The following is a 72,089-nucleotide window of genomic DNA, read 5'->3' as shown; positions in this document are numbered from 1 at the left end:
ACTTATCTTCTATTTTGCAGGTGTCAGTCTCTAACGTGTTTGATTGACACAGGAATGGTGAATCTTCCCAACGCCGACCTTCTCGAATTGAAAGAGATGATGAGGGAGTTATTCAATGTTGTGCAAGGGCTCGCCTTGGGGCAGAAGGCAATCGCCGAGAAGGTGGAGAGGATTGAAAGTTAGCTGAGGATAGGGGAAATCCAAGGAGATGCTCTGTCGTCTGGAGTAAAGAAGCCCTCTGGCAATAGTCAGCTTAAGAAGGAGGGTGAATCAAGTGATGGGCATGCCAAAAGGGGTAAAGATCGTTATCACCCGTATGCTGGTGCATTGACGATTCCTGCTGGTAATTCATCGGTACAACAGCAACATCAACCACCTCAACAAAGAGCATAGAAAGCTGGATGCCAAGTGAGAGGAAAGGGGGTTGATCGTCAATTTGATAGGCCACCCATGGCGTATGCTCTTCTGTTGAAAAGGTTGAAGGATCTTGGATTGGTGCGGCCAAGGATGTTGACTCCGTTGAAACCTGATCAGAGACCTGCCGGTTATGATGAGAATGCCAAATGTGAATTTCACTCTGGTGCCCCTGGACACAATGTGGAGAATTGTAAAGCTTTTAAGCATATTGTCCAGGACCTGGTGGATGCCAAGGCCATTAATTTTGCACAATCTCTAAGTGTTAATGCTAATCACATGCCCGCGCTTGGTCAGATGGGGATGAGTGCAATTGTTGAGGATAAGAGGACGATTGGGCTGATGAATGGGGATCAGTTAAAAGCTCCAGTGTCTGTGGTTCAGAGACCTCTGATGAAGAGTGGGGCTTTCCCTGGTGTTGATAACTGTTGTGCGGCTGTCGCCACAAATGGGCGTGCAATGATGAGGGAAACGATTCAAGGAATGATTGAAGTGGAAATGGACGATGTGAGGTGTAAAGCACCCAGTCTGGCAGCTGAAACCGTCAGGGTGGAAGATGCCATTGGGGTTGAGAAAGAGAAAAAGCCGTCCATTTCTTCTTATAAACAGGCTGTGGAAGTGGTGAGAAATGGAGGGATCCCAGGCTGGGGAAAAATCATAGATATCGTGGTAAAGGCGGATATGTTTGGGATTGGCTATCAGGAAGGCCAAGACTCGTCTGAGCAAAACAGAGGACGTCGTCCGCTGTTCACATTCATCAGTGCTGGAATGCTGGATCCAAATCACGCCTATACAGTGGGTGAAGAGATTGATAGTGACTGCGAGCTGGAGTCGTGGATAAAATCGTGGGTACCAGGAAGCTGGAAGGCCTAAAAGATCATCACTGTCACTCGTTCTGAAGAGTAATATTTCTGTTTTTCAATTCTGTTTGCATGAAAGCCGTACGTTTTGCCCGAAACGTAATGGTTCATTGTAAGGGCCACCTCATGTTTCATTTTGCAACATTTTGCATCATTAATAAATGGATGTTTTTCACATTAAAAGCGGTGTTCCCTGTTTTTCATTTATTTTTGCAGTTTTTTTAAAAAAAAAAACAACAAATAAAAATGGCAATGTTTGTTTTCATTTTTCCCTTCTCTTTTGATTTGTCTCGTTCCGACTTCAAAAAAATAATTCTCCTGATCTCGTTGATAACAATTTGGTTACACCCTCATATGACTTCGACAATCCGATCTATCATGCCGAAGAAGAAGGCGAAGAAGATTGTGATCTGCTGGAAGATTAGCCAGGTTGTTGAAACAAGAGGAGAAGGTGATTCAGCCGCATGAAGAGCGAGTCGAGATCGTTAATCTGGGCACCGCCGAGGTCAGAAAGGAAGTGAAAATTGGGGCCGCTTCAGAGGCGAGTCGAGAGCAGAATGGTAGCCCTGTTGAAAGAGCATGTGGACACCTTCGCCTGGTCATGTCAGGGTATGCCAGGTCGAGTACCAATGTCGTTGTGCGCAAGCTACCATGGAGAGAAAACCGTCCACTAGAGAAGCGGAACGCCGATGCCACGTATCAGAGTGACTTTGTTTCATGATATGATTCATCATGAAATTGAATGCTATGTTGATGACATGATAGCAAAGTCCCAAACAGGAGAGGGGCATCTGGTAGATCTGGCCAAGCTGAGTGAACTAGTTGAAACAGTTCAAACTGAGGTTGAATTCAAATAAGGGCACTTTCAGAGTGCGGTCCGGTAAGCTGCTGGGGTTCATTGTAAGAGAGGCATCGAGGTTGATCCTGTAAAAAGAAAAAAAAGAAAAAACAAAACAAGAAATGCCTGAACCGAGAATGGAAAAAGAGGTTCGTGGTCTATTAGGTAGATTGAACTACATGTCATGGTTCACATCTCCTCTAACAGCCACGTGGGAACCCATTCAAGAAAAGGTCAAACGGTCAGGTGAAATAATGATTGCCAAGGGGCATTGAAAGATAAAAGAATAAGTTGCAGGAGCCTCCGATTATGTTGCCTCGCTATGGAGAGAGACTGTTAATCTGTACTTGACGGTCCTCGAGGGGTCTGTGAGGTGTGTACTGGGGCAGCATAACGAGTCTGGTTGAAAAGAGCATGCAATTTACCTTAGCAAAAAGTTTACCGACTGTGAAACAATACATTCACTGTTCGATAAAACTTGATGTACTTTGGCATAGGCTGCTCGCCGACTGAGACAGTATATGCTGGTTCATACCACTTTGTGGATTTCGAGATGGATCTGATCAGGTAGATTTTTGAAGAGCCGGCAATGACCGGACGGGTTGCAAGAGGGCAAATGATTTTGATTGAATACGATATTCAGCATACCCTCAGAAAGCAATCAAGGGGTGTATTGTCTGATTACATCGCTCCGCAACCCATTGAGGATTATCAACCGATGAAGTTTGAATTTCCTGATGAGGACATCTCGAGGTGCTCTGATCGAAAGATTGAGAGTAACCGATCCCGGAGGAGGGGCCTGACCCTGAATCCGAACGGATTCTGATGTCTGATGGGGAGGTTAAGGTGAATAAGCTTTTGTTTCCCGGATAACGTTTGAATGCACCGATGGTGTGATTGAGTACGGAGCTGGTATCCTGGGTACTGAACCTCGGTGCGCCTACTGGGGCAACACCTTTCTCGTTGGTGTATGGGATGGAAGCCATGCTACCGGTTGAGGTTCAAATTCCCTCTTTGAGAGTCCTGATGGACGTAAAGTTGCAAGAGGCAGAATGGGTAAGGACCCGGTATGACGCGTTGAGCCTGATAGAGGAAAAGAGGCTGGCAGCCATCTGTCATGGGCAGTTGTACCAGCAGCGGATGAAGCGTGCTTTTGACCGAAAGGTACGAACTCGTGTGTATCATGTGGGTGATATGGTGTTGAAAAGGATCCTTCCTCCTCAACGATCGTAGGGGCAAGTGGACATACAATCATGAATCCCTAGCATGGTCAAGAAGGTTTTCTCCGACAGAGCCTTGTTGCTGACGACCATGGATGGCGAAGATTTTCCATCCCCTGTGAATGCGGACGCAGTTAAAAAAAATACTTCATATAAAAAGACCCGCTGGACGAAAAGAATAAAATAGTCCAGGCAAAAATGGGCATCCCGGCGAACCGAGAAAAAAAAAGAGAAAAGGTTCGGGCAAAAATTAGGGATAAAATGAAAAATTGTACACCCGGCAAGTCGAAAACCTGAGAAGGCGACTTGGGCAAAAAAGGGTATCCCGGTGGACTGAAAACCCGAAAGGGCGGTCTAGGCAAAAGAGGATTAAAACGAACAACTGCGTCTAGCATGATTGTTTGCGCTTTGGTTAAAGCATCATGGATAATACCCGGTAGGGATCAGTCAGAAACGTCTTGTTCAGAAGGCAGAAAGCACGGAGAGTCTGAGGACATATGGGGTGTAACCGAGTTGGAACTCGATGAGATCACGGGTTTCACATTGCCATTAGGATAGATTTTTCCTTTTGTGCGCAATTACCTCTTTTCAGGAATTGCTTCCTTTGTATTGCTCGGTTATGAGCCACACTTTTTTCAATCAGTAAAATGCATATTCAGTCAAATAATTTTTGTTTTTGTTTTTCATTACCGCGTTGATTGCAAAAACATCCAGTTATTTTTTATAAAGAATCTTTGCATTTTTAGACATACAGGTCCCTTCCAATGCATGTTCATAAGATTGAAAGCTTGAAATCTTATTTGGAAGGTTGACTGACCCAAGTGTTGAAATCTTGGCACGCCTGGGGCACGATTTTATCTAACGATCTCTTTTGCAGGTGCTGTTAGATATTTTCACTCACTTGCAGGTTGTGATGTGGAAGCTTTGACAAAAAGAATCCCCGTGGAGTCCGATCAGGGACGAAAGAATTGAAGAACGGTGAAAAGACGACGACGAGACGTACGACGACCCTTGAGAATAATCAAGAAGACTCCTCAAAGTCTGAAAATTGAAAAGTCTGTATAAATCCTAGGAGTTCGCTCTCCGTTGAACACGGAGCGATCGGGAATGCAAGGTGATGAATCAGAAAAGTCCAGACGAGTCTGGGAGTTCTCAAAATTGGAAAGCTGACATTGGAGTTGGATATGGAATGCCAAGGATCGACGAGTCGACGGGTGTTCAGTACCAGAATTTCCTCATCTCCTCAAGCAGAGTCGGAATGACTAGTTCCCCCAGCAGATTCAAGGTCTGTGGATTCCCTAGCAGAGTCGGGATTTATATCCCCAGCAAGTTAAAGACCTTTGTTTCCCCACAGAGTGCGTTGGTGGTTCTTATCCCCAGCGAGGTCCCCCAAGCGGATATGGTGCAAAGGAGGTTTTCCCCAGCAAGGGTTGCCTTTTCCCAGCAGCAGCACTATTCCCCAGCAGGAGGGAGATCGGAGTGTTAGCGAGTTCCTCAGCAGAGTGCCTCGAGCTCCCCGGAAGAGTCCCCTGAGGGGGATACCTTTTATGCATGCATCATTTAGGAGATCATAGCATATTGCATAATAAATCGCGTAGCATTTCCATAATTGTGGAGCATTACGCTAAAAAATCATGCATCATCGTTGCAAGCATAGGCTAGTCTCAAGCCGTGGTTATCGTTTGAGAGGTGGTTGCCTGAGGGTGAAGGTGTTGCTCCGAGGAGTTTGGCACCGTATTTTTATCAATAATGTTCCCCAGTAGTACGATACTGGAGGAAACTTTTCCGTCGGACAGAGATGGAAATGTTACGCGATCAGCGCGACTCGAACCGTGGTTACCGCTTGAGATTTGGTTTTGCCAGACGGTGAAGATGTTACTCTGAGGAGTTTAGCATTGTGACGTTGGGTCAATGGTATTTCCCCCCGGTAGTGCGATATTGGAGGGAGATTTCTGTCATGCGAGATGGAAGTTGGAATGTGTTACTCTGAGGAGTTCAGCATCGTGATTTTGGGGCAACAGTATTTCCCGGTTATTCCCCGGCAAGCGTCCGCCTGGGTTTGACATATGGAGGTATCATCTTTGCGATACCAGTAAGTGTCGTGTCGATCCCCGTGATATCTATTCTTTGGTGTCAGTAAACATCATTGTTCGATGTCCAGTAAACGTCGAGTTCCCTCCCAGTCATCAGTATATGTCTGGTCGAGTTTTCTTTGGTGTCAGTAAACATCATTGTTCGATGTCCAGTAAACGTCGAGTTCCCTCCTAGTCATTGGTTCATGTCTGGTCGAGCTTTCTTTGGTGTCAAGTAAACATCATTGTTCGATGTCCAGTAAACGTCGAGTTCCCTCCCAGTCATCAGTATATGTCTGGTCGAGTTTTCTTTGGTGTCAAGTAAACATCATTGTTCGATGTCCAGTAAACGTCGAGTTCCCTCCCAGTCATCAGTATATGTCTGGTCGAGCTTTCTTTGGTGTCAAGTAAACATCATTGTTCGATGTCCAGTAAACGTCGAGTTCCCTCCCAGTCATCAGTATATGTCTGGTCGAGTTTTCTTTGGTGTCAAGTAAACATCATTGTTCGATGTCCAGTAAACGTCGAGTTCCCTCCCAGTCATCAGTATATGTCTGGTCGAGTTTTCTTTGGTGTCAAGTAAACATCATTGTTCGATGTCCAGTAAACGTCGAGTTCCCTCCTAGTCATTGGTTAATGTCTGGTCGAGCTTTCTTTGGTGTCAAGTAAACATCATTGTTCGATGTCCAGTAAACGTCGAGTTTCTTCCCAGTCATTAGTCAGTGTCTGGTTGAAGGTGTTACTCTGAGGAGTTTAGCATCATAACGTCAGATCAGTAATGTTCCCCAGTAGTGCGATACTGGAGGAAACTTTTCCGTCGGGCAAAGATGGAAATGAAATCAAAGGACGTTACACGATCAGCGCGACAATCGGGGTTCAAATGGAGAAAAGGAAATGTTGAGGCATTTTCTGGAGAGCGGGGTTCAAATGGAGATTGGAGTTGAAGATTATATCCGGGATGAGGTCCGCAGGATTGTCTTCTGTTCATGTGTCACCTTAGACTTTGGCTGAGGCCAATAGAGGTCGTTATGGGTGTCTTCTGAGGAAGAGATGCACATGTTACCTTCCTTTTGTGAAGGTGTACCCTCTGATATGTCGCCCTCGGAGTGGTGTTTGGTGTTATTTCCGACGTTGCCAGCGGAATTATCACAAGAAAGCGGAGATCGGGGTTCAATTGGAGAAAGGGAAATGTTGAGGCATTTTCTGGAGAGCGGGGTTCAAACGGAGAAAGGGAAATGTTGAGGCATTTTCTGGAGAGCGGGGTCCAAATGGAGAAAGGGAGACACGAGGTGTTTTCTGGAGAACGGGGTTCATAATGGCGATCGCGAGTTATCGTCAGGCGAACTGGGTTCAAATGGAGAATGGGGTTCATTATTTTGGCAAACAAGATGTCGGGGTTCAAATGCAGTGATCCGGGATCATTTGCGCGAAGGAAAATTTCGGGGTTCAAGAAAACGAAAAAAGAGAAAATTTCGGGGTTCAAGAAAAGCATTAAAAAGAGATGATAATCCCCAGCGGATGTGGTGTTCAGGCCATGGTTATCCCTGTGTTACCATTTATTTTGGTATCCGGGTCGACATTCTGTTTCGGTATTCAGGCCGACTTTCTCCGTACCAGACGGGTTCTTCTTTTGAGATTGCTTCTTTGCCGATTCTGACAGGCATTGTTTATTATTTTCCCATCGGAGTGCAAATTGTTCGTCTGTTCTTGGTATTCAATCACTCTTCATCCTGGTCATCTGAAAGCCGAGGCTATTCATATCGACAGGTTCACAGTGGATTGAATAGGGGCAGCTGTAACACCTCAAAATTTTCCCTCCTCTCTTGGGACTAGCTTAGCATATTGCATTTCATTTCGTAGGTCATTAGGCATTGTATGTTTGCATATCATGTGGCTACATTGAGCAAGTCATCCTCCTAGGTCTTGATCAGAAGATAAAGAGGTTGAGATTCAAGCTGAGGGTTTCATTGAACTGATCACTAATCATCTGAGGGTTGGTGCTTCAAATTAGGGTTTCTTGGTTCTCAAGGAGATTGATCATCATCTTGGTTGAAATGGTACATCATCATCATCATGGTTTTATCATCACCAAGAGATTCATTGTTCATGATCAGTTCCTTGAGATTAGGGTTTTGACCTCTGGTCAACCCTAATCATCTGCATTGTGCTAATCAGGGCTTGTTGAGGAAATGAGGTCTTCATTGAGGTGGGGGATCATCATATGATTATATTGAGCTTATGGAAGCTAGGGTTTCATCATTGAGCCATTTCATCAGGAGTTTGAGGCTCAAGTTCAACAATGCACAGCCAATTCATTTATCAGTCAACAAAAGTCAACCAAAGGTCAAATGATGGATTTGGAGGTGGGAGAGGGTTAGAGACACTTCATTCATGTCCAAACAAGTTTCATTTGACATTTCAAACATCAACAATGAAGAAAATAAAGTCAAATGAAAACTTTCCAAAAATAGAAAGTGACTTGTAATTCAAAATTGCCAAAAATGGAAAGGTTTTCTCTTTGGAATTACACGTCCAAAAATGCTTCAAATGAAATTTTGTCCAACATGAAAGTTGTAGATCTTGCTCTCACCTTTCCAAAAAGTCCAAGAACATGAATTTCTCATGTGTGGTTGGCAAGTTATGATCAAATCATTGTCCAAAAAAGTTGAATTTCAAAAGTGCATAACTTTTGATTCAAAAGGCCAAATGGAGTGAGACTTTTTGGAGCAAATTTCTTTTGATGTCCTCTATCCAAAACAAGCATTACATTTCATGAATTTTGATCACACAAAAAGTGCATTTTTCAAGTGAACCTATTTTGAATTTTTGGAGGGAAAAGGTGATTTTGAAAACTATGCACAATTTTCACTCCAAACCAATTGCATTGGCCTTGAAACAGAAATTGCAACTTGCTGCAAGGGATTTTGGCACTGTTCCATTGGCACATGATCATAAGGGCATTTTGGCAAAATTGCATAACATGTTCAATTCACTAATCCATTTCCATTTTTGCTAATCATGTTTAACAAGCTGGATTAACAGGTGGTATTTAAAGCTAATCATAACAGAATTCTGCATCAACAATCCACAATCTCAGATCCAAACTCATTTTCATCTCAAATTCTCTCAAATCCTCTCAAATTTCTTCAACTTTTTTTCATCAAATTTCCTCATTCCTTTGCTTGTTTCTTGCTCTAACCATCATATGCAGGCATTGTGAAGCTCTGTTGAAGAAAATCTTGGAAGAATCCTTGAAGATCGTGGCTGTTGAAAGTTGAGCATTCATATGGCAATTGGAGTTTTCAAGAGAATCGAGCATTGTTGAGCTGAATTCTTGCCTTCATTCATCTTCTGCATCATCATTGAGCATCTGTTTTCATCTTCCAAGCCTTGAGGAGCACGATTACAACTGCTGCATCTTCATTGAGTATGAAGATGATGATGAATGATTGAGTTTCATTTCCAGATCGCGTTTCAATCTGCCTTGGCCTTGTTTGCATGAGAATTTCGTGTTTGTGGCCCATGCAACAATCACATAGCGCCATGCACTTAAGTGAAACACAGCATTTCACTTAAGTGGCGCTCCTTTTTGAATTGCTCAGGGGTTCGATCCCCGCTCCACACAAAATTCATTTGCCTTGTGTATTTTTCTCACATATGCTTGCTCTTTGTTCACATGCCTTTCCATTCATTTTTTATTTTTCTTCCACATTCAAAAAATCACAACTCATTCAATATTTGTCCATTTGATATGAGATTTTTTTCACCATGATCCTTAAGACCTCTACTATTTTTTGGTGATTTTTATTAAAATTGTGCACGTGTGGATTTCTGTTTTGGCTAGGGTTTGCTCATACATGTCATTTGTTGCACCTTGTTTACCATTTTGATCATGAAATGATGATGCTTAATTGGATGGAGCTGAAATTTTTTGTGCATAATCTGGACACCTTTAGGAGCATTTTGGTATATAGTTTGTGATTTTTGCTTTCCTGGTTTGTGAGATATGAGCTGTTGAATCTAGGTGTGACAATTTGTGTCACACCATTTCTTGTCTAAATTCCTGATTTTATCTGCCATGCCATATGAACTTGAAATGAGCTGAATTTTTGCATGATGACTCTCCTGGATGTTAAGTTCACTTGTGAATGTTTGTGGATTTTTTGGATGCTTTTCCAATTTGTTTGAGAATTTCCTTTCTGTTTGACCAAATGTGGACCTTTTGTGAGTCATGATCTTAAATGATTTGTGAAATTCTTGATATGTATTGGATGGACTTGAAATTTTGTGGACTGATTCTAGACACTTTAAAGTTTGTCTTGGCTTTGGTTTGGTGCATTTATCTTATGCCAATTCTGTTTTACGCTTGCTTGAAGTTGATGCATGATTTGGTGCCTTGTATGGACTTGTATATGCATACCTTGACTTATGGATTTTATTTGACTTGCTTCCAATTGTCCAAATGGATTGAAATTTGGTGTGTAGATCATGTTATGAATGCTGTTTAGCCATGAATTTTCCTGGGATTTATTGAATTATTTTTTATTGAGTTTGGATTGATTCATTCTGTTTGGTCTAATGAGCTTTGAAATTGCATGTTTGGCCTTAGATGCCTTGTGAAATAATTTTGGTGAATGATATGAATGTGAGACCACTTGGATTTGTTTCTAAATTGATTGAACTTGATTTTTGCCAATTTTCATGTTCTGTTTTGAAATATTTCTCTCCTTTTGACCCTAGGCTTTGTCCTAGGGGTTTGCTTCTCATGTTTGAGTTGTATTTTCAGGACAAAAGGCATATGGCATGGAGGAATTAATTCACTTGGCTTGAGTGGCTTTGTTGATTGATGTTGATTAACATTAAGTTTATTTTGTAGGTGGCTTCTAAGTCATTTGTGTTGAGCATTGGCTTATGCTTTGCTTGATGCATTGCTTGTGTACAGTTAACTGTTAACTTGTAACTGACTGTTTGAGCTATGTACTGATTGTGTTAGATTGATTTCAGGTACATTAGTTGCTATAGTTCATTGTGTACTTGCTTTTTGCTGTTGCTTGGTTGCTTAAACCAATTGAGGTAAAACTCACTAACTCCATGTAGTCTGGAAGACCTGGCCTGTTACTTGGCCAGGCACCTGTCTGAAGTCCTCCTTAAGAGGCAATGTTTGTGCTTGTTTATCTTTGTCCCCAAGCAGGAAAAGACCTTTGTTAAGGCAATTGGCAGACACAAGAGATGTGCAATCCATCTCCTGCTATTCTTGTTGAGTCATCCCTTGGCTCACATTACATGTTGATGCCTTGAGGATAGTAACCCAAGATCCTTGTACAATTGTACAGTTGAGTCAGAGTCATAAGTGTAGAAGGGTTCCCACTTTCTGGACCCACACTTCCTTTGTCTGAAGCTCTCCCTGGCCAGGGATAAGAGCTGTGAGGCACACCCCTCACTTCCTATTTCATCTGCTTCACCCTGACTCTCAATGTCAGGGTTAAGAGCTAACATCACCCTGATACAGTTGACTTGCTTTGGCAGTCTAACCCTTGTTTGAGCCCACCTCTGTCTGTATATAGTGTGTGCTAATTGTGAATGTTTGCTTTGTTTTGATTGTGCTTGCATGCTTTGCTTTGCCTGGTTAGGATTAGCTTGCTGTTGTACAAGTAGATAGAAAACTCAACCTAGGACCATTGTGGAATACATGATAACTATTAGGCTCGAGTCAGTCTCCCTTCTAGTTGGTCATTTCCCAGTCTCTGGTTAGGAGAAAGTTTCTCCCCTGTTAAGGGGAACTACGTTGCCCTGATCCTCATACCAGATGAGGTACGTAGGCAGGAGGTCGCACGAGATCTCTCCGGGCACCCTTTTCTTTTTTTGAGTGTGTTGTGCTTGACAGCTATCAGGCTCGAGTTCCCGACTCCCTGTTAGTCTGTGTGTTCACCCTTTGTCTTTTTGTGTGTGTTTGCTTGACAGTTGCTAGGCTCGAGTTCCCGACTCCTTAGTAACTTGTTGCTTGTTGTTTCTTGTGTGTGTAGGAGATGGATGTAAGCCCAGCAATTGGCATTCCGTATCCCATTGTTGTGTGCTTGGAGTCCGGTATAAGTCCATCAAGTGGCATCTGGTTTCCAGTGTGGGTTTGTTTGGCTCGGAAGCTGATGTAAGTCCAACGATTGGCGTTCGGGTTCCATGTTTGCCTTTTTGCGTGTGTGTTTTGTTTCGGCGTGCGTGAGCCGAACTACGGTAGCTCTGATTCTCATTCCAGATGAGATACGTAGGCATAGGATGCGATATCCTAGCGAGCCATTTCCCATCTTCCTCCACCTGTGTTGTCTTCAGTGTGTGTGTGTGATGTTTGTTTTAGCAACCTTGTTCTATCTTTTGAGCGTGGATCCCGTCGAGTACGACGGATGCGTAGGGGTGCTAATACCTTCCCTTTGCATAACCGACTCCCGATCCCATTCTCTTTGGTCGCGAGACCATGCTTTTCCCAGGTTTACTTCGAGCGTTTCCTTTCCCTCTTTTGGGATAAATAACGCACGGTGGCGGCTCTGTTTGTTTTGTTTTAGCCCGCCGGTTGTTTTTCGCGGATGCGACAGTGAGAACTGGGTGATTTGCACAAGAACGAAGATGAATGGTGGAAACAGTTACTTGAACACAAATCTTCCAATATTCGACGTAAAGAACTGGAATTAGAGGTCGATTCAGATGTGTGTATTGTTTGGAGCTCAAGATGTTCTTGATCTCGTCAGTGACAGTTTCACGTCGATTGTAGAAAATGCAACAGAAGCATAAAGAAATGTGCAACGTAAAACGAGGAAGAAGGATCAGAAGATGTTGTTCTATATCGGTCAATGTGTGGATATGAATGTGTTTGAGAAGATTGCGAAAGCGGTGTGGGATATATTGATGCAGTGTTATGGTGGTGATGCATCAATAAGGAAAGTCAAGTTGAAGTCCTTACATAAACAATATGATAATCTCAGCATGAAGAACAATGAGAAAGTTCCTGATTACATCTCTAGAGTGATTGAAGTCACGAATGAGATGAAGTCTTGTGGAGAAACGCTCTCTGAACAAGTAATCATTGAAAAAGGACTGAGATCACTTACTACTGAATTTTATTACATAGTTTTAGCCATAGAACACTCTAAAGATACCAGCACCATGCGAATTGAAGAGCATTAGAGTAGTTTATAGGCACAAGAGTCGCTTCTGACTGAAAGAAAATCTGAAAAGAGTTAGAATAGGTTCTGAAAGCTCAAATTGTGAAAGGTTCTTCCGGGAAGAAGAACTAGAAACAAGAATGGCTAGAGAACAATAAAAAGCATGGTAGTGTTGTTCAAAATTCATAACTCTCCAACTATGAAGAAAATAAACATAATAATGTTTAGAAGGGAAATAAGAAGTTTGACAAGAGAAAAGTTCAATACTATATTTGCAATAAGTTTGACCATTTTGTTGTTGATTGTTGGTCAAAAAGGTTAGCAAGGGTGAAGAAGTCAACATAGCCGGAGGAGATTCTGATGATGAACATGTGTTATTGATGGAATTATAGAATGTAGGTCGATCAATGGTAGACTGGTGGTATATGGACACTAGATGCTCAAATCACCTAATTGGAAACAAGCAATGGCTGGTTGATTTTGACTCTAGTAAAAGGACAAAGATCAGATGTGTTAATGATGAGTATTTGAATGCTAAAGGAATGAGAAATGTAAGAGTTAAGTTGAACAATGGAAAAACTGTATTGATCAAGGATATATGGTATTCCTGGCATGAAATTTTTTTTGTTGAGTTCAAGAAGTTCAAAGTGAAGGCTAAAAATCAAATTGGGCCAAGGTTGAAGAACCTCAGAACCAATGTGGAGGTGAGTACAATTCAAAAAAGTTCAAGAGGTTATGTAAGGAACATGGTATTAAGCATGAGGTGACTGATTTATACACTCCACAACATAATGTTCTTGCTAAAAGGAGAAATATAACTCTGCTTGATATGACAAGGAGCATGCTGAAAGAGAAGAATCTACCTAAGCAATTGTGGGGTGAGGCAATTGTCACATCAACATATGTTCTCGACAGATGTCCAACAAGGAAGTTAAAGGAAGTAGTTCATATTGAGAAGTGGACTGAAAGAAAGCAAAGTGTCAGCCATTTCAAGGTGTTTGGTTATGTTTCTTACAAACATATATCAAATACTACTAGAAGGAAATTGGATAACAGGAGCAGAGTCATGTTGCTTATAGGTTACCACGGTACATGTGCTTATAATCTTTATTTCCTAATCACCAACAAAGTTGAATTCAATAGAGATGTCATAGTGAAAGATTCAAAAGCATGGGACTAAAGCAAGTCTTAATCCAACTCTAGTGCAATGTCAACGCTAGAGTCTGATTTTGCCTCTGAAGGAGATTCTGACTCTGAAGGAGATTATGATTCTGAAGATGACTAAAACTCTAAAGGTGAGTCAGACTCTAAAGTTAACTTTGACTCTAAAGATGAGTCTAACCATGAAGGAGAGTCTAACCCTAAAGGTGACTCTGACTTTGATGGTGGACCTGACTATGAAGGTAATCCAACATCTGAAGGTGGTCTTGCGTCTGAAGGTATAACTTATGAAGGTGGAGCTTTTGAAGGTAGAACATCTGAAGGTGGTCCTACTTCTGAAGGTGAACTTGCATAGTTCCAGAAGCCATAGAGAGTTAGATAGAATCAAGGCGACTTGCTGCATGATGTAACACGATAAACCTCGATACGTAAAATAATGCAGAAATAAAACAACTACACACATATGGTGTCACTCAAATACAATATAAATATTCTCAATAACAAGGGTTATATAAAACATGCATTAAATTAAACACCTATCATCCCATACTCGCCTTAATATAAACTCATCACACTGGAATAATAAATTTAAAATAATTCAACAACCAAATATATCTCATATCATCAACATGGTTATGGCAATTGGCTTCAACATAAACAACATCGAAATAATAACAAATAGAAAAACAAAATGTTCGTCCGCGCCAATGTTACAGATAAGAGCAACATAATACTAAATAATCACATAAAATAGGAAAAGGAAGAACAACCTACATGCCATCCTTCAGCCTCTAAGTAGCTACTCATTTACCTCCTCGTTTGTACCCTAAGAAGGAGCATAGAACCATACAAACAACAAAGGGGTGAAAGTAGGCTCATAATAAATAATGGGGTAAAAGTATGCAAGGGTAGCCTAAATAAAAATCATCAATTATTCAACACAATTCAATCGCATACAATCACCAAAGTATTATCAATCACTAACATCAACGTATTCATACACGTGAAAATAATGAATGTAAATTTACTCAACAATGAATGATGTACCATTATGGATAACAAAAGTCCATCTAGCACCTGAAATCCCAACATAGGACCGGAGCACACAAATCGTTACCATCACCATAGGTAACGCTTCACCAATTCCCATATGGTTTTATCTAGAATTATATGCTTCATAGGTTTATTGCCTTTATAGTCTTAGTTTGTTAACTCTTAGGTTTGATTAGAATTGGATTTCTAAACAATCGATTTATTAATTAATATGTAAAGATTTGATAATAGTTTTGCTTCTAATTTGATTAATTGTGAAGTCCATCAAACAGGTTGTTTGAAGGTTTAACTTTTAGCATCCCTCACATCCAGGTACTCCATGGGAACCATTTTGAATGCTCTTGCTTGGACGGGTGTTACTATCTACATGTACTTGCAAAATAGAAAAAGGGTTAGAAAAATGGTGCTCGAGGAGGATTGTGGCCCTCATGCCTACGTATTATCATGGTGAAATGAGAAAGTTAGAGCCTCGTAGTTCATGGAACCGGAGAGGACAAAGAAAAGAAAGGAAGGTTCTCTCCAAGGATTCGCATCCTCGTGCCTACGTATCCTTATATTGCAATAAGAAAGTTAGAGCTTCATATTAGGAGGACAAAGACTGAGAAAAACATATAACTTGGGGTGGTGTTTAAACCGAAAAGAAAAGGGTAAAAATGACCATAACCAAGAAATAGGGGTTAACCAAAGAGGTGTGTCCCAAAAGGAAAAGATAGGGGGTTAACCATGAAGGTGTGCCCCTGAATTATGGTGTCATAACGAAGAATAAAAGGTAAAAATGGTGTCAAAACCAAGAAAGGGTATGGGGTTAACCATAAATATGTGTCCCTAAGAATTGGTGTCATAACCAAGAATAAAAATATAAAGTGGTTTCAAAACCAAGAAAGGGGGTTAACAATATAGGTGTGTCTCTGAATTGTGGTGTCATAACCAAGAACAAAATGTAAAAGTGGCGTAAAAACCAAGAAAATGGGGAATGACCATTGCCATACCCTCAAATCTACCCTACCTACATATCACCCTAAATCCATGAGCATGCATTCCTCATACATTATTTCATATGCATCTACACCCACAATGATCCATAAGTACAAACTCAAGGCATAAGGGTTCATCCATGAAGCTTCAAGACCTCTGATCATGGTGAGGCTTGCCCAAGCTACCTTAACCCTAATATTCATACTCAAACATCCTTGAACCTTGGAGGATCACTCAAATCATCTCACCCACTCTCCAAAACCCTAATTGGATGTGAGTCCCCATTAAGGACATGTGAAGATTCATCTGGTCGCCTAAGGACTTCAACCCCATTTCTTGACCTTCATTGGCTTGTGAAAGTCATGGTTCACCTTGAGCCTTGACCATACCATTTAGGACCTCTAATATCCAAATTTTATTCATGCCCCAACCCCTTGAATCACCTCAATACATCCATTGCACCTCAAAACCCTAATTTCTTTGTCTTTGGTTCTTGATGGAACTTATGATCCAAGAAACCCTAGTTTGTACATCCATTGATTCTATGCCTCGCCTTATTTGATAATTCCATCATACCACACTTCATTCACTCTCACTTCAAGTCATTTGCAACCATTTTCTCATCAAACAAACATCCATTTCACCATGGGACAATTCCTTTGTTTCGATCTTGATTCATCATTTTCAATGCTTTGGTTCACCCATGGGCATGACTTAAAGTCATCCCACAAAGCTACAAGATCATTTTCCATCATGATATGATCATATGAGCTCAAAACATCCACCATCATACCTTAAAAATCAAGGAATCACAAAGTGGCATTTCTAGGTCATGTTGGTTGGTCACCTTTTGGAAAGAATGGCCTACCATTTGGTCCAAAGCCCATAACTTTTTTTACCTTTCAAGCTTTTCAAGATATTATTTGTGCCAAATTTTCTAATTGGATCCCTCTTCAACTTTGTCTCAAGGTCCAAGACCTAGTTCATTGAGAAAGGACCTCAATTTTTGGATTGGCCAAGCCGATCAAGATGCCTAGCCAGACCTAGAATCATGCCCAAGACCACTACTTTACCACATTTCCATTTCCATTTCCAAACCATAACTCCTTTTGATTTGGTTATTTTTTCATTTTATCAAGGAAATGGCAAAGAGTATTTGGCACAAGTTTCCTTCAAAATGCACGAGCCAATTTCATTTGGCCCAAGTTTAAAGTTGCTGACTTTCTATGTTGCACAAGTCAGACTATACTTAACCAGAATTTCTATAATCATGTATTAGGCCACTAAACCATTTTGTTGAAATCCCTTTTGATACCAAATGCACATTTTATCATTTTGTGACAAGTTTTCAAGTCAAAATGGGAGGAACCAAGTTACGTGTGAAGCAATTCGAGCCAAAGTCAAAAATCTAATTTTTTTCCAAAATGGATAAAAGGGAATTGAAGACCCTGAGGGGTAAAGATTTGTCATACCCTAAAATTTTCCCTCCTTTTCGCTTTTTCATCTGACTATAACTTGATATCCATCTAACCTCATTCATACTTATTCCTGTGCATTCATTCATTCATGATTAATATCTGCTGACATGTATCATGGATACAGGGTTTGTGGTTGATAAAATTAGGGTCAGATTAAAGTTTATGGCATTGCACATCATACGGGTTGAAATCCTGATTCATGACCTTGTTAGTCAAGGATCTTGTGTATGACATGTTGTTTGGTGGACATTCTTCTGGTTTGATTCATGGCATTGACATAATTCGTTTGGTTAAGGATGTTGTGGTCCATATTCATTTGTCCGTAAGGGAATACACATTTTTTACCTGGTTTGACTTTTGGTCAACCATTGACTTTTTGGTCAATCAGTTGACCAAAGTCAACCATCTACCTCTAAATCCTTAATCATGTGACCCATAATCATTCCATCAATTTCAAATTAATTCATGAAGTTTTGAATGGATTTTAAAGATTCAAATTGGATTTTAATTCAAAACTTGATCCTTGAGATTCAAATCGACTTTGAAGAATTAGTTTGATTTCATAACCATTTCATCATTTTCCTTTAGCCGATTAATTTTAGAAAAATATTGTTTTTAACTACAAAATTAATTTTGACATCTCTTTTATTAATAGAAGTTCTTTTTGACTTGATTTTCTTAATAGATCAAATCCATTCATTAAGCCCATTTATTCTTTTAGTTAACCAATCATTCATTATCCATTTAATTACATTTAAACCAAATTCAAATATCCAATTTCCAAATCAATGATCCAATTTCCAAATCCATTTGTCCATTTGACTAATTTCCAAACCATATCAAATCCATTACAATCCAAATAGTTTACCATTTATCCAATAACCCAAATCCATTCATTAAGCCCATTTGCATATCCAAAACACTAATCCATTTGGCCAATTTTTAATTCAAAAATCCATTTATCTTATCCAAATTTAATATCCACTATTAACATCCAAGTCCATTTACTAAACCAAATCCAAACCATTTAAATCCATTAACTACATTCAATTATACAAATCCAATTATCCTTTTTTTAATTCAATATCCATTTACCATTCATAAATTTTTAACACCACCAATCAGTATCCAATACAAGAAAATGGAAAAAAGGCAAAAGGCCAAAAGCTGCAAACAACAAGCAGCAAAAGCTGCCACGGACAAAGCCAAACGACAAGCTGTAGATTACAACAAAAACTTGGAAATGCACCAAAACGCGATAATGCGAAAATGCAATCCAGCCAACACAGAGCGTAACTCATAATACACAGCAAGCTGCAAATGACGGCTACATACTCCAAATGCATAAGCTACATCCAGACGCAGCTTGACCATAAAAACGTCTCAAGCATCCAAAACTGCAGCAACGTGCAAACGACAATGAAAAGTCTGAAACGACGGCGTCAAACAAGCCAAGCCGCTGCAAAGCCAAATGCAAACCAACAATAAGCCACAAACTGCAACAAAACCAGGAAAATGTATCCAATTGAGAAAAAAGATCATAAAAAATCAACTTCTTCACTCTAGTAGGATACCATAAAAAGCTCTCTAACGGCATTGAACCATCAAGAAAGAACTCCAATCAACCATCCACAACTATCCCAAACCTTCAGCTATTTTGAACCGTTTCCAACTAACTGTTCGCTGTGAATTTTGGCGAACAACCTCTGGTTTACCAAAACTTGCAGAATTGGGTTACTTGCAGGATCAACCACACAAATCCCAGGACATGTGCAGATCTAGATGACTTTGAAGATATCTAAAACAACTTTTGCATCTTTCATTTTGGTTCTCTAAATTTTTTATGTCGAAAAGATGTTGATTAAAGAGTTTAAATAGATGTAAATTTGACAAGATAGAATATATGGCAGAATATAAACTGAAGAAATGTAAAGTGTCAAAAAGAAAGTGCAGAAAGATAATAGACTGGAAAACGTAAAAGGAATTTGCAAAGAACTTTAAACTTTATAAAATAAACTTTGAAGGAATTGGTGTTTGCTTACACATACATGTTCCAAATATGACTATTTTCTCTCACACGGGTACTTTGAATGTTTTCAGGAATTCTGTACAAGTAAATTTTCACACACTTTTTCAGATAACAACTACCCTATTTATATATAAATAACATAACTGTTACTAACGACTAAATCCTAAAACTGTAACATTCGGCTTCCTTCAATTCACCAGATGCTTCCACGCGTCTTCTGCCGAACGTCACAACTTGTTTGAATTTGAATTTTACACTTCACGTCGAACTGGCGTCTTTCTCCAAACTTTGTCAAATTGTTTAAATATTGTAGCATCACCTATGTCTGTCAAAGGGGCCTTTCCAGTTGCAGATATCTTGTCGAAATGTCGAAACTTCAATTCTGTCGAAGTGTCGAACAACACTTATCAACCAAACCGTTTATCCCATGTCGTCATTTGTCGAAAGAACCGATTTGCATGCCAAATCTCATGGCGTCGAAAACGTGTGTATACAAATTGCCCCCCCAGCAAAGATGTTTCGACCGTTTTTCTGGAGAAACAGTCATTTTTTGTCAACCAATGTTTTGATGCCATGTCATTTAATCTTTATTAAATCCAAGTCTGATAATTTCAATTTCCAACACAGATTTCATCATCTCACTTTCTCCAAAATGTCACGTCTAGCCCACGTTCAGAATCCACCTCCATCATTACCTCACATCATGATTTCTTTTCAACTTCCACCTCTTTAACATCCCCATCAGAATCGGCCACGTGTCCCACTATCATCATTACTACTCTAAAGCGTTTCATCATCATCTTCCTATAAATACCCATAAACCTTTTCTTTAAACCCTTTTCCGCTTCAGATTTTTTCTGAGAAATCTTCCTAAGTTCTTCCTAACAATGGCGCCTCAAAAACCCTCAAGCAGCAAACATTCCAAGAAAAAACAAGACTCAGATTTCTCTCCTGTGCATAATTTAAAAGGACCAATGACTATTGGAAATCAACAGTATGTTCCAGAACCTCCAAATGAGAAAGAAAAAGAATGCATCTATAAATCCCAGGTACTAATCCATGTTCTTATTTCTGGAAACTGTCATGCTATGTTAGGTCCCCTTCCAAATCCAGAGATTAAACCAGAACGTTTAAGAGAATTTTTTCCATCTTACTTCCACACAAAACCCATAGGTGCTGGAAGAAAACCTCAGCCTAGAGAGGACGTTGTAGAACAAAATGACCCATCGGATGCTGGAGAGTTGAACTTAGCTTATCTAAATCACAATAGGATATTTAGAACTTATCCATGGTCGAAAGACCCCTCTGACTACGTATCTTGGTTAGATAAAATCGAAAAGGTTAAAGGGGCTTTTTGGAAAGAATTAGGCATTTTCGACCTTATTCAGTTGTCGAGAGTAGGACCCAATATCTGTCCAAATATGCTTTTGGCTTCTCTCTACTTTTGGGATAGTACTTACAATACCTTTCACCTCCCTTGTGGGATGGTTACGCCTACCCTTTTCGACGCGGAAGCCATTGTTGGCCTTCATCTCAATGGTGTAGATTTCGACCCTACTGTCCTCAATGGGGATACCATTGCTTTCGAGACTAGCCTTGCTCCCTATTCTTTATTTACGTCCCATTTTCATGACAAGGGCACCACTGAAGTTTCAGATGTCGAACACATAGCTTTTCTGACTTTATGGTTATCTAAATATGTGTTCTGCTCTCGCTCTCTTCAAGTTGCCAAGAGATTTATCACCATAGCCAATCAGCTTCATGCAGGCACGAAACTATGTTTGAGCGAAATGATCCTGGCGAACCTTTACGAATATCTGAGTGAGAGTGTACATTTTTTGAAAAACACCAAAACTCAAGGTAAAATCAACTTATCAGGACCTTTCTGACTCTTGCAATTATGGCTCAATGCCACATTTGAAGCAAATCTTCCTGTAGCACCAGAAGTAGATGAAGAGGAAGTAACAAATAAGACTGTCGAATGGCCAAGGTTGGTGCTAAAAACGCCAACTGATGAAAGAATCAGCCTTCGACAAGCTTTTAAAAGCTATGTTATGATGTTTGCTAAGAGGTATCAGTTTACTTCGACCATGGCACCTTTTGCTGATAGAAAAATTGGATCTAAGTGGTTTACCCAACAACTGCCTTTGGAGATGCAAAAGGATAAAAATACATTTCTGAATGTTTGGGAATCATTCTTAACCCATAGGCTCCTTTTTTCTTACCGTAACACTACTAAAACTCAAATTGCTTTGATAGTTTATCAACCCAACCTTGTTTCTAGACAGTTTGGTCTAATCCAAATCAAACCTCGACCTATATTCCCCAAGAAAGGGTCTATCATCTTTTATACTTCACTTCATATTGAAGATGAGGGCAGAGAACTGTCGAAGAAACTGACTGATGACTCTCTCGACATTCGACCAGTTATATTTCGACCATCATTCATATGTACTCCTGAGTTTGATGAATGGTGGAAAGATTATTATTCCAACAGATTTTTCGACGTAGCTGCCTTTGCTACACATTTGACAAACGCTTTCGCTTTTGTGCAGGATCGAACGAAAAAAGGTATTCAAAGACACACTAGAGAGATACAGAAATTTCAAAAATATTTCGAAACTGTGTATAGACCTGATGATCTTAGTCGAACCATACACGAAGCAGCAGCAGAATTGAAACGCAAACTGACAGAGAAGTTTGAAAAATTGTCATTGCCTTCAAATCTTCGACCAGAGGCGCGCTATGACCTGGCTTTCAGTTGTCATCCACCAAAGTTTCCTCCTTTGCCAACTGCTGAATTTGGGGTGGCATTCAGCCCTCTATTTCCAGATTGGTTTGTTTGTGGGGATTTTATGAAAATTCTCCGTCAACAGTACAAAAGACCTGCTGAGCGTGTGGTTCCGACTAAGTATCATCTAGGAGAATACCCAGGACACCTTCATATTGGAATAGAACGCGTTCGCGTGGAAGATCCCATTCTTGAAGGTGTTCATAGAAAACATGATTTTTCTTTTGTTTTTTCTAACTGTATTATCATGCATTTCTTATATCTGTTTCTGAATCTTCTTTCTTTCCTTAGCCGTGAAGATCCCTGCCAAGAAAGCTTCTGTCGAAGCATCACCCAGTGCTGCTAAGAAACATTCGACAAAGGTACAAACTTTTCTCTTCTTATTTATTCTATTCCTTTTTTTTCTCCAAAAAACTAACCGGCTTTGGTCTGCATGACTAGGTAAGTCGAAAACCCCCAACAATCCAAAAGAGAAAGAGTGGAGAGGAGAAAGAAGAGGATAAAGTCCCTAATGAAGAGTCTGGTGACGAATCTCCATCTTAATCCCTCCCCCTCAGAAGAAGAAGAAACTCATGAAGGTCTCTTCCCAAAGATCCATCGCTAAATCAACTAGGAAGGATTCTGCCAGTACTCCCCCTGCTAAGCCTCAGTCGAAAGACACGGAGAGTGGGAAATCCAGCTTTAACACTGAGATTCCTGAGGTAATTTTTATTTCGACAGCATATATTCACCTTTCCTGCATCTTTTCTTCTAAATCTTAGAGTTATTTTCAGGAACAAGTGGCTGTCGAAAGAACGCCTAAGAAAATTCTGGAGGAAACAACCCCAGAAGAAGATATCCCCACAAGTGATCATGACATGTAAACTGTAGCAGAATTCGACACTACAGTGGGTGAAGCTTCTGAAGATGAATCTCCTCCTCATCCAGGATTAGGTGCTGCACCTCAGGGTGATGACATTGACATGGAGGCTGGGGTCGAAGATGATCCTGAAGACGAAGCTGCCAAAGATGGGGACAACCAGTCGAAACAAACAGAGGCTGAGCATACTTCAGAGCGAAACACTCCACCTGCTCCTGACCAGACCCAAAGGAGTGGCAAATCAACTGGTTCGACTAGTTTCTCTCGCGAGGAGCTTGAAAATCTCAAAGTGCAAAGACCTTTGGAGTATCTGAAGGCCATGCTTAGCACCCGTTTTAATTTCCAGGATTCTTCGCAGAGCAGTTCGACCACTTCTGGGGCAACTTCTGAAGCACCATCACTTGGCAACATCTTGACCAAAATTAAAACGAAAATCCTTGATGTTGATTTGTTTAAAGTCTTGGAAGAGAACTCCCTTGCTCACCTTGAACTAAAGAAAATTTTGAAGCAAGTGAATGTCCTGGAAGCTTCTGCTGAGGTTGGAAGTTTTGTGATGGAGCTGATGACTCTCATTGACTTGGCCACTGCAGATCTTCATCGTCAAAGAGATCTTACCAATCAAATCTCCTCAAAGTATGAAACTCAAACTGCTGAATGGGATGCTGTTTCGACTTCGACTGACAAAGTTTCAAAATTGCAAAAGCTTTTTGAAACTTATGTCAAAGAAGTTGTTGCTTGTGATGACAATATCCGAAAATGGAAAAAACAGATAGCAGCACTTCAAGAAAAGATCTCTCAAGAGGAAAAACGTAAGGCATCCATACAGCAACCCAAGCAGAGCGAGATTGACGAAGAATTGGGGGTGGGTATTCGACATGCTGAGAAAGCCCAGCAACTTAGTCAAGAAATCGAGACTCTCTCTACTCACAAAAGTCTTTATGATCATCGACTCCAGTTCCAGAGGCAGAAATTTGCCACTTTGAAGGAAACTTTTGCCAGTCTTAATTTGTAGTCGAATTGATTTAACAATTCTCAGCCGTTTGAGGCTCTCTTTGTAATGACTTTAATTCCATTTTTATTTGGCAAATCTTATCACAGTTGTTTGCAATTATTCTATTATTATTTTTATTTCCTGCAATATTGGCTTATATTTTTTCAAATACTAGCCATTTATCCTTAGGATTCTCTCATCCTTTCCTATTTCTTCTATCTCATACGCGCCATTTGAAAATATTTTCAAAATCTGGAAAGGTCCTTCCCACTTCGGAGACCACTTTCCCATTAACTTATCCTTTCGATCCATAGGAAGGATTACTTTCCACACAAGGTCACCAATTAAGAAGGTCTTGAATTTTACTTTCTTATTGTAAAACCTTTCGACTCTCTCCTTTTGTCTTCTTATTAGATCTAGCGCGCGCAACCTTTCTTCGTCTAGATCAACTAATTCATCCATCATCATACTCCAGTATATATCTGATGGGATTTCGTGATGCCTTTGCACTCTAACTGATTGCAAATATATTTCGACTGGTAAAACTGCATCATGTCCGTAAGTCAACTTGAATGGAGTCGAATTCGTTGCTTCTCTAGGAGACGTTCGACAAGCCCACAAGGCTTGATCTAGAGTCTTATGCCAATTTCTAGGTTTTTTCCCTACATGCTTCTTAATCAAATTTATCACTACCTTGTTGGCTGCTTCAACCTGCCCATTGGCTTGAGCATAGTAAGGTGTCGAAGTAAGGAGTTTAAAACCTGTTTCTTGCGCAAATTTCTGCATGTTTTTACCAGTGGACGCAGATCCTTGATCTGTTGTTATTGTTTCAGGTATCCCAAATCTGCAGATTATATACTTTTGGATAAATTCTATGACTGCTTCTTGATCCACATTTACCAATGGTATAGCTTCAATCCATTTAGTGAAATAGTCTATCCCAACCAAAATGTACCTTTGTCCTTTTGAAGAAGCTGGTCGAATTTCCCTAATCAAGTCTAAAGCCCATCCTCTAAATGGCCAAGGCTTTATAATTGAATGCAACTCACTTGCAGGAACATGAGGTATGCCTGTGTGTACTTGACACTCCTGACATCCTTTTGCAAATTCGACACAGTCCTTCAGCATTGTCGGCCAATATATTCCTTGTCGAAATAATAACCACTTCATTTTGTGACCTGCTTGGTGTGCGCCATACGCTCCGCTGTGTACATTCGATAAGGCTATGTAGGCTTCGTCTTCACCTAAGCATTTCAACAAGACTCCTTCTGCAGTCTTTTTGAACAGTTCATTTCCAAAAAGTACATAACTCAAAGCTCTGTATTTTATCTTTCTTTGTGCTTTCTGATTTGGGTCTTGTAGATAATCCTTGATAGGCTTTCTCCAGTCTGTAATTCCTGAATCATCTATGTTGAATATCTCAAAGTTTTCTTCGTCACCGTATCCTAATCTTATTGACTCCAGATCTGATGGGGACAACTTGGTGGATACGACTTTTCCTCTGATTTCAATAGCTTCTTCTAATTTTCCCTTCGACACCTTGTATCCAGATGCTAGTTGAGCAAGATCGTTCGCCTCTTGGTTCTCCAGCCTCGAAATGTGCCTGAATACCACATTGTCCAATTCCTTGAGAAGTCTATTGGCTATTACAAAGTACATGATTAAATTTTCTTTCACGCATTTATACTCTTTCGTCAACTGCTTGATCACCAGTTCGGAGTCACCCATTATTTCGACTCTCGTTGCCCCCAATTTCAACAAGATTTCAAGTCCAGCGATCAAAGCTTCATATTCTGCTTCATTATTTGAACACAGACTTTCAACTTTGTACTTGAATTTTGTTGGAATTCTGTCAGGAGAAATAATCAACATTCCTACGCCAGTTCCGTTCTTATGACTGGAACCGTCGAGATACAGTTTCCAAGGTTCTAATTCGACATATTCCACATCTTCATCTATAGAGTGGTCGGCTATGAAATCAGCGACCACTTGTCCTTTCACAGCTTTTAAAGGCAGATATTTCAAGGAGTATTCTGTTAATGCTAAAGCCCATTTTCCAATTCGACTATGTAAAATAGATTTAGATAACATATACTTTATTACGTCTAAATGGGAGGAAATATATACATCAACAGGTTTTATATAATGCTTCAGTTTCATACAAGAGAAGTATACACATAGACATAGCTTTTCTATAATACTATATCTAGTTTCAGCATCATTCAGGACTCTACTGAGATAATAAATGGCTCTTTCGACGCCACTCTCATCTTCTTGACACAACATACTTCCTAATGTTTTGTCTGATGCCGAAATGTACAACCTCATACTTCTTTTTCTGCAAGGAGACATCAGGATTGGGGGACTAGCCAGATATTCCTTGATTTTGTCGAAAGCCGCTTGCTGCTCTTGCCCCCATGCAAAGTCTTCCTTCTTTAGTCGAAGTAGTGGAGAGAAAGCTTGCGTCTTCCCACTGAGATTGGAGATGAATCTTATGAGAAAGTTGATTTTCCCTAGCAGAGACTGCAACCCCTTTTTGGTTGATGGCGCTTTCGCCTCCATTATGGCTTTGGCTTTGTTTTCATTTATTTCGATCCCCTTCTTGTGGACCACAAAACCTAAGAAATCACCCGCCTGCACACCAAAAGCACATTTAAGTGGGTTCATTTTCAAACCAAACTTCCTCATCCTTTCAAAGGACTGTCGAAGATGGTCTATATGACTTTTCCCTGAAACAGACTTGATTACGATATCGTCAATATACACTTGCATGAAAGTTTCGATAAAGTCATGAAAGATGGAATTCATAGCACGTTGGTAAGTTGCTCCAGCGTTCTTTAAACCAAAAGGCATTACTATCCATTCGTACGTTCCTATTTCTCCAGGACAACGGAACGCCGTTTTAGGAACATCTTCCTCAACGATAAAAATTTGATTATAGCCAGAGTATCCGTCTAACATACTTAAGTACTCATGGCCGGCTGCAGAATCTATAAGCATTTCTGCCACTGGCATAGGATATTCATCCTTCGGGGTAGCCGAGTTTAAGTCTCGAAAATCAATGCATACCCTCAGTTTGCCATTTTTCTTAATTACTGGGACAATATTTGCAATCCATTCGACATACCTGGTTGTGCGGATGAACTTGCATTTTAGAAGTCTTTCGACCTCTTCTTTTATTTTCGACAGAATCTCTGGTGCGAAGCGTCTTGGAATCTGCTTCACTGGCTTCTTTCCTTCTATTATTGGTAACTGCAATTCAACCAAACTTCTGTCTAGACCAGGCATCTCATCATAATCCCATGCGAAGCAGTCTTTGAATTCTTTCAGCAACCGGACTATTTCGACTTTGAACTGGGGGTCTATCTTTGCGCTTATGTATGTTGGTCTATGTTCTGCCCCCACTCCTAAGTTTATTTCTTCTAACGGATCCTGCGCCACCATCTTCTCGTTAGTTGACACTGGATCTTTTTCGAACCCTAGGGGCTCGTCGTCATAAATGGCGTCAAGCTTTTGGTGTTGCCATTCGCCCATTTGGTTGTTATCATGATCTTCCGCAACGTCTTCTTGGGGACATTGTTTGTTGGAGTTTTCTTGGTTGGCTTCGACAGCCATGTATTTTACTTCAGCCTCAAGGGCCTCTTTGAGTTTGTTTTCGGCTATGTAAGCCGTAATCTTTTCGATCGCTGATTGTTTACTCGTCATCGTCAAATTCGCTTCCCCATCCCGTTGGCGCTATATGAGTAGTTCCCCACATGTAAGTTTTGCCAATTACTTCTTTATCCCACTGGAAACCATGTGTAGGATGAAGGTACATGGAACAGTAGGCATTGTCTGTCGCCTTTAAGTCGAATTCGGCTGGGCTACAAGGAGGTATGTGAGCCAGGTTCTTGTCGAAGCTTTGGATGTTGACATTGTTTACTTCTGTCATGAAGTATCTTTGATCAGCCTCGATGTTTTCGACGATCCCGTCTGGCCTCCATATGGCTATTCGCTGATGCATTGAAGAGGGTACAACTCCTACGCCATGAATCCACTCCCTTCCAAGCAGTAAGTTGTAGTTGGCCTTCGAAGCGATGACTATGAACATTGTTGGCCTTGTTATGGTTCCAACAGTTAAGTTTACTTGGATGACGCCTATAGTTGTTCCTACCTTTCCTTCGTAATTCGACAACACCATGTTGTGAGGTTTCGCGTCTGAATCGTCTTTTCCAATTTTCTTCAGCATGTAATGGGGCATCAAATTCACTGTTGCTCCCCCATCCACCAGTATCTTATTCACACCGATATTCTCCACCTTTCCTTTTATGAACAAAGGTTTCAAATGCGCTTTCATGGAGTCGTCTGGTCTTTCGAAGAAAGCATTCTGCTCTTCGACGCACCCGTTATTCATCACGTAGTAACAGACGGGCCTGTGTGCCATTGTTTCCTCTTCCATCTCATCTTCTTCGTCTTCGACCTCCATGACTCTATCATAGTCTCTAGGGAGAACAGAGACCACGTTGCAGATCACGTTGAAGGATGATTCTGAGTCAGAGTTGAAACTGTCAGTTACTTCGTCATCTTCCTGCATCTTCGCCTTCGACGCCACTGGTTCGACAGCTCTGCCAGGATTGATCTGGGGGGGAGTCTCTTTTCTGCTCCTTGTCTGACGATTGTTGCTAGATTCTGCTTCGTCTTTTCCATTCATGTTCTTTTTTGCCACCTCTATTTCTTCCCTCTTCTGCCTCTGGAACCTCCTCCATTGGGATCTGGACATGGGGTTTTTGCCTTTGTAATTCTCTGAAGGATATGGTCTTGGCTTATGTTTTTCCATTTCCTTCTTGCCTTCCATCGACGCGTCTCTCTGAACCTCAAACTTTCCCCATATCTTCTGCCCCTGGGCATCTCTAATGGGTTGAACCCATTTGTCGTCTGTTGCTTTGTCAGATGGTTTATAGGTGTTCTGGCGTCTTTCTCTGTGCCTCCACTGGTGGTGATCACTTCTCCTTGGGTCATATCTCACTGTTCCCCAATTCTCTTTCCTCTTGGCTTTATCCACTGCTTCCAGGTTGGTTGCTGCCTTCCTGTCGAAGATTGCACTGCAGCGTGGGCACATCATCGATTCGGTTTTCATCCTTTGGCACCTCTTGATGAATTCTATTAAATTTTCCTCCTCTTTAGGATACGCCAGCCTTTGGTACTCTTTTCGACGATGATCTTCGCCCACTTCGGCCTGGTCCTTCTGAGATATTTCCACCATATTTACCCCAACATTTCGTTCGTCGGCGATGCTTAATTCGTTCATCTTTCTAATGAGTCTCTCTTCTTCGCCTTCGACGCCTTTTGGTGTTTGGTCGAACTTTTTCTCTGGGCAGCAGCACCAAGATATGGTCCTAGGACCATGTTTGTAACAGCATTTGTTCCAATTTCTTCTGGGGTCTTCCATTGTCCTACGCAGAATCCCACTGACCACGGGCTTCGAAGGACCGTTAGCGGCTTCCGCTTTGATTTTTGTGACTTCTTTACTGAAAGGCCCCATAGTGTTGACGCAGTTGGCGACATCACCTTTCTTCGTTCGGTCAGACTCAAGGCCTTCAGCAGCCTCATTTTCAATAATGAGGTCTTCAGTAACCTTCTCTTTCGTATTAGGGGAATGCTCAATTGCCTCGACTATTTCTTCGTTGTTGTCTGAAGAAGCATCTCCCCAACCGCTTGGTTGGATTGTGTTGATGTCGATCTGAGAGCTTTCCGGCGCATTGTACTTTACGAGATAGTCATACTTCCCGCTTGGCTGTCCCAAGCGGTCCCAATTCCCCTCTTGTCGAAACTTCACATCTTCGACAGTATTGTCACCGTCCTTCTTGTTGAAACCTTCAGTAGTTTCCATTCTTTTCTGGTTGTCGAAGCCTTCAGTAACTTCAACTTCGTTCTGGCTTGCGAGATCATCAGCAATCTCGACCATGTTGATATTTGTGTCGAAACTTCCAGGGGCCTCCACTATTTCCAAATTCCCATCAGGAGCAACTTCGGCCTCCACCATGTTCACGATGGATGGTTCAGCGTAGTGGGCTTCGACTGCCTGCATGGGATTCGAATCGATCCTCATCTGTTGTTTTGGTTTGTTACCAAACTTCAGCCTTCCGTCACGGATAGCATTTTGAACGAGATCCCTGAAAAGGAAACAACGAGACGTTTTATGGCCCATAAAATTATGGTATTTACAAAAACCTCTCTTTTTCTGTTGTTCCATAGGCGGTTCTTTGGCGCCTGGCGGTTTTATTAATTGACCATCTTTAACCAACAGATTGAAAATTTCATCATATTTGGTGATGTCGAACGTATAAGTCCTTTTGGGGAACTTATCGTTGGTTTCGACTGGGTTTCCGTTCGACGGAGTTAGCACTTTGCACGAATAAGGTGGGCCTTGCTTCAGTTCTGCTAGGTCAATCTCTTGTTCGTCAAAGTTACTTGGTTCGTTTTCGTCGTACTCATCATCTTGGCGAACCCCTACGTAGGCTACCCTCTCTTTTTATTCTTATTTGCTCTGAATTTTTCGTCCCTTAACCTTTCGACCTGTCTCACTCTATCTGCTAATTGTGCCATATCCCTCAGATACTGGGTATCTAGTTTCTTCCTTATAGAATAATCTAGTCCCCCTACGGCCATTTCGACCAACTCATGTTCTGGCACCGGGGTGAAACATCTAGCCTTTAGCAATCTGAACCTATTTAAATAATCATCTATTGGTTCTGAGTGTTTTCTCTTAACACTGGCTAATTCTTTCAGACTTATTTTTATTTGTCCCATGTAGAATTGTTCATGGAACAGCCTTTCTAATTGGGTCCATGTATATACTGAGTTTGCAGGCAAAGATGTAAACCAAGTAACGCGTTTTTTGTTAAGGAACTAGGGAAATATTTTATTTTCAAATTTTCATTACGGGCTATTTCCCCTGCCTCGATCAGATAACGTGCCACATGTTCTATGGTGGACTCACTAGTGTCCCCTGAGAACTTTGTGAACTTAGGGACTTTCCACCTTGGTGGCAGTTCTTCTTGCAGAATATATTCCGATAGTGGGGATGCGTAACTAGGCCTTTGTAATCCCATGTTCATCCCATTTTGTGCCATTATCGTTTCGACCATGGCTGCCAAATTGTTTTCGACAGGCGAATTATTATACCGTATCCGTTGTTGCAATACAACATCCGCGTCTTGGCCTCTCTGGATTACTATCCTTCTAGGCTCTTGTGGAACAGGGATTTCGACACGAGTCTGTTCGACTGCATCCTCTTGGTTTCTGACGTTTGTTTGAGGATTGTCCAACGGTATCTGGTTTATCGTAGGCTCTTCTTGGACCGCTACCCCTGGGTTATGAACCCCTGGTTCCCTGTGTCGAGTTTGAGGGACTCCGAAAAAGTCAGCAATGCGCGTCATTTGCGCTGCCAACAATTGGTTTGTTTGGGTGGTGTTTTGTATTAGGGGGTTAAACACCGCTCCCATTTGTTGTGTCAATATTTGGACCATATCATGATTACTCTCGTCCATTTGTTGTCTAATTACTTGCGCCGAATTATTTGTTATCGGCGGCACGTAAAGTGGTTGTTGATTTAGTCTACTCATGTTCCCTCCGTATCCTGACCCTTGTAAGGGTGAAGACATATTGGCCATCGAATCAGAATATATTAACGGGGAATTGTGTAAATTTGCCATTACCGAAGTTGGCATTCCAAAGGGTTGTTCCCTACCGGGCGGAGGCATGGTGAAATTTGTTACAAAAGGCCTAGAAGTGTTTCCTATAGGAGAGGGTGTCCCAACGGGCATTTGTTGTGCCCTGAAGGACGAACTAGGCGCGTTTTGCGATATTGAAACCGCTGGCATTGACCCTGTTGACGAAGGTACAGCCTCCGACACAGGGACTGATCCTACATTGCCTTCTGTCGAAGGGACAGGGTTGGATTCGTTTGGATTATTTGGCTGGTTCGCCATTTTCCTTACTCTTGTTCTTTTTGGTATTTCTACGTCGGATACGGCTAATTTACGGCTTCTCAGTCTCATACAACGAAGAACAAAGTTTGACTAACGATTATCTAAGTTTCTAGATTTCTGCACAGTCCCACTGGGCGTGCCAATTTGTTCGCTGTGAATTTTGGCGAACAACCTCTGGTTTACCAAAACTTGCAGAATTGGGTTACTTGCAGGATCAACCACACAAATCCTAGGACATGTGCAGATCTAGATGACTTTGAAGATATCTAGAACAACTTTTGTATCTTTCATTTTGGTTCTCTAAATGTTTTATGTCGAAAAGATGTTGATTAAAGCGTTTAAATAGATGTAAATTTGACAAGATAGAATATATGGCAGAATATAAACTGACGAAATGTAAAGTGTCGAAAAGAAAGTGCAGAAAGATAATAGACTGGAAAACGTAAAAGGAATTTGCAAAGAACTTTAAACTTTATAAAATAAACTTTGAAGGAATTGGTGTTTGTTTACACATACATGTTCCAAATATGACTCTTTTCTCTCACACGGGTACTTTGAGTGTTTTCAGGAATTCTGTACAAGTAAATTTTCACACACTTTTTCAGATATCAACTACCCTATTTATATATAAATAACATAACTGTTACTAACGACTAAATCCTAAAACTGTAACATTTGGCTTCCTTCAATTCACCAGATGCTTCCACGCGTCTTCTGCCAAACGTCACAACTTGTTTGAATTTGAATTTTACACTTCACGTCGAACTGCCGTCTTTCTCCCAACTTTGTTGAATTGTTTAAATATTGTAGCATCACCTATGTCTGTCAAAGGGGCCTTTCCAGTTGCAGATATCTTGTCGAAATGTCGAAACTTCAATTCTGTCGAAGTGTCGAACAACACTTATCAACCAAACCGTTTATCCCATGTCGTCATTTGTCGAAAGAACCGATTTGCATGCCAAATCTCATGACGTCGAAAACGTGTGTATACACTAACTCAGAAGGAACGAAAAAAGAAAATCCATAACATAATTTTTCTAACAACCTATTATATTTCTAACTAACAATGAATCTCTAACAGAATTTCTTCACCCTCTCATCACTATAAATAACTGCAAATTCTCACAGAAGATTCATTCAGTTTCTTCTGCAAAACCTGCAACAGAGCTACCTCTCTCAAGCTTTTTCAACCTCACCTTTTTGTTCCGCTCCATAATGCACCCCTCAATCGGCAACTTTCAAAGAGAATCCGAAACTTTGGAGGGAGAAGAAGAGAGGAAGTCACAACAGAAACGAGGGAGAAAATCGAAAGAAGAAAAAACTAGCTTCAAAGAGAATCCGATACCTCCACTCCCCGATTCGTCATCATTGCAGATTTACTGGTAGCTCAATGGAGTGCTTCATCGCTAATCAGCATCGGTCATCACGACCTCCTCCTCGTCACCGGTGCAAATCGAAGAGCGAATAACGGTGGAGCGTAACGCTTGAAGAACGACGAACGCGCCACCGAAGCCGCCGTGCCGGACTCGTCAGGTACCTTCGATTTTTTTTTGTTCCTCTAGCAAATAAGATTGGTGATGTCGCACTCGACGACAACGAACGGAGGATCCGGAAATTGTAGCGCCGCGCTTAGGTGTCTTGAAGAAGCTTCGTTCATGAACCAGGAGGGCGTAGGAGTTGAAGAGAAAAGACCCATGCTATTAAGTGCGGTCGAGGACGTGATGCTAACGCAGGATGCCGGAGTGAAGAACGCGGCGTTAAGTGTGGGTTTTGTTTCCATGAGTGTTTCACTGCATCCTCCATTCTTTCCGTATGTGCATCCTCCGTTTCAGTTTATGGTAAATCTGGTTTGGGCCCAAGGCCCAAACGGATTTCTCCGTTCACGCTCCTGTTCCATGCTCTACACCTCCCTTGGTGTCTTGGATTTGAGGTGGTTGGGCCTTAGGATTGTTTAGACCCAAACATTTTTCTCCTACACCCCCCAATTCGGGTATGTACCCTACTCGAGGCCCATTTGCAGTTTTCGTTTGTTAATTTGTTTTGTAGTTGTTAATTAGTAAAGTTAGGATTAAAATTAGAATTAGATTAAATAACAACTTTAGAATTGCGGAGTTAATTAGGAATGTTAACTTTAGGATTAAAATATTTTAGAAATATTTTTAGAAATATTAGAAGTAAATAGTTTTAGAATTTGAAATTTTGGAAAATTAGAAAAGGATAATTAGAAACATTAAATTTAGTTTAGAATTTAATTGACTTTAATTGGCATTTTCATGTATAGAAATTAATCCATAATTGTAAAATGACAATTTTACGCCTAGGTTTATAAATAGGCTAATTTTGCATGCTCCCTTGATTTTAGGACTTATAGAATTTTCTAACTGATTGATTAACTTAGATCGTCGTATATTCATTATCAACTATTATTTGTCATGGTTAACCTTGGTTTTAATTAATGTTTGTATAGAGCTTAATCCTTAGAATTAATTTTCATTCGATTGACCTTTTATTTCTGCACTCTCTTGTAACTTACATGTACCCCCTCCCCTTTTCGATGTATGATTTTACTTGATTTCCTTATCTTTATTATTGCTTGTTAGCTATTCCTTAGGCATTAGGAACGATCACTACTTCGCAATCACTAAACAAACCCTTGATCCAACGTCAAGCGGTCTTTTCTCAAATCAAACTCAAAAATACAATAAATACGATTAGGATTATATGTCACGAGCCTTAAGTGGTAAAGAAGGGATTAGAATGAAGCTTTCCTACACTCGTTCTGAATGTTTCGAACACAAGACGTTTGGCTTGGTAGTTCGAGGTGTTCACCTTTATCCATAGTCTTTAGTGCAATCCGAAATCAATAACACCTTTCTCAAAAACCTAAAAATTACTTCAACTCATTCAAACCTTTTGTTTGAGACTTAGGGCGACACAATCGAAAACCCTTCTTCAAGCTAATAAAACCAAACAAATAAACATTTTAAACCCACGAACTATGGGGCTCTGATTTCCCACTTCAACTAGTGGGCATACGTAGGCACGAGGAACCAATCCTTGGCGAGCACACTAATTTAAAATCTACCTCCACTCCGCAAACCTTTGCCAGCAAACATTTCGATAAACAACATCCACGTAAGCGCAAACATCCTAGATGGTTCCCATGGAGTACCATAGATGCGAGAGGGGTGTGTAAGACCCCAATTTTGACCCTAAGATCCCTCATGTAATTTCATCATAAGCATTAGCATTGGGATCATAACTCGGCATCCTCCTTACCCCTCTTTCATTGGGTTTGTTTTGGGAGAGATCTTCAAGCACTTTGTGATTGTATCATATTTGTATATTATCATTTTACTAACCAAAATACCAAAAATATGTCTTTGCATTTGCCTAACTCTTTTTTAGGTAGGGCATGATCTCCATTGATCTATCAAGTTCATATATAGGGTTTGAGACCCTCATGACAAAGAGAATAACCATGAATTGATACAAGAATGGTTATGAGCATCATATATGAGTCCCCATGATTTCTACATGTTATATGGATCAAGTTTTCTTCAAGAGTTTAAGGGTGATTTGCCTTGGAAACCCTAGTTTGACTGGGTATCTTGAGTAACTTCTCCAATAAGGTATCTCACCAATTGATCAAATTTATGAAGGTAAACTCCAAATTTCGTCATCTTATGCATATATGATCTACCATGAGCCTATAAAGTCAAGATAATGGAAGGTTAGCAAGTTGGTTGACGGTGGTTGGCCAGATGAATTCATCTGATCAAAACTGGGTCTCCCTAGACCCTATCTCCTACAATTTTCACCATATGAAAATTATTCCAAGAGAAAACTTACTCTAAATGACATTCGAAACAACTTTCATGTTGATACCTAGAGCTAGGTTTGCTTGGAAAATCATTTTCTATGTTGAAACATTATAGGTCATTTTGTCTAAACCCTAATTTGAAAGTCAACTTCCCAAAACCATAACTTTCTCAATTTTTATGGGATGAAAGATTTCCAAGTTGCAAAATCAAATTAAAGATGTATACTTCAACTTTTATGTTTAGAGTGAGAGATAAGTCAACTTTTATGAGCATGTGATACGAGGTTACATTATAGGTCACTTTTGACCTATACCATTGAACAAGTGATTTTTCCAAATTTCAAAAAGGCATAACTCTATCATTTCAAATCCAAATAACATGAAATTGGTGACCATTTTGAAGGTATTTGAAATATCTATAACGTTTATTAAGACACTTTTCTCATTTGAAGCTCACATAAAAAGTTAAGCAAAGTGGAATATTGAGATATATGGCTTGACACTTAGAAACATTTTCAACATGTTGAAATTTCCAAACTTCCACCTTAAAATTCTTCAATTTCCAAGCTCCAAATGGAAAAGTGTTGAACATGAAAGTTGTTCCTCTTGATCTAAGCTTTCCAAAAAGTCCAAGATCATCCATTTTGGACAAGAATTACTAGGGCTTCGCATGGCATGAACATGGTATCCTCATTTGGCAAAGATCAAACTTCAAATCTTCACACACACTTGCCTTGCAATCTAAGTTGATTTGAGACCCTCTCACACTCATTTGTGGACCTTAAATAATGATCTCATGGGCCTGTACACGCCCATGCACCTATGCATCATCAATTGCCAATTTTGGAAAGTGAATTTGAAGGTGCAAATATCATGAGCTGCAACTATAAATAGAGCCCTCTAGCATCAGAACTCAAGACACATTCGCACCAGCTTTGATCCCAAACCTCTAACCCTTCCATTTGAAAGGATAATCCTGAGAGTTTCATTTGAAATTGAGTTTGAATTCTCACTGTTTTGAGATTCAAGACTCCAGGGATCCAAGACCTTTTGTGCATTCCATTCTACTTCTGCAAGCATTCTGTGTAAGATCAAGCACAAGACAAAGCAAGAACAGTTGAATCCAGACCTATATTGAAGGTATTTTCCAGAAATTTTCATCTCTTTGATTCTCTCTCAATCTTGCTCAATTCTCTTAATTCTTTGGTTGTCTGAAGTCCTACCAATGTAGGCAAGAAGATTGAGTTGCTTAGAGGTCAAATCGAAGCAACTCAGTTGACACACCTAAAAATTCAACTCCTAATATCTTTCAATATATGTGGAGTTAGTTAAAATTGATGCCAGATTCGTGCTCTACGCCATTTTTTCTTTCATATCATATCCTCCTTTTTTATTTTAGTGATGGTTGAGGGTGGACCAGTCCTGTGAGGTCCGCCGGAGAAGAAGACCGGAGCTACAGCTCCGGCCATGCACTGCATGTCTCCTAGCCACATGATCTTGTTATTTTGTTCTAATCTCACGCGTCCATTGTGATTACCAAGTGTGTGGCGCGCTAACTCGCGTGTATCATGGAACGCGTGTTCTAGGCCACTTGATCTGTCACCTCAATTAATGAGGGAGATCAAGTGCCTCACGTTTTTTGATTCTTTTCTGATTTTCTTTTATTCCTCTTATTTTCATTAATTCATATTAATTTTAATATTGATCCAAAAAATATGAGAGTTTCACCAAAAATTTTCAAATATTTTCCTCTTTCATATTCTGAATTAAAATTATTTTTTGGATCATTATTAATATTTTTCATGATTTAATTGATTTTTCATTTGTTTTTAATTATTTAAAAATACTTTTAAGTCTTTTAAAATTTTAAAAATTTTCTCCAAGTTCCTTTGACCTTGTTTGACCTATGATAAATCTCATGGTCATTTATTTGGTGTTTTGATGAGATTTTAGGAATTTGACAAACCATATTTAATTTAAATGCCTTATTTTAGTATTTTTAATTGGAATAAATGCCAAATAATTTTGTTGACCAATTGTGATGACTTGTTTGTGTTTGACTCTTGTTGTTGGGCCTTGGTCAAGGTTGATTTGACTTTATCAAATTAATATCATTGAATTTAGGGGATTGATGGAATGTACATTCCATCTCCCAAAATGAATGAATGATATTAATTTGGTAAAAGTCCTCCTTCGATCAATTTGAGTTTTCATCTATTCCCCTCCCTTTTCATCTCATTCCCCTTCTTTATGCATTCATCTCATTTGGCCTATGATATTTCAAAGTCCTAAAAATAGTTGATTGAAAAATTAACATGAGTATGGATGAGATTATGTCACACCTTTTGCATATTCTTTTTGTGTGTGGTATGTTTCATGAGCATAGTCCATAATACTATGTCTCTAACATGCATTAACACCAAAATTCTATTGTCCGGTCTCAAATAGTTGTGACTTCTACATAAGTCCAATTATGATTGCTTAACATAGCGCTAAATTTGTGACATAAAACGCATAATATTCTAGTTAGTGAGATTGTAAGTCTCCCCTCTTTCATGGTATCGTGTGGAAACTTGGCCTTATTTCCTTCCTTTGGAAGATGTTTTGGCTCAAGGCTCCATGCTTGTGATAAGTGGGTTGAGTGTTCTCCAAAGAATGTCTAAAAAATGAAAAGCAAAAGCAAAACATTACTAACTTCTAACCTATTAACTACTAATTTTTAATTTCAAGCCCTTTCCTTTAATGTCGTTTAATTCTAGCTTTTATACATTTGTCATTGTTCATATCATTCTAATTGTTTATGTTAATGAAATTTTCACTTTGTCCACTTGGACCATATTGTATGATATATTTTGTTTGTGTATACTTTGTTTGTTTGTGTGGTCTTTGACCATTAATGTACATAATAATAATAAAAACCCTAAAAAACTTCTGTGTAGACTGTTGGCTTGATCTTGGACAAATGGACTTAGAATTTAGGCAACATTCCTATGCTAAAGGACTTGGTCAATGCCAACTTATTGAGAAACCAAGTGCTTGCAATTTGAAACTTCATCTGATACATCATTCAAGATGTCTCTAAGTTCATCTGCAACATGATCATTGTGAAGTTGTTATTTTAAACCTGTGACTTGTGAAATTCATTTGTTACATGGGCTACTTTGAGGAAGATCATGGAATGGATAAGCGTGGATGTGGCCATATTTATTTTATGCTTTGCCCTTCAAGATAATATAATTGTGCATTTGTGTGTTGCTTGATTCTAAAAGTCCAAGGGAATTATGGGTTTCTATTGACATTCTTGTCTATTGGATTGCTACCAATTTGGTCAGATCTTTTCAACTCTAAACTTTTAATTTTGTGCATAGGATAGTCTCTTCATCTTCTCCCCACTTCTTTAATTTCAAAATCTCTCCCTCCCTTTTTCAAAACCTTCTTTGATTAAACTTATTTTATTCTAAACTTTGACCACTTTGTAAAAAAAAAATAGAAACTTTGGCCTTATGCCGTTGCATTTTCAAACTTCATTTCTTAAATCAAACTTATAGATAAACTTAACTATGCTTGATTTAAACTTTCAAGAAGCCAAAAAGAACTAACTCATTCAAACCATTTTTAGGCCTTTGTGCCTCTTAAACTTAATATTTATTAAAAGCAATGCATCCACTTTGAAATTTGTATCATGAACTATGAGGTTTTGATCCCTCATTTTTATGTTGGTACGTAGGCACAAGTCCGAAGGTCTTGTCAAACACAAAAAATATAATTAATGAATTCTTTTCCCATCCCCCCATTCTATTTGTTTGTAAACATCACTTTATACCAAGTACATATGCACACAAAAAGGGCTCCCTAGGAGTACCTAGGACACTTTGGGTGCTAACACCTTCCCTCTGTGTAACCAACCCCCTTACCTGTAATCTCTGACATTTTATTAGTTTTGATTTGAAAACTTCTTACTTTTGGGTTTTGTTCGTACTTTTTCCCTTTTCCCTTGGAAACAATAAAAGCGCGGTGGCGACTCTTGTTATTTGATCTCTAGCTTATCCATAGCTTGATGATCATGAATTTACCGCTACAAAAATTAAGTGGCGACTCTGCTGGGGAGTAGTCTCCAGTGGGTTTAGCCTACTTTTTATGTGTATATATGTGATGTTTGTATATATGTATGTGTGATAAAATCTGCTTGTTATGGTTGGTGATCTCTGAGTGGTGAGATAAGTTCTAACCCGAACTTGGGTGCAATTAAGATAGGAGGATGGTATAGTCATGTTCGACTTGTGTGGAGTAGTCCTTAACAAGTTGGCTTGAGATCCATCCGCTTAGTGGAGACTCTTTTGGATTTGGAAATGTCACACAAGTATTTATGGTTAGGCATTACAATCTCTAATTTGGGTCTGAGAAGCTAAGGAACGTAGAACATTTACCCCATTTTGGCCTATTTAGGACGTAGTGCGGAGGCTGTTCAAGTGTAGACTTGATAACAATTGTTACGCGATACTACACTTAGACGAGTTTCTCTTGAGAATATTATGGGTTGATGAGTCAGTCATCTTCACCTGTAATATTCGATAGATGGAATTAAGACTCTGGGAACTTTTTAGAACATGATCTATAGGATTTTATCCTTAGTTCACTCCTTTGGGATGGTTCTTACCCAGACTCCATGCTCGTGACTTGCAACAAACCCTGGATTCTTGGTTGATCTAACCAAGTCTTGTCAATGTCAATGGAACCTGGGTGTTGATAAGGTGTAAACCATAATCCACCAAAATGGATGATTGATCTTGACAATGACTTTATTTATCCCTTGACCTTTGTATGCCTTGTGTGTGATCCCTTATTTGTGATTGTTGCATTCATGCATTCATCCGCATCATAACATTCATCACACGAAAATTTCAAGGAACGGAAGTATTATTTGTAAATATTTTCAGACCATGGATTGTGGATGAAGGAACACTAAGAAGTACAGTTTCAGATGTCCAGAGTTGAAAGAGTTAAGGAAGCTATCATCTTTTGTATTAGATCCCTTGGACTTCAAACAACGTCATGGGAAGCTTTTGTCCATCTTGTCTGCTGATGTGGTTGAAGGACTCTTGAGTGTATTGGTGCAGTTCTATGATCCTCTCTTCCGTTGTTTCACTTTCCCAGATTTTCAGCTTGTGCCTACCTTGGAGGAGTATTCTTATCTTTTGGGGATACCTATTTCTAGTAGAATGCCTTTTAGTGGATTGGAGGAGATTCCCCGATCTAGTATTATTGCTGAAGTTCTTCACTTGAAGAAGTCTGAGATAAAGGCTCATTGGATGAAGAAAGGAGGGTTATTTGGATTGTTATCTGATTTCCTCATCAAGGAAACTACTTCTTTTGCTCAAGCTGGTAGTGTGGACGCTTTTAAATCTATCTTTGTGTTGCTCATTTATGGATTAGCTTTGTTCCCTAACATTGACGGTTTTGTTGATGTTAACGCCATTAGACTTTTCTTGATTGGGAATCCTGTGCCTACTTTGTTGGGTGATATGTACTTCTCTTTGCATCTAAGGAATTCTAAGGGTGGTGGAACTATTATCTGTTGTATTCCTCTTCTGTACAAGTGGTTTATTTTGCACTTGCCTCAGACACCTGCTTTTGTGGAGAACAAACAATGTCTAAGGTGGTCTCAGAGACTTATGTCTCTCACTAATGATGATATATTTTGGTATGATCCGTCTTTAAGCAGTTTGGAGATTATTGATAGTTGTGGTGAATTCTCTAATGTGCCTCTCATTGGTACACAAGGAGGAATTAAGTACAACCCTGCTTTGGCTCATCGTCAACTTGGGTTCCCCTTGAGACACAAACCTAATAACAATTTGTTAGAAGGTCTTTTCTATCTAGAGGGTAACGATCCCCAACATTTGAAGCAGAAGATTATGCATGCTTGGCATAATGTGCATAGGAAAGGAAGATCCGAGCTTGGTCTGTGCAATTGTGTAGCTTTGGAAGCTTACACTCTTTGGGTGAAGAAGAGAGCTTTGGAGTTGAAGATGCCTTATCTTTGCGAAAGACCTATGTCTATGGTTGTGGTTGAGCCATTAACTTTCCCTAACCAAGATGTAGAGGAGTTGGAAGACGCGCTCATCAAGATGAAGCAAGAGAAGGACATGTGGGAAGAGTGTTTCCATGCTTTGAGAAAGAAGCATGAAGAGTTGTAGTTGGAGTCTAAGGACAAAGATGCACTTATTGAGCTACTTGAAGACCGAGTGGCAAAGAGACAGAGAGAGCCAGAGGTTTCATCTTCTAGCATGCCTTAGCCTTCCGTTGCTTGGAAGAAGATTATTGATCAGCTTGTCCTCGAGAATACTCAGATGAAGGCTTCTTTTGAGACCGAGATCCGTCGCATTCGAAAGAAGTACGCGCCTACAGCCAGATCTTCTGACATTGTTGTTAGGGATCCTTAGGATGACTAGTCTCCTTTTCTCTTGTATTTTTATTTGGTTTTTGAAATTATACTCAGTGTAATCCTTCCAATTTATATAAATAAAAAGAGATTTTTGGTCATATCAAATTGTTATAATTTCTATTTAAATATATATATTTGCAAATGATATAGTAAGTTCCTTGAAAATAAAAACAATCAAGCATTGTATCTCATGCATCATTTGCATAAGCAGGTTTTCGCCAGATGTCTGATTGGTGTTTCTTCTGTGCTTTAGCCAAGCCGACTCACCGGTACAATACCCGAGCCAATCATCTGGGAATCATGGAGAACCTAGAGCAAGAGAACAGAGAGTTGAAGGACGAGATCGCCCGCCTGACTACCATGATGGAGTCAGTTCTTGCTGCCCAAAGTCAATCTTCTCCAACGCCTACAACTCCTACTGCGGGGACTGTTATTTCGGAAGTGGTTACCTCTACCGTGCCTGCTGTTGCCACCCACTTTGCACAAACTATGCATGCTGAATTCGCGTGGGGAATGACATCCAACTTTGTGCCAAAAGGCTTTGCGCCTACTTTTGCTTCCATGCCGACATCTAGCCCGATCATGTCCATGCCACCTCCCGTTATGCACACTTTGCCTCGCGTAGAGGACACAATCTATCATTCTGAGTCGTCTGAGGGTCCAGATGTTTATGAAAAGATGGATGAAATGAAGGATCAGTTTCTTGAGTTGCGCAAGGAATTGAAGATGCTGAGAGGAAAAGACCTGTTTGGAAAGAGTGTTGTCGAGTTGTGTTTGGTGCCCAACGTCAAGATCCCGATGAAGTTCAAAGTGCCTGACTTTGAAAAGTATAAGGGGAACTCTAATCCGCTCAGTCATTTTGTGATGTATGCTCGCAATATGTCTACCCAGACCGACAATGATCAATTGCTTATTCACTACTTCCAAGATAGTCTAACCGGCGCTGCGCTTCGTTGGTATATGGGATTGGACAGTGCCAACATTCACACTTTCAATGACTTGGGGAAGGCTTTTGTCAAGAAATATAAATATAATGTGGACATGGCGCCAGATAGAGACCAGCTGAGGTCTATGTCTCAGAAGGACAAAGAGACATTTAAAGAGTATATGCAGCGATGAAGGGAGTTGGCTGCCTAGATCAGTCCTCCTTTGGAGGAGAAAGAGATGACAAAGATCTTCTTGAAAACTCTGAGTTCATTTTACTATGAACGAATGATTGCTAGTGCCCCTAGTGACTTTACCGAAATGGTAAATATGGGGATGAGGCTTGAGGAAGGAGTCCGAGAAGGATGTTTGTCAAGAGATGAGGCATCAATGAGCAAGAGGTATGGTAGCAATTTTGGTAAGAAAAAAGACAGTGAGACGAATGCAATAAGCAGTAGGAGGCAGAGGAGGCCTCAGATCATAAGGAATCTAACATCCCGTCAACATCATCATCATCAAGTATCTTCTGTTATCCCGGTATTTTCTAATTAAGAAACAACACTAGTTCAACAACAACAACGTCAACAACAACAACCGCAACAACGAACAAACACCTACAACAATAACAATACCAACAACAATCATCAACAACAAAACTTTGAGAGGAAGAAGGTCTCTTTTGACCCGATTCCTATGTCTTACTCAGATCTTTATCCATCCTTGGTTCTCAAGAACCTGATCCAACCAAGAAACCCACCACAGATTCCAGAACCACTTCCTTGGTGGTATAAACCTGAGCTCCGTTGTGCTTTTCATCAAGGAGCACCCGAACATGATATCAATAATTGTTATCCGCTCAAGTATGAGGTTCAGAAATTGATGAAGAGTGGTATGGTGTCCTTCAAGGACCACGTACCGAATGTGAAAGCAAACTCGTTGCCCGCTCATGGGAAATCTTTTGTGAATATGGTAGATGATTGTCCTGGGGAGTTTAAAGTTTTTGATGTGCATTTTATCAGGAGGTCCTTAGTGCAGATGCATAAGGATGTTTGTTTGGCAAGTGAATGTGAGCACGACCATGATGGTTGTGCTGTTTGTAGTGTTAACCCGAGGGGTTGTGAGGTTGTGAAAAAGGACATCCAGCGTCTGATAGATGAAGGCATGATCCAAATTGTTCAATCTCGTCATGTAGATAACGATGTCAATGTAATAGTACCTGTTTTCAAGCAACCTGAGAAGTTGGTGATTCAGTATGACTCCACTAAGGTAACCCGCAGTGATAGAGTGTTTGGGCCGGTGTTCCCAAAGGATAAAGAAGAAGCAGTTGTGAGTAAGAAAGTGGAAGTGCCTAGTATAGACCCAGTTGGCTGTTCAAAAGATAAGTCTGGTGAATCCAGCAACTTGAAACCCAACGATGATGATGAGGTACTTTGTTTGATTAAGAGGAGCGAGTTTAATGTGGTGGAGCGGCTGCTCCAAACCCCCTCAGAGATTTCAGTGTTGTGTCTGCTCATGAATTCTGAAGCACATAGAGAAGCACTACAGAGAGTTATAGAGCAAGCTTTTGTAGAACATGATGTTATAGTGGATCAATTTGATCATATTGTGGCTAACATCACTTCTTGCAATAATCTCAGCTTCTATGATGAAGAACTCCTCGAGGAGGATAGGAATCATAATTTGGCTTTGCATATCTCGATGAATTGCAAAGATGACGCTTTATCCAATGTTCTTGTTGACACCGGATCTTCGTTGAATGTGCTGCCGAAGTCAACATTATCAAAGTTGTCATACCAAGGAGCGCCCATGAGGTATAGCGGTGTAATTGTCAAGGCCTTTGATGGTTCGCGAAAAACAGTTATTGGTGAAGAGGACCTTCCAGTTAAGATAGGTCCGAGTGATTTTCAGATTACTTTTCTAGTAATATATATCCACCCGGCCTACAGTTTCTTATTGGGAAGGTCATGGATCCATGAGGCAGGAGCTGTTACTTCCATTTTGCACCAAAAGCTCAAATTTGTGAAGAATGGAAATCTAGTGATTGTTGGAGGAGAGAAGGCGCTGTTAGTTAGCCATTTGTCATCTTTCTCTTATGTGGAAGCTGAGGATGAGGTTGGAACTCCGTTCCAAGACTTATCTATTGTTGATGAGAAGAGGTTTGGGGCACCTATGTCCTCGTTGAAAGATGCTCAAAAGATCGTGGAAGAAGACAACGTTGACTAGTGGGGGCGTATGGTAGAGGTCTCCGAAAACAAAGGCAGAACCGGTTTGGGGTTCCATAAAGGTTCATCAATTGCAAGATCTGAAGATATGCAACTTAGCTTCCGTAGCGGAGGGTTCATTCATGGCAATGAACAACACTTAGCTGTTGTGCTAGAGGATGACAAAGAGGAAGACTGCACCAATTTCGTGACACATGGAAAGGCTTGCAACAATTGGACTGTTGTTGATATTCCTGTTATTTTGCATCGATCTAAGTAACAGATAGTCGCACGGTTTGTATAGACTATAATTTTAGATCCGACAAGATAAGACCTAAATTTATCAATTGCAAAAACTACAACTAGGAGTTCCTTCTCTATTGTTGTATAATTTAGTTGAGCGACATCTAGGGTTCTACTAGCGTAATATATTACATGTAATTTCTTATCTTTTCTTTGTCCTAAAACAGCTTCTATAGCGAAATCGCTAGCATCACACATTATTTCAAATGGTTGAGTCCAATCCGGAGTTTGTAAAATGGGTGCTGAAATTAGTGCTTATTTTAAACGATTAAAGGCTTCGATACATTTTTCATTGAAAATTAATTCAACGTCTTTCATCAGAAGGCCGGTCAGGGGTTTTGTTATTTTAGAGAAATCTTTGATGAAGCGTCGGTAGAAACTGGCGTGTCCAAGAAAACTACAGACTTCTCTAACTGTCTTAGGAGGGTTAAGGTTTTCTATAACTTCTATCTTTGCTTTGTCGACCTCAATGCCTCTTTCAGATATTATATGTCCTAACACTATGCCTTCTTTAACCATAAAGTGACACTTCTCCCAGTTTAACACAAGGTTAACTTCTACACATCTCTCTAGGATTTTCTCAAGATTAATGAGGCAATTCTCAAAGTCGAACCCACATACCGAGAAATCATCCATAAATACTTCCATAATTCCGTCGAGATAATCTGTGAAGTTTGACATCATATAACATTGGAAAGTAGCTGGCGCATTACAGAGTCCAAACGGCATTCGTCTGTAAGCAAACGTTCCGTAAGGACAAGTGAAGGTTGTTTTCTCTTGATCCTCGGGGTGTATGGGTATTTGGAAAAATCCAGAATATCCATCCAGATAACAAAAGTAAGAGTGTCTGGAAAGACACTCAAGCATTTGATATATGAATGGAAGGGGGAAATGGTCTTTCCTAGTTACCTTATTGAGCTTCCTATAATCTATGCACATACGCCATCCGCCTTCTATACGTTTAGCTACATGCTCGCCCTTCTCGTTCTGCATGACTGTGATGCCTCCCTTTTTGGGTACCACATGTACATGACTTACCCATTTACTATCGGAGATCTGATAGATTATACCAGCTTCTAGCAGTTTAAGGACTTCCTTCTTTACCACCTCACTCATTACAGGGTTGATTCTTCTCTGATGTTCTCTGGAAGGTTTTGAATCTTCCTCTAGCGAGATCCTGTGCATACACACGGATGGGCTTATACCTTTTAAATCAGAGATGTTGTATCCTAAGGCAGAGGGGTATCTTTGTAAAACATTCAAGAGTTGGTTTGTCTCGTCTTGGTTTAAGGTGGAACTAACTATTACTAGGCGGTTTATTTTTTAATCCAAAAACTCGTATCTTAGGTTCTTGAGCAGTTCCTTAAGTTCTTGAGCTGGTTTTTGAGAATTTGGTGAAAGGTCAGGAGTAAGGGCCAAACATTCATTAGTGTGAGGTTCCGTTTCCTTTAGCTCGTCATCCTTTTCATTCGGGTTTGAAAATGGTTCGATCACAGGTTCTTCTTGATCAAATTCCTTTATGCATTCATCTATGATATCGATCACGTAACATGCGTCTCCCATGATTGGTGCCATTAGGAACTTTGAAAGAATAAACTCTATCTTTTCATCCCCTACTTCGAAAGTTAATTTTCCTCTTTTAACATCTATTATAGCTCCGACTGTTGATAAAAATGGTCTACCTAAAAGGATAGGGATATCATCGTCTTCCTTGATATCCATGACCACAAAGTCTGTTGGGATATAAAGTTGACCGATCCTAACTGGGATGTCTTCTAAAATTCCTACAGGGTACTTAACAGACCTATCGGCTAATTGGAGGGACATCTTAGTTGGTTGTAATTCTCCTAAGTTTAACCTTTTACACACAACTAAGGGCATTAAACTCACACTAGCGCCTAATTCTAGGAAAGCTTTGTCGATCACATGACTCCCTAGAATGTAAGGTATAGAAAAACTCCCAGGGTCTTTCTCCTTCTTAGAAAGTTTATTCTCGGAAATAAAGTTGCATTCCAAGGGTTTGGGATCGTCAAGCCTACGCTTGTTGGTTAAGATGTCTTTGAGAAATTTGGCGTAAGATGGAATTTGGGTGATGGCTTCGGTGAAAGGAAACTCTACATGAAGCTTCTCTATTACTTTTATAAACTTTTGGTATTGGTTATTGATTTTGGTTTGTTTAAGTCTTTGCGGATATGGGATTGGTGGTTTGTACGGGGGCGGTGGTTTGTAAGTTTTATCCTTGGCTTCTCCTTCTTGGTCGGTTTGTTTTTCGGGTTCCATCGATTCTTCCCCTTGGTTGGTAGGTATATTTTCTTTAGAAGCTTTGGACTCACTCATTGTTGGGTTACAAGGCCCTTCGTAAGTGGTCCCACTTCATAATGCGACAGCGTTAGCTTGCCCTCGAGGGTTGAGTTGAGGTTGTCCAGGGAATTGTCCTCTAGGTGCAGTTTGTGGGGCTTGGTTTTGTGCTACCTGCGAGATCTGAGTTTCAAGCATCTTGTTGTGGGTGATTATCTGATCAACCTTAGTCCCGAATTGCGTTATCAGTTCGTTTACGTGAATGTTCTGGTTTAGGAATTCTTTATTTTGCTGAGTCTGGCCTGATATAAAGCTCTCCATAATCTTCTCAAGGTTAGGCTTCTGAGGCACAACTTGCATAGGTTGATTTGGTTTTTGGGCTTGATACCCTTGTGGTCTTTGAGGTGCATAATTTTGGATAGGGTTCTAGTTTTTATAGGAAAAATTCGGGTGATTTTTCCATCCAGGGTTGTAAGTATTAGAAAATGGGTTACCTTGGGCGTAATTCACTTGGTCGGTGTTCAGGTCGTTCAAAAGGTTACACTCCGCCGATTCGTTTCCTTTAGATCCACAAAGTTCACACTCTGTGTGGACTACCTCTGCAGTGTTAGAGTTTGTAGAAATATGTTCGACCTTAAGGGCTAAGGCGTCCATTTTCGCTTGCATCATGTCCATAGAGCTTATCTCATGTATTCCAGCTCTGGTCTCCTTTTTCTCTATTGATGCTCGTTCAGTTCCCCATTGGTAATGGTTTTGGGCCATATCCTCAATTAGGTCACAAGCTTCAGGGTAAGGTTTGTTCATCAGCGCGCCACCAGCGGCAACGTCGATGCTCATCTTTGTGTTATAATGGAGTCCATTGTAGAAGGTATGAACGATCAGCCATTGTTCTAGGCCATGGTGTGGACATACTCTTAACAGTTCTTTATATCTCTCCCAAGCTTCAAAAAGTGATTCTCCTTGGTTTTGAGTAAATCTAGTTATTTGGTTTCGAAGAACAACAGTCTTACTGGGGGGAAAATATCCAGCAAGGAATATTCTCCTAAGGTCTTCCCAGGTAGTTATTGAATTAGATGGAAGTGAATCTAACCATGAACGTGCTCTATCCCTGAGGGAGAAAGGAAATAATCTTAAACGAATCGCACCAGGTAAAGCACCGTTGGATTTAAAGGTGTCGTCCAGTTGGATAAAGACTTTCAAATGTGGATTTGGGTTCTCAGTAGCGAGACCCGCAAATTGGTTCTGTTGCACTAATTGTAGTAAAGATGGTTTTAGTTCGAAATTATTGGTAGGAATGAGGGGGTTTACTATACTAGAACTAGGTTCCTTGTTAGAGGGTTGGGCAAATTCCTTAAGAGGTCTCCGGTCGCGATTCTCGGCCATAGCTTTCTTAATTCGGATGAGTAAGAGGCGTGTACGAGTGTAACGTTCGGGTTCCGCTAAAGGATCTACTAAATTTCCGGTACTATGAGTTCTTCGCATTTATCAGCTAATAATGCCTTAGCCTAGACGGTGTAACAACAGGGTACTAAATTTGACGAAGTTGGTCCCCGGCAACAGCGCCAAAAACATGATCGCTCTATTGGCAAGTGCACGAATCGCGTCAGAGTAATATAAAAGAATATCGATCCCACAGAGACCAAATCATTAATCTATCGATTACTATCGTTACGATGTTTATCTAAGGCGGTATAAAAGAGATATTGATGTTGCAAAATAACAGTAAATAAAGAAAATAATAAATACAATGCAAATAAAGACAGATTTGAATGTATTTCACGTCAGTTAAACGATGTTTCGATTGTCTAAATAGAACTACTTATGGGGCAATATTTTCTACTCTTGAAAAGAATCCATTTAACAGGAATTGTCGCTTTCGCGTATTCAAAACCGAGTTTACCCTTAAATTAAGGCCTTTTATTATCACTTATAAAATGTGCGCAGAACGCTAAAGTAGTAAACCTATTTTGAAGAAATAAGACTCGTAAGCTTAGTTGAAAAGTGATTTTGATTCGGAAAGTTTTACCCAATGAGTTTCCTGATTTTAAATATATCAACGTGTCCGAAAACAGTTTCAAAAATCGTTTTTCCTTAAAGTGATAAAAATTCCTAGTTAACTAAGCCAGGGTGCTTACGCACTCCTTGAGTAGTTAAATCTAACCAAGTTTGTTTCGGAAAACTCAAATTAAAAATCAAAATAACCCTTAAAGCATTTCTACAGATGCACTATGTAAAACATCTCTTTAACCGGGATCCTTACATTCTAACCTTTGAAAGATTTAGCCAAACATGGTAATACAAACAAATACAACGATATTGATCATGATGAAAAGTTGTTTTAGAATGTAAGGCGTAAAGAACAAGTAAAGCGTGTAAAATAATTAAAACGAGCAATAAAGATAATGGCGGGAAAATTAAATAAAGTAAAGACAATGATAAGGAATTAAATAAAGTAAAGCATAACAAGAAATTAAATAAAGTAAAGCTTGACAAGAAATTAAATAAAGTAAAGCATAACAAGAAATTAAATAAAGTAAAACATAGCAAGAAATTAAATAAAGTAAAGCATGACAAGTAAAATAAATAAAAGTGATTAAATTAGAACCTGCTCCAAACGGAGGCTTTAAATCTGGTACAAGGAAAATAAACATTTGACTTTGAAGATAAAGACAACATCAAAATCAAAGTGCTCCAACTCAATTACACTACGGTGCGATAACCCCTCGATGTGACAGATTACCGCTTTTATAGATGATAATATAGTCTTAGTGTTGTAAAATAAGTTGGATGATTTGGAAATGAACTAGAATGACCTATTTATAGAGGAATTCAATAGCTTGTAAAGACCATGATGCCCTTCAACTTCTACTTAGTGGGAACATGAAATGCAAAGGCGGCGCCCGCCACCCCTTCATGGCGCCCGCCATGTGTGTGAATGGGAAAGTTCATGGGATCGTGGCGGTTACCTCCTGGTTGAGGGCTGATGTGTCACGGCTTCTCCTATAGCGGCCGCCATGCACAACGCCATGTGTATAATATTTGCCGAAAAACCCTAATTTTTGGTCTTTTTGCTTCGTTTCTTCTAAAAAGGTCCTGAAAGAGCTAAATATCTGAAAACAACATAAAAGAGAGCATAACACAAGCAAAATGGTAATAAAGACCTAATAAACATGTGAAGTCCGAGTCAAAAACGTGGTGTGATTCAGTGTGATCAACATGCCTAGGTTGGATTCTGAGATTGTGGAGCATAGATTTCCGTTGAAGCCAGGATGCGTGCCAGTCAAGCAGAAGCTGAGAAGAACGCATCCTGATATGGCTGTGAAGATCAAAGAGGAAGTGCAGAAGAAGATTGATGCCGGTTTCCTTGTAACCACTGAGTATCCGCAATGGGTGGCCAATATTGTGCCAATACCGAAGAAAGATGGAAAAGTCCGCATGTGTGTTGACTATAGAGATTTGAATAAAGCTAGTCCGAAAGATGATTACCCTTTACCACATCTCGATATGTTGGTAGACAATACTGCTAAATTCAATGTCTTTTCGTTTATGGATGGATTTTCCAGATATAACCAGATCAAGATGGCACCCGAAGATATGGAGAAGACCACATTCATTACACCCTGGGGAACATTCTGTTATAGAGTGATGCCTTTCGGTTTAAAGAATGCTGGTGCAACATAGCAGAGAGCAATGACTACTCTTTTTCATGATATGATGCATAAAGAGATTGAAGTATATGTCGATGACATGATTGCTAAATTGATTAATGAAGAGGAACATGTTAAACATTTGTTGAAGTTATTCCAGCGTTTGAGGAAGTATAAACTCCGCTTGAATCCCAATAAGTGTACTTTTGGTGTTTGTTCTGGTAAGTTGTTGGCCTTTATTGTCAGCGAGAAGGGTATTGAAGTTGATCCTGCCAAGGTCAAAGAATACAAGAGATGTCTGCGCTCAAAACTGAGAAGCAAGTCAGAGGTTTCCTCGGCCGCTTGAATTATATTTCCAGATTCATTTCCCACATGACTGCCACATGTGCGCCTATATTCAAGTTTCTTCAGAAAGATCAGTCTTGTGATTGGGCCGAAGATTGCCAGAAAGCTTTTGACAGTATCAAAGAATATTTGCTTGAACCTTCGATTTTGTCTCCACCTGTTGAAGGAAGACCGCTGATCATGTATTTGACTGTACTCGAAGATAGTATGGGTTTTGTTCTTGGTCAGCAAGATGAGACTGGAAAGAAAGAATTTGTAATTTACTACCTCAGTAAGAAGTTCCCCGACTGCGAGACTCGGTATTCTATGCTTGAGAAAACTTGTTGCGCATTGGCTTGGGCTGCTAAGCGTCTGAATCAGTATATATTGAATCATACCACTTGGTTGATATCCAAAATGGATCCAATCATGTATATATTTGAGAAGCCTACTTTAACTGGGAGAATTGCCCGTTGGCAGATGTTGTTATCAGAGTATGATATCGAATACCGATCTCAGAAAGCGATCAAACGTAGTATCTTGGCTGACCATTTGGCTCATCAACCAATTGAAGATTACTAGTCAGTGCAGTATGACTTTCCTGATGAAGAGATTTTATAGTTGAAAATGAAAGACTGTGATGAACCATTGGTTGAAGAAGGGCCAGAACCTGGTTCCCGTTGGGGCATGGTATTTGATGGAGCTGTTAATCAATATGGGAACGGAATTGGGGCAACGATCATTACTCCTCAAGGCACGCATCTACCATTTATAGCTAGATTGACTTTAAAATGTACAAACAATATGGCAGAATATGAAGCTTGCATTATGGGGCTTGAAGAGGCCATAAATCTCAGAATCAAGTATTTGGATATCTTAGGAGATTCAACTTTGGTTGTGAATCAAATCAAAGGTGAATGGGAGACAAATCAACCCGGTTTAATACCATATAGAGATTATGTGAGGAGGATTTCAACTTTCTTTACAAAGGTTGAGTTTCATCATATCCCTCGAGATGAAAACCGGATGGCAGATGCTCTTGCAACGTTGGCATCGATGATTATAGTGAAGTATTGGAATGAAGTTCCCAATTTATCTGTGATGCGTCTTGATAGGCCAGTTCATGTGTTTGCTTTTTAAGAGATCAAAGACGAGAAGTCGTGGTATTATGACATCAAATGTTTCCTCCAAAGTCAAATTTACCCGCCTGAGGTATCTTTGAAAGATAAGAAGACTTTGAGAAGATTAGTCGCTAATTTCTACTTGAATGGTGATATACTATACAAGAGAAATTTCGACATGGTTTTGCTCATATGCGTGGATAGACGCGAAGCAGACTTGTTGATGACCGAAATGCACGAAGGTTCCTTTGGTACTCATTCCAATGGACATGCAATGGCGAAGAAGATGTTGCGAGCAGGTTACTATTAGCTGATAATGGAATCTGACTGTTGCAAATTTGTGAAGAAGTGCCACAAGTGTCAAATTTATGCTGATAAGATTCATGTTCCTCCGACACTATTGAATGTTATCTCTTCCCCATGGCCTTTCTCCATGCGGGGAATTGATATGATTGGGATGATTGAACCCAGAGCTTCGAATGGACATCATTTCATTTTGGTGGCAATTGACTACTTCACAAAATGGGTTGAAGTGACATCGTATGCAAACGTAACCAAGCAAGTTGTTGTAAGGTTTATCAAGAATCAGATTATATGCCGTTATGGTGTGCCAAGTAAGATCATTACTGATAATGGATCGAACTTGAATAACAATATGGTGGAAGCTCTTTGCAAAGACTTCAAGATTGCACATCATAATTCTTCTCCCTACAGACCCAAGATAAATGGGTTTGTTGAAGTTGCGAATAAGAACATTAAGAAGATTATTCAGAAGATGGTTGTCACATATAAGGATTGGCATGAGATTCTCCTATTTGCTTTGCATAGGTATTGTATGTCCATCCGCACTTCAACAGGGGAAACCCCTTTCTCTCTTGTATATGGTATGGAAGCAGTGCTCCCCATAGAGGTTGAGATTCTTTCATTGCGTGTGCTCATGAAAGCCAAGTTGATTGAGGCTGAATGGTGTCAGACCAGGTTTGATCAGTTGAATTTGATAGAAGAGAAGAGATTGACTGCCATGTGTCATGGCCAGTTGTATCAGCAAAGGATGAAGAAAGCTTTTGATAAGAAGGCTAGACCTCGTGTGTTCAGAGAAGGTGACCTTGTGCTCAAGAAGATTTTATCGTTCAAGCCAGATTCTAGAGGAAAATGGAATCCTAATTATGAAGGCCCATATGTTATTAAGAGAGCCTTTTCAGACGGTGCATTGATACTTACAACTATGGATGGTGAAGAGTTCACTCGTCCTGTGAACGCAGATGCAGTCAAGAAATACTTCGCCTAAAAGAAAAGAACAACTCGCTAAGTTGAAAACTCGAAAGGGCGGCTTAGGAAAAAATGAGCGTCTTGGTGGATTGAAAATCCGAAAGGGCGGTCCAGGCAAAAATCAGAGACATAAAAACAGAAAGAATTTCCCGATAAGTTGAGTACCTCGCCTTGGGACAACTTATGCAAAAATTAGGGATTATGGAAAGTAAATGCATTCTGCTGAGCTTCAGTGTTTTGAAGATTTGGTTGAACACAAGGGTTGACATCAATTCATCACCCTGGCAGCGGTCAGGAGCACAGCGGATATCAAAAGTTGGTAGAAGGATTAAGGATCATTTGTATTCAATGTAACACTTTTCCATGTAAATTACCATTTTCAACTTTGTAAAATCTATGGAGTCTTGTCATTTACAGACTACCATTCTATCAAATAAAGTTGAGCCTTTATCCAATTGTTTCTACTCTTATTTATTTCAGCCAATAGTTTAAATTTTATTATGATCATTTTTTGAAAATTTAAAATTTTTAATGAAAATATCTTTTTCTTAAAAACATATAAAGCAAGAATTTTCCAAAGCAATTGAAAAGTAATATCAACAGCATTCCGATGGATAACAAGTCCTTGAGTGCGAAACATCAAAGGTTCCCCAAGAAGTTAACCCTTCGGGTATCCCTAGACGTTGGTGTTGATTCAATTCCTCGGCGAAGTTTTTGATTCCCCAGTAGAGCTTCGTTCCTTTTTCTTAGCTGAGTTGATTGATTCAGGTACCCTGCGGTTTGTCTTCCTCGACAGAGTTCCTGCCTTCCCCAGTGGAGTTTATTTTTCGATAGCAGAAGTAGTTGATCTCCCCAGCTGATCGCATTGGTTTCCTCACCAATCGTTGTTCGACTTGCTCCCCAGTCAGAGTTTCCTCCTGGTTTCTAAGTAGTTTATTTCCCTGTAGGGTTGTCTCCCATTTTTATGGTGTTGACCTAAAATTCCCCACAGGCTCGGTGATATTTTCTCTTTCCTCAGCAGATCTCCTCCTTCCCCAGTTAGGGTTGAGCCTTTTTGGATTATTGATATCTCAGTTTTCCGACAGTTGTCTCCATATTTTGTGGATTGACCGAGGATTGTACCGATGACTCAATTTCTTTGCGACACCTTCGTATCCTTTGTAGTCATTCTTGTCAACATAATCATCATATACATATACATTCATATAATTTCATATTTGCATATTCGCATATCTGATTAAATTGTTGGGTTTGAGATTCTCATTCCCTATATGGCGGTACTTTATCCTCATACAAATTCCGGTGTCCGTCCTCCCTCAATTGTAGAGCGTCATCCCCTTAGGCAGAAAGACTTTAACCTTTCCCCTCTTCTCCACTGAGTTGTTTCCTCATGGATGATTATTATTTCAGTTTCCTCCCCAGTTGTTCATCTGGATGGAACCACTCCCCTTGAGTTATGTCCTCATCGGGTTGAGTCTTGTTTGACCGTTTCTTTCTAGCTCCTACCTAGATAGATGCTTCGAGTCTCCTAAGAGTTTATTGCCCAGTAACTGGTAATATTCTTCTTAGTTTGCAGTTTGTTACTTCTTGCCCAATACCCGGCAAAAGTACCCCAGCTTTCCCAACAGTAGAGTCCCCAGTGGATCTGATTCCCCAGGAAGTATATCCTTGATATGTTCACCCTAATCGGTGAAAAATGTCTTTCTCTCCCCTGCCTGAGTCTATCCTTGACATGTTCATCCTAACCGATGACGAATATTCTCTTTTTGGTATTCTACTCAATAAAAAGGTAGTTGTAATCCCTATTCTTGTTTCCTAGAGACTTATTCCTTGATATGTTCATCCTAACTGATGACGGGTTTCCTTCTCTTTGCGGTCTTCTACCCAATAGCCGGTAGTTGTAAATCCTACTTTTTGTCCCCTTCGCAGAGTTAATCCTTGATATGTTCATCCTAACCGGTGACAAATTTTCTCTTTGATCGTATTCTAGTCAGTAACTGATAGATGTAATTCCTATTTTATCTCCTCACAGAGTCTATCCTTGATATGTTCATCTTAACCGATGACGGATTTTATCTTTGGCGGTATTCTATCCAGCATTCGATAGATGTAATTCCTACATTTTGTTCAGTTGGTTTATCCTTGATATGTTCATCTTAACCGATGACGGATATCCTCCTTGACAATCCTAGGCAAGTCTATCCTTGATATGTTCATCTTAACTGATGACAAATTTTCTTCCCTGTTGAGTTTATCCTTGATATGTTCATTCTAACCGATGACGGATACTCTCATCCTTGGTCTTCTGCCCAGTAACTGGTAGTTGTAAATCCTATTTTCTACAGTTCTCCCCAACAAGGTTATTCTTACCCAGTAACCGATAATGAATATTCCCTTTTGTTGGTTCCCAACGAGTCATCCTTGATATGTTCATCCTAACCGATGACAGATGTCCTCTCTGTCAGATCTTTATCATCTCTTTACCCAGTAACAGGTAGTAGATAATAGATTTATGCTTATCCGGTGGTGAAGTTCTTTTCTCCCCAGTCGAGTTGAGTGCGCATTTTTTCCGTAGTGAAATGGCTTTTCCCTGCATGATTCAAGTATTTCAGTTTTATCCTAACTTATTTGTATCCTCTGCAGATGTTTTATTCCCCGACTGAGTCTTTTCCATGTATGTATGGAATCCCTCGAGTCCCCCAGTAGTTTTAAGTCGTAGTCTGGCCTATGCATAACTCCTTCCCCCCCTCCCCAGAGTCTCGGTCTCCCCAGTGAATCTTCCTTACGGAATGCATTTTACTCCTGCAGACTTTCGATCTCTCCGATTTCTTTTCCTTTGTGGCAATATTTCCCCACAAAGAATTTACTTTTTCATTCATATCATATGCATCATGAGGTCTCTTAGGGACCAAAATTTGTTTCTATATGTTGTTATTTAAGCCCATTCTATTGAGTCAACATGAAGATTTTAACCTTCGCCTCCTCAGTTAGAATGTCCTTAAATAGGGGAAGCTGTAAGATCCCAATTTTGACCCTAAGATCCCTCATGCAATTTCATCATAAGCATTAGCATTGGGATCATAACTTGGAATCCTCCTTACCCCTCTTTCATTGGGTTTGTTTTGGGAGATATCACCAAGCACTTTGTGATTGTATCATATTTGTATATTATCATTTTACTAACCAAAATACCAAAAATATGTCTTTGCATTTGCCTAACTCTTTTGTCGGTAGGGCATGATCTCCATTGATCTATCAAGTTCATATATAGGGTTTGAGACCCTTATGACAAAGAGCACAACCATTAATTGATACAAGAATGGTTATGAGCATAATATATGAGTCCCCATTATTTCTACATGTTATATTGATCAAGTTTTCTTCAAGAGTTTGAGGGTGATTTGCCTTGGAAACCCTAGTTTGACTGGGTATCTTGAGTAACTTCTCCAATAAGCCATCTCACCAATTGATCAAATTTCTTAAGTAACACTCCAAATTTCATCATCTTATGAATATATGATCTACCATGAACCTATAAAGTCAAGATAATTGAAGGTTAGCATGTTGGTTGATAGTGGTTGCCAGATGAATTCATTTGATCAAAACTGGGTCTCCCTAGACCCTATCTCCTACAATTTTCATCATATGAAAATGATTCCAAGAGAAAACTTACTATAAATGGCATTCCAAACAACTTTCATATTGATACCTAGAGCTATTTTTTCTTGGAAAATCATTTTCTATGTTGAAACATTATAGGTTATTTTGTTTAAACCCTAATTTGAAAGTCAAGTTCCTAAGACCATAACTTGCTCAATTTTTATGAGATACAATATTTACAAGTTTCAAAATAAAATTCAAGATGTTTACTTAAACTTTTATGTTTGGAGTGATAGCTAATTCAACTTTTATGAGCATGTGATATGAGGCTACATTATAGGTCACTTTTGACCTATACCATTGAACAAGTGATTTTTCCAAACTTCAAAAATGCATAACTCTATCATTTCAAATCCAAATGACATGAAATTGGTGACTATTTTCAAGGACTTTGAAATAGCTACAACTTTTATGAAGACGCCTTTCTCATTTGAAGCTCACATAAAGAGTTAAGCCAAGTGGAATATTGAGATATATGGCTTGACACTTAGAAAACATTTCAACATGTTGAAATTTCCAAACATCCACCTCAAAATTCTTCAAGTTCCAAGCTCTAAATGGAATAGTGTTGAACATGAAAGTTGTTCCTCTTGATCTTTGCTTTCCAAAAAGTCCAAGATCATCAATTTTGGACAAGAATTGCTAGGGCTGCGCATGGCATGAACAAACTTCAAATCTCAATTTTGGAAAAGATCAAACTTCAAATCTTCACACACACTTGCCTTGCAATCCAAGTTGATTTCAGACCCTCTCACACTCATTTGTGGACCTTAAGCAATGATCTCATGGGCCTGTACACACCCATGCACCCATGCATCATCAATTGCCAATTTTGGAAAGTGAATTTGAAGGTGCAAATATCATGAGCTGCCGCTATAAATAGAGCCCTCTAACATCAGAATTCAAGACACACTCGCGCCAGCTTTGATCCCAAACTTTTAACCCTTCCATTTGAAAGGATAGTCCTGAGAATTTCATTTGAAATTGAGTGTGAATTCTCACTGTTTTGAGATTCAAGACTCCAGGGATCTAAGACCTTTTGTGCATTCCATACTACTTCTGCAAGCATTCTGAGTGAGATCAAGCACAAGCCAAAGCAAGAATAGTTGAATCCAGACCTACATTGAAGGTATTTTACAAAAAATTTCATCTCTTCGATTCTCTCTCAATCTTGCTCAATTCTCTTGATTCTTTGGTTGTATGAAGTCCTACCAATGTAGGCAAGAAGATTGAGTTGCTTAGAGGTAAAATCGAAGTAACTCAGTTGACACACCTTAAAATTCAACTCCTCAAATCTTTCAATATATGTGGAGTTAGTTAAAATTGAGGCCAGATTCGTGCTCTACGCCATTTTTTCTTTCAGATCATATCCTCCTTTTTTATTTTAGTGATGGTTGAGGGTGGACAAGTCCGGTGAGGTCCACCGGAGAAGAAGACCAGAGCTACAGCTCCGGCCATGCGCTGGCATGTCTCATAGCCACGTGATCTTGTTATTTTGTTCTAATCTCACGCGTCCATTGTGATTACCAAGTGTGTGGCGCGCTGACTCGCGTGTATCATGGAACGCGTGTTCTAGGCCACTTAATCTGCCACCTCAATAAATGAGGGAGATCATGTGGCTTACGTTTTTTGATTATTTTCTGATTTTCTTTTATTTCTCTTATTTTCATTAATTCATATTAATTTTAATATTGATCCAAAAAATATGAGAGTTTCACCAAAAAATTTTAAATATTTTCCTCTTTCATATTCTGAATTAAAATTATTTTTTGGATCATTATTAATATTTTTCATTATTTAATTGATTTTTAATTTGTTTTTAATTGTTTAAAAATACTTTTAAGTCTTTTAAAATTCTAAAAAATTTTCTCCAAGTTCCTTTGACCTTGTTTGACCTATGATAAATCTCATGGCCATTTATTTGGTGTTTTGATGAGATTTTAGGAATTTGACAAACCATATTTAATTTAAATGCCTTATTTTAGTATTTTTAATTAGAATAAATGCCAAATAATTTTGTTGACCAATTGTGATGACTTGTTTGTGTTTGACTCTTGTTGTTGGGCCTTGGTTAAGGTTGATTTGACTTTGTCAAATTAATATCATTGAATTTAGGGGATTGATGGAATGTACATTCCATCTCCCAAAATGAATGAATGATATTAATTTGGTAAAAGTCTTACTTTGATCAATTTGAGTTTTCATTCATTCCCCTCCATTTTCATCTTATTCCCCTTCTTTATGCATTCATCTCATTTGGCCTATGATATCTCAAAGTCCTAAAACTAGTTGATTGAAAAATTAACATGAGTATGGATGAGATTAGGCCACACCTTTTGCATATTATTTTTGTGTGTGGTATGTTTCATGAGCATAGTCCATAATACTATGTCTCTAACATGCATTAACACCAAAATTCTAGTGTCCGACCTCAAATAGTTGTGACTTCTACATAAGTCCAATTACGATTGCTTAACATAGCGCTAAATTTGTGACATAAAAGGCATAGCATTCTAGTTAGTGAGATTGTAAGTCTCCCCTCTTTCATGGTATTGTGTGGAAACTTGGCCTTCTTTCCTTCCTTTGGAAGATGTTTTGGCTCAAGGCTCCATGTTTATGATAAGTGGGTTGAGTGTTCTCCAAAGAATGTCTAAAAAATGAAAAGCAAAAGCAAAACAATACTAACTTCTAACCTATTAACTACTAACTTTTAATTTTAAGCCTTTTACTTTAATGTCGTTTAATTCTAGCTTTTATACATTTGCCATTGTTCATATCATTCTAATTGTTTATGTTAATGAAATTTTCACTTTGTCCACTTGGACCATATTGTGTGATATATTTTGTTTGTGTATACTTTGTTTGTTTGTGTGGTATTTGACCATTAATGTACATAATAATAACAAAAACCCTAAAAAAAATTGTGTGAACTATTGGCTTGATCTTGGACAAATGGACTTAGAATTTAGACAACATTCCTATGCTAAAGGACTTGGCCAATGCCAACTTATTGAGAAACCAAGTGCTTGCAATTTGAAACTTCATCTGATACATCATTCAAGATCTCTCTAAGTTCATCTGCAACATGATCATTGTGAAACTGTTATTTTGAACCTGTGACTTGTGAAATTCATCTGTTACATGGGCTACTTTGAGGAAGATCATGGAATGGATAAGCTTGGATGTGTACATCTTTATTTGATGATTTTCCCTTCAAGATAATATAATTGTGCATTTGTGTGTTGCTTTCTTCTAAAAGTCCATGGGAATTCTGGGTTTCTATTGACATTCTTGTCTATTGGATTGCTACCCATTTGGTCAGATCTTTTCAACTCTAAACTTTTAATTTTGTGTATAGGATAGTCTCTTCATCTTCTCCCCACTTCTTTAATTTCAAAATCTCTCCCTCACTTTTTCAAAACCTTCTTTGATTGAACTTATTTTATTCTAAACTTTGACCACTTTGTAAAAAAAAAATGAAACTTTGGCCTTATGCCATTGCATTTTCAAACTTCTTTTATTAAATCAAACTTGTAAATAAACTTACCTATATTTGACTTAAACTTTCAAGAAGCCAAAAAGAACTAACCCATTGAAACCATTTTTAGGCCTTTGTGCCTCTCAAACTTAATCTTTGTTAAAAGTAATGCATCCACTTTGAAATTTATATCACAAACTACTAGGTTTTGATCCCTCATTTTTATGTTGGTACGTAGGCACAAGTCCGAAGGTCTTGTGAAACACAAAAAATATAATTAATGAATTCTTTTCTCATCCCCTTATTCTATTTGTTTGTAAACATCACTTTATACCAAGTACATATGCACACAAAAAGGGCTCCCTAGGAGTACCTAGGACACTTTGGGTGCTAACACCTTCCCCCTGTGTAACCAACCCCCTTACCTGTAATCTCTGATATTTTATTAGTTTTGATTTGAAAACTTCTTACTTTTGGGTTTTGTTCGTACTTTTTCCCTTTTCCCTTGGAAACAATAAAAGCGCGGTGGAGACTCTTGTTATTTGATCTCTAGCTTATCCATAGCTTGATGATCATGAATTTACCGCTACAGGGTGCTAATACCTTCCCCTTGCATAACTGAATTCCGAACCTATTCGTGGTTGCGATGACCATTCTTTGGGGTTTTCTCGATATTTTCCCTTTCCTTTGGAATAAATAAAAATCGATGGCGACTCTATATTTTTCGCGTAGCGGCCAGCTGGCGACTCTGCTGGGGATACCTCTCTAAGAAAGTCAAGCCTAATCTAGGTTTCTTCCTCCCACGTGTGGATGTTTATCCTTTTTGATTGCTTGTTTTATTTATTGCATTTCACTTTAAATTATGTAATATTTGTTGCATGGTTCCATGGTTCTATGATACTGAATTGGTGAAACTTTGATTGCAAGTAGCCTTGTGGGAAAGACTCTCTACCCGAGTCTAGAGTGTAAACTTGAGATAAGAAAGGTTGAGTAGTATGGGCCACCGAGAAGCTTTTCTCGTAAGGGTCGATACAAGAACCTCGCTTAGAGTAGATTCTTTTGGAGATGTTGATGACCGTCAAGCTTTTGGCATAAGCGATCAATGTCTTCATTATGATCAATGACTCTAAGGACCTTCATAGAACATTGAATCTTTGACCAATTAAGATTGATGGTCGCATAGTGTGGGTCCCCGAGAATCTTTTCTCTCAAGGGTTGGTACGAAGATCTCACTCAAAGTAGATTTTCTTGATGGAGTTATCGACCGACAAGCTTTTGCTGTAAGCGGTAAACAGTCAAGGTGGTTCATGACTTTTATACCCTTGTCTAGAACATGATGGCGATGTTCGCGTAGTACGGGTCTCCAAGAAGCTTTTCTCATGTGGGTCGGTAGGAAGATCTCACCTAGAAGAGGCTCATTTGAGGGAGTTAACGACCGACAAGCTTTTACCGTAAGCGCCAAACCTCCAAATGAATCGATGACTCTAGGGTCCCTATCTATAACCCTAGATCATACCTAGTGAGATCCCTATGTGGAAAGCAACTAGTGTTATCCTCTACCCGTACCTAGAACTTTTGAATCCATGTTCCTGAATATCGTCCGTTCATTCATTCATACATCAAAATGAAAAATTCGTATGCATCCAAGCATCATTTTGCATATCATCTTTCTAAACCATAGCGAAGAAGCTCATCCATCCTTTGTCCATAATCCGCAGTTGATTTCTCGACACTCGTATTTGACTTGAAAGATCATGGAGCAAAACCAGTTTGCGTCAAAGACATATGTTGATTTGATAAAAAAAATCAGTTGGACCAACTTGTGGAAGCGATGACAGCCTTGGTAAGGATATATGACAACATTCAACGGAATGTAGTCACTAAGAATGTCATTCCACCTCAAGTGAAAAATCTAGCTCAAAGTCAGCCTGTGCAGGTCCCTGCTGAGGACCAGGTTATACAAGAGCATACCATTGTCCGAGATGGAAACTCCTCGTGAAATGCTATTGAGCATCATAGTTTTGCATTCTCTGCACAAAATTCCCAAGGACAGTCCCAGTGATGAAAACCAAGGAACCACGAGATGTGGAGGTTGCTGAAAGATTTCAGGTGCTATAAGAGAAGCTTAAATCCATAGAAGGACATGATGCTTTCAGTATGAATGCTTCAGACATGTGTTTAGTGTCTGGCCTGATAATGCCTCCAAAGTTCAAGACACTGTATTTTGAAAAGTACAAAGGGGGTAGCTGGCCAAAGCAACATTTGGTGATGTTTTGCAAAAAAATGACTTCCTATGCTCACAATGATAAACTAATGATTCACTATTTTAAGGACAGACTAAGTGGAGCATCATTGAGTTGGTACATGCAGTTAGAAAAGTGTCATATCCAATCATGGTTAGACCTGGCTAATGCCTTTTTGAAGCAATACAAATATAATTTAGACATGGCTCCCAGCCATACGCAGTTGCAAGGTTTATCTCAGGAAAGCAACGAATCCTTCAGAGGATATGCCCAAAGATGGAAAGAATTAGCTGCTCAAGTTCAACCACCACTTCTAGAGAAAGAATTGGTTGACTTATTCATGGATACCTTGCGAGGTCCATACTATGAAAGGATGATAGGTAGTACTTCACCTAATTTTTCACACTTGGTGTCAGTTGGGATACACATTGAGAGCATGCTCAAAAGTGGAAAGACCCAAGACGTATCGAACATCCAGGCTAGTGAGAGTGAATCCCCTGTTAGTTCCCAAGAGGAAGAAGAGATAGAAATCAATGCAATCTGGGAAGCTCCACCGGCTCCATATCAGACGTCATTCCCTTCGCATGGTCAATCCCCTTCTGAAAACCGAGGATCCCCTTGGTATCAACGACAAGCTCCACATTAACAACGTCAACACACTCGAAGAAGACCTAGAAATCCAGTAAGGCATTTTGATCTACTTCCAATTTCGTATAGTCAAGTACTACCGTATTTGATCAAAGGTGGGTTGATAGTGCCGAAAGAACTGCGTTCAGTGATTCCACCATACCCATAAGGCTTCGACGTCAACGCCCGATATGACTTCCATGCTGGGGCACATGGGCATTCAACTGAAGATTGCAAAGTGCTGAAAATCCATGTACTGAAATTGCTCGACTCTAAGATGTTCTCATTTGGGCCTCGAGGTCTTCAAATTAACAACAATCCTTCACCTGATCATGAGGGTTCATCAGTGCATGTTATTCCTTATATTGGTCTCGACAAGAAACTATGAAGAAGGTCAGCCCATCAACAAAGAAAAAGAGGAAAGCCCGGTTCCCCGACACTGGCAATCCTTAGATCACATAACTACTTTGCATTTGTAGTTTCTTTATTGTTAAGTGCTACTTGCTTTTAAGCACTGTTTGTTTATAAATTGTAGTGTTAATAAAATGAGCATGCATGTTTTGAACTAATCTATTCGTATTCACTCATATTTTCTCATTTTTTTTCGGGAAAAAAGTCACAAACATAGCTTTCTATTTGCTTTATTAAGCTGTTGTTTTAGCAAATATTGGAGGGAGGATGACGAAAACAAGATACCCATAATTGCTTGATTGTGTGCTTTCGGATAAAACCTTGTTGATGATGTATAGGCATTGTTTCAAATCCCCAAACAATGGAGAGATAAGGAGTTAATCCCTAGTTAACCACTTCGAGACTAGAAGCAGGTGTTTCTTTCGGATCTGAAAACCCTTATGCTTAACCAGGGGTAGGGCAGTGTTTAGTTGATTCGACTATGCGTTCAGATTACAAGATGAGATATCTCGTCTAGGGATCAACCACATGATGCTCTTCGCACACGTCCCGAAGTGTCGAATCCAAAATCTATGATGGTGGTTCTTTAATGACCAATGACTTGGCAGTTACAACCTTTAGAAAAATCGAAAAAAGAGGAAAAAGCAAAAACCCACTAAGTCGGACCCCCAATGGGGTGACCCAGGCAAAAATTAGGGTAATCCCAGTGGACCAAAAACTTCGAAAGAAAGGTCCAGGATAAAATTAGGGAAAAACAAAAACAAAGAAATGAAAAGAGGTCGTTAAATCCTCAATAAAGACAAAGCAGGATTCAGTGACCACCATAATAGGAGTCCAAAGGTCACCGACATCCATGAAAAATAAGGCGACTGCCATTTCAAGTGAATCTTGAATCATGATCTTCATTCTTACACAGTCAAACTCTCTTGGAAGACGAATGCGTATGCTAAATTAGCTGAACATAGGATTGGAGAACATCACGAAGAAGGGGTGGGTTAAAATCAAATTTGAGTGTTATATCCTTTGTTTCAATAACCGTGAACCAGACCATGTTACAACCCTCAAAAGACCTAATTGAAGCAGGGTTTATTCTGAAAAGCATACTACAACAAGGTTGCGTAAACCGACTCCTAGATATTTTGCTAATCTTTTGTGTTGATATCATGTTTTCAATGTATCTTTTACGTCATCCAAACAGCACTACGTTTGGACTAATGGTCCGTTCGTCACATGTCATTGCAATCATCTCAAATAAATGATTCTTTTAAAAACTTGCATGAATATCACATTAAAATTACCATTGTTAAATGAACAGTTTTAACTGAAATTCAGTGCTTGACAACAAGGAAATTCCTAGGATCAGTCAGAGAGGAGCTTGAACGGTCGTTGAGGCTAACCCGAGTCAAGACTACCTCATAACCCTATGGATCAGGGGCATGGCATCCAATGACTGTATTGACTACGAGTTGGATAGTCTGAAACAAATCTCCAAGCATCAATGATTAGGGAGATAAGTCCTTAACACTTAGTTAATCAGGGGTAATTCCCTCAAGGGCCCAGGCAAGGGCAGACCACTACAAATTCAGACACTAGGGCAGCTCATCTCATGGTGTAATCCCTCCCAAGCTTTCATTTCGAGGAAGATTCCTTTGAATACCCTGCAAACTGGGGAAAAGGAAGAGCATGATCATTTTGCATTGATTACGTCATTGCTCTCATGCAAGCATTTGCAATCTGTCATGATATATCAGGCAAAGAAGTGGAAGTTCTCTTGGGAACAAAGACACAACTTTAACTAAGGATCACACTTGGGGCACCAAGAGCATCCACATCTATCCTTCGATCATAGCATCTCCAAATATCGAGTGTCGGGAAGTCAAATCCTTTCCCAAACAACAAGTCCAATCCCTATTGGCAACTACCAAAAAACCAAAGTCCACTTTGTTGGCATCATCACCAATTCAAACCTAATCAGTACTGGTACCCAAAAGATCCCGCCTTCAGAAAAGAAAGACTAACCCAAAAAACTAATCACCAGCTCGCATTTCCAAATGCATTGCATACAACATACATGCATGACTTTACTTCCGCGGTAGGAAGTTCCATATCAAAAGAGTTCTCTCACCGAGATGAAAAGATTGCATCAAATTAACATGCATCATATGCATACCAAAAATCCCTTTTTCCATCAACCCAGTCGTCATTAACTATTTGATGACGACATTCCTTTTTCGATAGTCGTCAGTAACTCTTTGATGATGATATTCCTTTTTCGATAGTCGTTATTAACACTTTGATGACGACATTCCTTTTTCTATAGTCGTCATTAACTCTTTGATGACGACATTCCTTTTTCGATAGTCCGTCTTCAACTCCTTGATGACAACATTCCTTTTTTGACAGTCTTCATTAACTCTTTGATAATGACATTCCTTTTTCGACATTCGTCATTAACTCTTTGATGACGACATTCCTTTTTCGATAGTCCATCTTCAACTCCTTGATGACGACATTCCTTTTTTGACAGTCCGTCTTCAACTCCTTGATGACAACATTCCTTTTTTGACAGTCTGTCTTCAACTCTTTGATGACAATGTTCCTTTTTCGCTGACCTTGTCTCATCAACTCTTTGATGATGAAATTCCTTTTTCGCCAACCCTTTAACAATGACAATTGTTGTCTCATCAACTCTTTGATGACAACATTCCTTTTCAGTCAACCCTTTGACGAGGATAATTGTTGTTTCATAAACCTTTGAAGACAGATCCCCACAAGTTCAACCTCACTTGGTGTACCCAAATGCATCCCGACCATTGGATAAACTGCATCAACATCTCGCATAAATAATCACTTATTACATAACGTTGCATAATGAAGCATGTGGCATATTCCATCGAGATGAAGCATCACGCCATGAAAGATAAACATGCATAACTGCATAAAAGTCTTTCTCGAAAGCATAAAAGAATCCTCCACTGAGACGTTCTTCCTCCCCAATTGACAACATCGTTATGAAACCATGGATTGGTATTCCCCACAAGTTTCTCAAAGTCTTTCCTTTGCAAATACCTTTGGAATCTTCAACCAGTCATTGACCTTTCGTAAGTGGTCCCTTGCCTTTTGCATGGGAGGTACCTCTTTTCCTCTTTCGATACTCGTCTGTATTTACTTCAACGCTCGTCCGTGTTAATCAGTTTATTTTCAATACTCGTCCGTATTGATATTTAACACTCGTCTGTATTGATCTTCAACACTTGTCCGTGTTAATCAGTTTATTTTTAATACTCGTCCATATTGATATTCAACACTCGTACATTTAGGTACCATTTAATTTTCGATACTCGTCTGTATTAATCTCCGACACTCGTCCGTGTTGTTACCTTCCTTCGATACTCGTCCGTATTGATCTTCAACACTCGTCCGTGTTGTTACCTTCTTTCAATACTCATCTGTATTGATCTTCAACACTCATCCGTGTTAATCATTTCATTTTCAATAATCGTCCGTATTTACCTTCAACACTCGTCTGTATTGGTATTCTTTTTCAATACTCGTCTGCATTGACCCCCGACACTCGTCCGTGTTAATCATTACTTCTTCCAATACTCGTCCGTATTGATTTTTAATACTCTCCCGTATTGATTTGCAATACTCGTCCGTGTTGAGCATCCACACTCGTCCGTGTTGGTCCTTTTTCAATGCTCGTCTGTATTGATTTGTTGATACTCGTTTGTATTGGCTCCCATACCCGTATGTGTTAATCTCCAACACTCGTCCATGTTGACACCTTCTTGTTTCAATACTCGTTTGTACTGATCTTCAATGCTCGTCTGTATTGATCCTTTTTCCAGCACCCGTTCGTGTTGATACTGTCTATTCAATACTCGTTCGTATTGGGCATCAACACTCATTTATGTTGGTCCTTTTTCAATACTCGGTCGTGTTGACCTTCAACACTCGTCCGTGTTGGTCTTATTTTTCAATACTCATTCGTATTGATCCCCAGTGAAGTCACCATATTTTGACACTCATCCGTGTTGGCCTTCTTTCTTCAATACTCGTTCGTATTGATCTTAACACCTATCTGTGTTGATACCTTCTTTTTCCATACTCGTCTAATTTGAACCTTAACGCTCATCCATTTTGATATATGTTACTCGTATGTGTCTTGATCTCCAACACTCGTCTGTGTTATCATTTTTCCGATACCCGTTTGTGTTGATATCAACGCTCATTTGTGTTGTTAAACCATCTTGATACTCGTTTGTATTAGTATATGTCACTCATCTGTGTAGACCTCACTCTCCTTCTTATCCTTTCGTCATGGAAATCTCATCACCTTTTGTGTGAAAAGACTGTCCACCTTTTTCTTAACTACATCTGGAAACTTCCGACTCTCTTGCTAAGGAGCCGTTGCTACTTGTTATACGAGAAGGTTGTTTCTCAGTTGAGTTGCCTGCCTTTGGCAGAAGACCTCAGTTAAGTTCTCATTTGTTGGTACTTGCCTTTCGCAAACACCTGATACTTTTACCGTCACAAAATCCTGCGGGAATACCTCGATTATTGATTTCAAGCCAAAACTTGTTAGTGGAGGCAAAATAAGGAAAAGAATGAGAAATGCAGAGAAATACAAAAAAAAGAGATCAACATACATAACATATCGCATGTAGCATGCATGACTTTATAAAGCATCTCATTGAATAAATTTCCATAGACACCTTTACCTACATCTCATTCATTTCATTCATTCCGTACGGGAAAATTTCTTGGTTATTTTAGTATTTAATCCTCTCCTACCATGAATGTTTGAAAGCAGCTGCTATTCGTACCTTCAGGTCCGAGAAGATTAAATATGGGCAACTATCATACCCCAAAATTCTCCCTCCTTTTCACTTTTTCATCTAACTATAACTTGATATCCATCTAACCTTATTCATACTCAGTCATGTGCATTCATTCATTCATGATTAACATCTGCTGACAGGTATCATGAATTCAGGGTTTATGGTTGATAAAATCAGGGTCGGATTGAAGTTTATGGCATTGCACATCATACGGGTTGAAATCTTGATTCATGACCTTGTTAGTCAAGGATCTGGTGCATGACTTGTTGTTTGGTGGACATTCGTCTGGTTTGATTCATGGCATTGGCATAATTCGTTTGGTTCAGGATGTTGTGGTCCATATTCATTTGTCCGTAAGGGAATACGCATTTTTTACCTGGTTTGACTTTTGGTCAACCGTTGACTTTTTGGTCAACCAGTTGACCAAAGTCAACCATCTACCTCTAAATCCTTAATCATGTAACTCATAATCATTCCATCAATTTCAAATTAATTCATGAAGTTTTGAATGCATTTTAAAGGTTCAAATTGGATTTTAATTCAAAACTTGATCCTTGAGATGCAAATCGACTTTGGAGAATTAGTCTGATTTCATAACCATTTCATCATTTTCCTTTAGCCGATTTATTTTAGAAAAATATTATTTTAAACTACAAATTAATTTTGACATTTCTTTTATTAATAGACAAGCTGCAATCAACAAGCAGCAAAAGCTGCCACAGACAAAGCCAAACGACAAGCTGTAGATTACAACAAAAACTTGGAAATGCACCAAAACGCGATAATGCAAAAATGCAATCCAGCAAACACAGAGTGTGTAAGACCCTAATTTTTACCCTAAGATCCCTCATGGCATCATATCATTTCACATTGCATTTGCCTCAAGGATCGTAGCATCTTGGCTCCTTTACCCTAGGGTTAGGGCTTGTGTGAGTTGGTTTGAGACCACCAAGCATGCTTGAATTGTATATTATTTCTTTTCTTATTTTGTTTACTAACCAAAAGCACAAAAATATGTCACTAACTTTGTTTATTTTGAAGCTTGAGCAATAATGTGATCCAAGGCTCCTATGAGGCCCCTCTGCTCAAAGAATGGCTAGATGAAAGTGAAAGCAAGCATGGAAATGGTTCCCAAAGCTCTCAATTATCATATATGCCTCCCAAGTATCTCAATTTGTCAATTTGATCAAGATAAATCAAAGGGCTTGAGGATTGTTTCCCAAGGAAACCCTAATTCAACTATGCATTGACTGTGCCTTACTCATGAAGCAACCTCATCCCATGATCAAATACAATCAAGGGAATTTCTTTCATTAATCATTTTATGCATATATGTGCCTATGTGAGTGTCCTCAATCATTATATCATCAAGATTTGAAGTTTGAACTTGAGAAGTTGATCAGTCAACTAATCTAACTATTTTGAAATCCACTGAGACCTAACTTTTGATGTGTTTGTCAAATGAAGATGACCCAAAGAGAAAAACTGTTCTTAAGAACCATATGAACAACTTTCGTGTTCATCAAAAATTTATTTGAAGCTTGTAAGGTCATCATTAATTTCAAAACATTATAGGTCATTTTGACTGAAACCCTAATTTTAGGTCAACTTCCCAAGGACCTAACTCCTTCATTTTTTATGATTTTAAGGTGGGACCAAATTCATTGGAAATTTTGAGATGTCTGCTTCAATTTTTATGTTGGACAAAATTTCATAATCATAAAATAAATACATGTGATAATACAAAACATTATAGGTCACTTTGGACGAAACTCATTGAAATGTGAAAAAGTCGAACTTCAAGTGCCCATAAGGTTCTCATCAAAAATACAAATGATGCAAAACTTAAGTCCAATTTGATTGTCTTGAAAATATCTACAACTTTGATGTTTAAGGTTTTGTCATTTGAGGCTTGCGTCATTGAAACATAAGGGCTTGAAGTTGGTTCATTTTGGCAAAATTTCCATACACATGTTTTGTACATTGAACTTCATGGCCTGTTTTCAATATTTTCCCAACTCCAAATGGATTTTTGTTCAACATAACATTTGTTCCTCATGTCAATACCTTTCCAACCATTACCCACATGCCTATGTTTCAATTTTTCAAATGGGATTTTTGAAGAGTTGAAGTTTTATGATCATTTATGGAAACCATGTTGAATCTTTGTGCACAAGCTAATACATTGCAGGTTGCACGTCCAAATCATCTCACACTCATCTCAGCTTGCATTTGCCATTGCATTTGGGCCTCCCATGCGCCTGTACAGGCCCATGCATGGAGAACCCAACTTCACATGCACACGAGTTTCTTCATGGCTTGCATCATCCTTGCCTATAAATAGAAGGCTCCATTGACTTCCAACTTCAACCTAAAGGCACCTGAAGTTCTGCACAAGTGAAATGCCAACCTCCATTAAAAGGAATTCTGAGTTTTTCTTTCAATTTTCAAGTTCAATTTTCAACTTCATTGGTTGATCTTTGAACTTTAATTCCCGAACCTTGCTTCCTTGCCACCTCAAGAACAAGCTGCATCAAAGAATTGGAGTGGATCTAGCATTGAAAAGCTGCACTTCAAAGGTTGTTGTTCAAACTGTTTTCATTCGAAAC

The 72,089-nt window shown here is 39.5% G+C and overlaps 1 non-coding gene across 1 annotated transcript; it reads left to right on the top strand.

The window, feature by feature from the left end:
- Nucleotides 1-48,748: 48,748 nt before the first annotated feature.
- Nucleotides 48,749-48,855, top strand: LOC127109899 (small nucleolar RNA R71). The gene has a single exon (XR_007797145.1). It is a non-coding gene; the product is annotated as a small nucleolar RNA R71 (small nucleolar RNA).
- Nucleotides 48,856-72,089: the final 23,234 nt, after the last annotated feature.

This window comes from Lathyrus oleraceus, chromosome 7 (assembly GCF_024323335.1).
Source record: "Lathyrus oleraceus cultivar Zhongwan6 chromosome 7, CAAS_Psat_ZW6_1.0, whole genome shotgun sequence".
Taxonomy (NCBI): Eukaryota; Viridiplantae; Streptophyta; class Magnoliopsida; order Fabales; family Fabaceae; genus Lathyrus; species Lathyrus oleraceus.
This window is presented reverse-complemented; position numbering and strand designations above follow the sequence as displayed.